The sequence below is a fragment of the Thermobia domestica genome, chromosome 2 (assembly GCF_964235325.1).
Source record: "Thermobia domestica chromosome 2, izTheDome1.hap1.1, whole genome shotgun sequence".
In the NCBI taxonomy this organism is placed as follows: Eukaryota; Metazoa; Arthropoda; class Insecta; order Zygentoma; family Lepismatidae; genus Thermobia; species Thermobia domestica.
This window is the reverse complement of record NC_137455.1, coordinates 60,165,864-60,237,952: the sequence shown is the minus strand read 5'-3', so window position 1 is coordinate 60,237,952 and position 72,089 is coordinate 60,165,864.

The following is a 72,089-nucleotide window of genomic DNA, read 5'->3' as shown; positions in this document are numbered from 1 at the left end:
AAAATGATATTCACTATCGTTCATAATTATATGCAAAATTGAATTTAAAAGATTTATTTAAAAATTAAATAAAAATGGTGATGATGCAACTGTCACATGTTAAGAGATACTACGGAGTGCTATGAATTTATAATGAAACATTTGAGTTTGTTTTCTAAGTAACCAATAAGCGATAGGGGTAATAATTTCCTATGAATTTATTAACCCCTACCAAATGTTCGGATTTAAACCCATCTTGCCCACAATGATTGTATATACTGAGAGATCACATTCAATAATATGAATTTTTAAAGTGACTCCTGAGTTTTCCTTTGAAGTTACCAGAAACCGACAAGGGGTAAAGATTTCCAAGGGGTAAAAGTTTTCAAGGGGTAAAAGTTTCCAAGGGTAAAAAGAAATTCCTTTGACAACGGTTCCGAGGTGACTCTGTCGTGAGTTTAAAATATCCCGACTTTCATATTTATTGATAGAAGTTGGTATTATTATTATTATTATTATTATTATTATTATTATTATTATTATTATTATTATTATTATTATTATTATTATTATTGGCGTTTAGTTTGCACGTAATTATACAATCTTCAAAGCAAGAGAGAACTAACAACACATGTTCCTTTTATCAAGTAAGCAAACATGATTTGCTCTTCACTACATGTAGAAAGACTTTCATTATCTTAGTAGCTATTATTACGAAAAAACGATTGTACATTTCTATTTTCATTTGATGCATGAAGTTTCCCTTCATTTTGCTGTGGATAGGTAGTAACCCTACTCAATACAGTAGATGGAAGTTGTGCTAGTAATAAAGAACACTGAAATAGGTGATTAGCCAATGAAGGAGCGTCAGTCTGTATGAGCCTTCGTAAAGTAAAGCAAACATTGAAACAAGTATATATAGCAGCTATGCTGTCTATCGTAAAATACTGTAAAACCTAGACCTAAGTCTTGGTAAAATAGAAAATTTGCTTTGCGTTGACTTAAACCACTACGGAACGAGGCTCAAGATGTAGGGAAAATTCCCGGAGTCCTCCAAATGCACTGCCATTACTCACATAACTCCCTTTTAACCCTCCGTTCTGCCCAAGATACCGGTTTCTCTAGAGGAAACTGGCAGCCCGTTCGTACGCTGTAGGGGGAGTTGGTGGTGTGGAGCGAGAGAAATGCACTGATAACGACGATTCTTGCTGGAGTAATTAGAGAGAAGTTTCTGCTAGCTTGTCAAGTCGATCTCTTAAGAAGCGAAACAGACTGCATGCAAAGAAACTAATGGATGTTTCTAAATTCATAAAGTTCTCAAACTTGTATAATTGAAAGAAGGTATTAAAATATAAAATTAGCAATGTAAATTAGTTTATATTGTAATAACTTTATTTTGTAATATTCTAGAGCTACCGCCGGTAGGCCCGGTAGCCCACAAAATACGCCAGTGTCCTGTAGCCAGTCAAAACGGCATAAGCGAAGGAACACAGCATAACAAAATAGCCAAAATAATATTTATGCTCGACCAGTTCAAAGAGTTGTTAGCGTTGAAGCAGATCGTTTCGTACTGATTGATTTCTCTTTTATTGTAAAGCAGTGTGATACAGTGCAAGGAAGTTAGAAAAAAATAATTAAGATACCAAAAGTTATTCTCAGCTAGGCATGGAATATACCTGAAAAAACGTTCAAAGTCAGAGAAGCGGCACAGAAAAATAAAAAAACAAGGGGAGGGATACATGTGGAAGGGGCGGATCAAGAGGGGGCAATCGCCCGCGCAAAGTAGGATATTTCTTATTTTAAAAATAAAACCTATCCTAACAATTATCACCCTTGTACTATAAATGTAAAATAAAACGTATTGACTTCGAACGTCCGCCCTCCCACCAAACATTCAGCCAGGATTCGCCAATGACAGGTGGGACAGGTGAAAGATGTAGAGAAGTGTTGTTAGCACAAAATTACTCTTCAGTTAAAGAGCGGTGAAAATACGAAACCATTAATTCAGTCAGCCCCCGTTATGTAGCGGACCGTAATCATTATGAAAGTGTAGAACTGAGAGGAAGGCTTCGCTTTTATACGCAAAGTTAGCATGAAAAGCGCAATTAGAAATTTATCCAAGCTTGGACATTATTACTATAGTTATAACTGGTACCTCAATCACTGAAATTTTAAGATATTTTTTCTTATGATCCTATGGTCAGATATGTTTTAAAATATAATAATTGAATTAAACGCCCTCGTGTTAGTACAATATGAGCATTAGAAATGTGTTCAACAGTTTACACTTTTACTAGTAGTATTCCTATTTTCGCTAGTTCTTTTGATTTTTATGTACTATTAGCGATATCGAACAGACGTCTTTCTCATGACTACAATGAAGGAGCATTGCCAATGATGTATTCCAATAAATATGAAAGTCGGGATATTTTAAACTCACGACAGAGTCACTTCGGAACCGGTGTCAAAGGGATTTCTTTTTACCCTTGGAAACTTTTACCCCTTGGAAATCTTTACCCCCTTGTCGGTTTCTGGTAACTTCAAAGGAAAACTCAGGAGTCATATTAAAAATTCATATTATTGAATGTGATCTCTCAGTATATACAATCCAATGAAGGAGCATCAGTGTCATATTTTATTTTAATTGCTACTCACTTCGCCGTAGTGAAGCTGAAATAACATATATTCTTCTGATTTAAAATCATTAAAACACAAACTGCGTTAATACTTATGGATGTATGTACTTAGATACAAACCTACCTATCACCATGGTAGCAAGTAAGGTCTGATAACATCTCTCTTTCAGTCGCCATGACGACTGCATCAGTCGCAAAACTATTGAAATTATCTACATCTTTGTGCATTTCCCCAGTGCAATTGAGGAGTTTACAATTTTTAGTATACAAGTAAAATGTGTTGGTGCTGGAAGGAAATATTTCAGAATGATTCGTCGAAGTTAATTATATAGTTTATCTTAAATGCTGCATAATTCTTGATTCACTGACCAACTGATTGGTTGATTGATTATAATTAGGCGCCACTTCTCAGTAATGAGAGTACTTACGATGTATAGTACTGAGTTTAGCATGTCATGCTACAAAAAATGACACCATCATCATTGTAACTCAAGATTTCCTTTTAATATTACCCCAGAAAATAATATATCCGAAAATAAGAACAAGTAGTATTATTAATACGTATAAGACGGGAAATAGTTTGGTTATTAAGGTGTAATGGTTTCCCAATTGATATAGAAATAGAAAGTGATAATACATTTCTACCACTTCCAGTTTTAATGGGTAGGCCTATATTAAAACAGAGATGCAATATATTCATGTTAGTTGATTGTAGAAATGATATTATCATTATTTATCGACGTTTTCGTTCTACACTAAGCAACTAATAAACAAAAATGGTATATTTCTACAATTTTTGGTTTGAATATTTCCTCCGTCAAAGAACTTTATTCTTATCTTTTGGTCTTTAGCATCGTGACCAAAATGAGTTATGAATCATTAAGTAGTTTTGGAGATTGTTCCTCCCGAACGGACAACACATGCATATACAGGATAATGATCAGGTAGTTTAGAAAGTAGCAAGCGTTTCCCGTACAAGATACAAGGATACTAATATAATCAGACGGAAACGTATTGATCCTGAAGGGAGTGAATTTTCTCGCAAACTACGCTTCATTTAACAATTTTAGTTCGATAAAATCGCAAATAGAGCAAAGGTTCGTAAAGAAAATAGTGATGTTTATATTAATGATACGTTATCGAAAACAATAGCCGAAAATAGTGTCATTTTCGTTTTTGAAAGTTTCATATCCAAGATGAACCCCTACCCCCACCCCAAAAAGTGATTATATTATGGCAACAGTCGAACATGACCACTATGTAAGCAATGTTCATCTATGACCTAAACTTTCATCGCCAAACAATGTTAAACAATTTGGAAGAAGTCAGCAACAAAATATGAACTCGATATTTAGGTATCACACGATCAGACTCAAAAACATTTACTAGACGGAATTTCTATATATCAATCTTTACTGGAAAGTAACAAATTGAAGTTATTTCTGGCCATTTCTGAAGCAGTTGATCATACGTGAACAACAGTGGATGACCTACAACAACAATATGAGAATGTGATTGTGATTTAAGAGAGGAGAATCTCCACAAACAGTGGTAAAGCTCTCACTGTATACAGAAAATGTTATGCTGCGTGTGAGAAGATAATATAAAGGCATGGTGCAATCATGAAACGCGTATCACCAATCAGAGCGAGAGGCTCGATCTGTAATGACAATATATAGCGCGAGTGCATCTTGTAATCAAAATAAACTTGCTGGAACTTAGTGACATGAACACAAGATTGTATACATATTTTACGATCCGAGAGAAAGAGAGAAAGAAACTGAAACATGATTATTGAGTCTTTTTCTTTTCTTTACTGACTACAGTCTGATTGTTGATTAGTATTTGAGGAGTATTTGAGTATTTGAGGAGTATTTGAGGAGTACACAGTGCTTTTGGCTCTAACACAACGGAGATAAATGAAGGATTGGAAGATAAGGTGTGATGGAATGACCTGCGAGGTTTTTGATTTATCGCTCTTGGGTTCCCTTTTATAGATACATTAAGGACAAGGTCTGTCTCACCAAATATGACAGCTTGAATGACTTACGAGATCGGATTGTAAAGAAACCAGAATACCTTTTTGCGATATGCAACAGCATGCACTTTTTAATTTTTACGACCGGATGTTCTATTGCAGACAATTCTAAGTTCTTTAACCTCAAACATAGCACAATCTCTATCGTAGAGAATTAGCGATAAGAAAGGTAAGTAAAGATGCTAGCTTCAGCAAAGATCCTAGCCAATATTGACGTTGTCAAATATATCCTTCCATTTGTTTAAAATGTATATTGTTTCATATTGAATGTGGGGGCATCCAGATTGGCTGGGATGATTCTCAGGCCAATATTCAATGCAATGATTGCACCAACACCCGTTTGCAACCTTTTTTGAATCAGTTAACTCGCTTTGTTGTTACAAGCCTCTCAGGCCTGTTACAGGTCGATAATTTTGCCTACAACACACAAACGTCAAACACAGCACACCTACCTCGTAGAAAAGTGGAATAGGTAAAAAAAAAATCATATTCTTGTTTGTTGGCAGATCCAGAGCAAAATTGATGTGCCAATCAAACTCCTTTATACTTGGAAATATTGTGTGGTACTCAATATGGGAATCCAATATAGCTCCCATGATCTTCATACCCGAGTCAATGCAATTTTCGCATAAGTACACATTTGTAACATTTACTTTTCCTCCGTCTAAGAGTGTCGTTATTACTGGACTGTTGTAATACTTTGGCTAACCCTGTACACAGATTCATATGTATGTTCTTTCAATACAAATAGACCAAGTACTATCTACAATATATTTTTCATTGACAAAAAAGCTTTTTTTTTATATATATATTTTCAGGCTTTGCAGGTTACCTTTAAGGTTATTTGAACGTGCATCCCATTTGTGGATAGGGCTATTTTGAATCGAACTCCTTTCTCTTGAGGGGCTGCGGTGGCTCAGTGATAGAGCGTTCACCTCTGGTACTTGGGGTCTGGGGTACAATCCCAGTTCCCGCCAAGCGAACTTTGTGGTGGACAAACTCCGTGTGTGGCAATTTCCTCGGGGTTCTCCCGTTTCCTCCCACGTTCTTCATTCCACAATTTCATTCATCACTCATCATCATCGTATCCTTTAGCCTAACCGGCATAATCGTGGGACGTAAAACTCAAAGATTTCATTTCATTTTTCATTTCTCTTGGGGCTCTTTCGAGACTGGGACGTTCTGACTCTGACCTTTCTATCCTCTTCCTTTTCCCCGTGCTTTTCTGTTGTGATACCATTCGTTGGATATGAAAAGCTTTTAAACATATCTTATCTTTAATCTACGTGTATATCACACATTTCTTTTTTTCTAATGGTACTATGCTACTATGTTCGTTATGGTGTGAAGGGCTATTTGGAAAAGTGACTAGCTTATTACATCTCCTTTGGAGCTCGCAAAGTCCCGTCACAAGTTTCAAATATGATTCCAACTACTTTCCTGGCCCTCACAAACGTAACAATGTGAGTTGCTTGCGATTAGAGTGAGTAACAGGTTTCTTTATTGTATCGTAACATGCATACGTGGCTATAAAGTGTTACCCACTACTTTTCATTCATCTTTGGTCTTACTTCCCCATTAATATCAATTATTTCAGGCATGCTATTACAATTTAGTGTCATATCTTACGATCGTTTGCAATTTTTAACTCATTTGGAAGAACTTTGCCTGTTTGGGTTTTGGTCTTGACTTTATAAAAGAAAATTGTAAAACCACATAGAATGAACATCAATTATCCTCACACAACTTTTTGGTCCAAATTAGTAAATTTCTTCATGAGGAATGAGTGTTCGTGGTAGCACTACTCTATGGAAGTGTGCAATCATAAGGAACTATGGTTTCTGCCACGTAAGTCACCAATAAAAATAAAATGAGAGTTAACAATCTTTATTGAATAACATTGACAGAATACAAGATACTCCAAAGACACAGTGACGAATTTTAAAGTTTCTTAAAAGTAATATCAATTATTAACAGCTATATTTGATGTTATTAATCTTCTTTGATTTAATAATATTTTCCTGTCTAATAAAACTGTGTAACAAATTATGTCTTATGAAGTAGAAACAAATACTTGAGTATTATGTGTATGAATGTAACAGGTAACAGAATAATTGCTGCAAAATGTTATAAGAATATTTTTCGTACGTACACATGGCAAGTTACAACTTCATTTATCACTAAAACATTTTACTGTGGTTTCCACATAGCGTGGTCAATAACGATTTCGCCTTGGATGCGACTGGTCCCGAATTCGATTCCCGGTGTGGGTACTCTTTCAAGAACGTGTAAAAAGCTTTTTCAAGCCAGCCGTCCTGAGTGAGATTTTCCTGGGTTTTTCGTTCACACCAGGCAAGTACCGGGCTGATATCTAACTTGGAGGTCCTAGGCCGCTTCTTTCCTTCCCCACTCATTTCTTCCTTGCCTTTCCGTCGCTAATGTGCTCGTCAAAGGACCTCATCCATCAAACGTGAAGCTCTAAATGTTCATAGATGTCACATGCCCAGAAATATAAATCCTAAATCACTGAAACATTTTTCATAATCTAAGACCTTAATATGTAAAATATTACGCACGATTATATACATCTAACCTTTATAGTTTTTGTAATCTAGAGAACCTTTAAAAATGTAAACTTGAGTTAGACTATACTTCATCAAAGGAAGTGAACACCTATTGTCATTGCAATGTACCAAAAAAAAGTAGCATTCGTAAGGTACTCAAATAACTTAGTTCAACAATAACTGGAAGTTCCTCAATTAACAATTTCGTAGTTTTGTGTTTGAAGATGTAATTAAGGGGAGAGCAAGAGACACGCCTACAAAATTAAAGACACACTGCGCCAAAGAGTCTCTTATTTGTTTTAGGTAAATTAAAACTTATTCGAATTAAAATGTGTAGTAGTTTGTACAACTCCTTGACATAGTTTTGTGCTGAGAACAAGTAGGAAATTAAGACCAAATCGAGTGCAAAGACAGAAATATAGTACAGTTGAAGGTTAGATTACTGAACGAGTTTCTAAAACTATTGTTCCGCGGAATTCACTTTATTAAGTTAAATTATTGCATTATTTGCATGAATTAATGCAATAATTAAGATGTATTGTTTTTACATCATTAAAAATGAATTGTTTAATGTTATAATAACTAGCTGAAGAGAAATGTTACATGTTACATTAGAATTTTTGTTATCTTTATAATATAGAAAAGAAGTTATTGCTAACCCCATTCTCCTTGTAGGAAATGATCCTAATTAAGATGAAAGATTTGTATATTAATTAGTCAATATTTTCAGAATGTCTCCCTATCATACCTAATTAAGTAAAGTATGAAGTAAAAGTATGAAGTAATCTTACCAGAGTAAAACCATGAATCTCTCACGAAATTGAAAATATGACATTTATTAATGACATTTATTAATTAAGTTAGTTCCGAAACACATGCATACCATATATATATATATATATATATATATATATATATATATATATATATATATATATATATATATATATATATATTCTGTAAGCTGAAAACTATTCGGGATAAATTATAAATTTAATTTCTTATTTATTTTCCTTGATTGGGGAACGAAAGAATTTCGAGTGTAAAGATTTGTAAAATTTTGTTAATTTATCTATTTTGTAATGTGAGTGAGAGAAACCAATTAATATTTTTTTGCTATATACGTATTCTTGATAAAAAAATTTATAAAATAAAACCAACGTAAGTACCATAGCATGCAATTAATTGAGTGCATGAGAGTGAGAAGTGGCTATGCTAGAAACAGATAATTTCGAGAAAAAAGTTTTATGAGACAGTACAAAATGCACAACGTATGGTTATTGTTATTGAGCAGTGGCTTATTTGCTTTCAAATATCAACAGGGTAATTGGAAAAAATGTTAGTAGCACCAACAGGAACTGTATCCACATCAAAATTTCAGGTTGTGTGGCATAACCCCTTCTCACTCTCAGGCACTCAATTGTCCTTTCTAGTAGCACATTATTTCTATACATGGAATACCTGTAATAAAATATACATGTTAATTGCAGTGCTTTGAATCAGAATACGTATTTGGAAGTAAACTATTCGTAGTAATTCTACCAACAAATAACGTGGTTTTTTTTTCTTCAAGTCTGAATCTGAATTACATTGCTATATATATATAGGGTAGTAGGAAACTCCACCGACAAAATTCGGGAGGTGATTCCCGACACGGAGACAAGAAAAAAGTTTTTTTACACTTTTCTCTAGGACACATAATTTCGGAGCTACATGATGCCGAAATAGGAGGCAAAATACAATTTAGAGCGCTATATCTCCTCTATTTCAAAAGATAGAGGCAAGGCGGCACGGTCACTTCAAACGAAGGAAACCTACTCTATTGAAAGATGGGTATGTCGCAATCGTGAAATCAGTGCACAAGGAATTCCCTAAAGAAGCGTAGAGACTTCCGGATACGTCAACTGTCAGGTAAAGATACGTCAAAATAAGCATGAATGGATAAGTTTCCCACCTGGTAACCATAATTAGTTGTAACCATGTCGAGATCTCAGAGACGAATTGATGGACGCGTCATATTAGGTATGTGTGGCTGCATAACCACCAGGTACTGATGGTGACCAACAATGAAGTTGTGGATATGAAGTGTGGGTGAATAAACTTCGGGAGGTTACTCCACAACTGAAAACAAGGAAACAAGTCATGAACAGAAGTCGAAAGAGGCAACGTGTTCCAGCAGGAACCAAGCAAAAGGTCGCCCACACACCATGGGTAAAATAGAATATATCCCGAACGAATTGAGATAGTGACGTCGGTTCGCAAAATGAGAAAGAAAATCATACACAAAGGAACTGATCGTGCAAACTGAATGGAGTAGATTTAACTGCGCAAAGGGAGTCCATACAGGAAGAAAAGTATTCCGCAAAGCAGACATGGTAGGGGAAGTGAATAGTGAAACAGACGTATATACTATGATGTGTTACATATGGCTTACGTACGAACTGTGGGTTGAGAGCTGGAAAAGAGGGGATTCCCCATTGCAGCGTCTGGGACCAATTTAAGGGAACACCGCCGGACATGGGTGTTGGTGCAGCCGTTCCGCAGCAAGCAGAGTACGCAGACATTGTACGGCCAAGTATCGCTCTAGACCCTACCGAAAAGGCAACTGAGGTATGGAAGACATGGACAAATATAAGCATGTGTAGAGACAAACATGGACTGTATTTTCAAGGATGATACACTACAGCTCGTACTGGTGCTCGTGATGAATAAGTATAACAAAGAATGACACTAAAGGTTTCGGAAGTCTTTCAACAGTCTTATCTCTGGCAACACTAAAGAAGATGCTCAAAATGACGCCCACCACTCTGAACACATGCATTCAGACGTCGTCGCACAGACCGGCGCACACGTTGAAATGTGTCTGATTCTTCACGCAAAGCGTCACAAGCGGTTCGGACGATTTGTTCCAACGTTTGGATATCAGGTACCTGAGTAGCATAAACAACAGTTTTGAGATGCCCCCATAAATAGAAATCCAGAGACCGGGCAGGCCATGACATAGGATCGTCCCAGCCGATCCACTTGCCCGGCAAAACAGTGTTCAAATAATCCCGCACGGGGCGACAGAAATGCGCCGGGGCACCATCGTGCATATACCACATACGTCGCCGTAAGACCAACAGCACATTCTCCAGAAGTGTAGGAAGTATCTCGTGGAAGAAGTTCAAATAGATAGGCTCAGTGAGTCATTGTGGAAGAACAACTGGTCCAATGAGATGGTCACCCAGAATCAGTGTCCAAACGTTGATACGAAACTGGTGCTGCTGGCGGGCCTGTAACATTCCATGTGGATTATCCACGGATCACAAATTACTATTCTGAAAATTCTGGATAACATCCCTTCCAAATTGGGCTTCATCTGTGAACAAACTGGAGGAGAGAAAACCGACAGTTGTTGCCACCATGCTTACTAGAACCTACACTCGGGTCATCGAGCACATATCGTAAAATGCGTTCTTCGTCATGCAGGGTGAAACGTTCCGATCTCACACAAACGACGAAACAGCGTTGAAAATGTTGTATAATGCGGATGGCGTCTATTCGGATATCGATCGTTGTATAATCGGGCTGGCTGCCTACCATTTCCAAATGCTTCTCCATACACAAAAATCATCTCGGCCTGTTCCTGATTGGTGTAATGGGCCATTGTCACAACAAGCTACACTATGAAGGTTATTCACAACATACAACGTAGTAGTTCCCACTTCAACTTCACGAATGACTTTGATATACAAGGTAGGTCAGTTCAATGGTGATGTATTGTTCGTCAAGTGTGCACTCAGTGTTTCTTCAGTGCTAACTCCTTGTGCATCAGAATGACCTGGACTGGCAACTTGGGTGTCCTCTCGAGGCAAATCAACGAAGTACGTATGTAGTGTGGTTTAGCCGTATGGTAGTTATGGCTCTCTGTTTGTGACCGTGCAATGTTCCCGAAAATAGTCAATGTTTTGCTGTCAACAGTGTTCGAATAAACGAGGGGGTGCAGAGGAAATCACCCTCACGGAAAAGTTCATCCCCGACTTATATCATGAAAATAGCATAGTATCCCTGGCAGGAATAATTAATACCACTGCATTATTGGTTAACATCAGTACACGGTGGTTATGGATCTTCCCCATAGCGAAATGAACCTACCACTAATTTTAAAATTGTTTTTTATAATAATTGAAAACAAATAACATTATTGGAAAAACAAAAACATAGTGCACTAGCTAATATTCTGCATGTGATACCGTTATCACAACTCACATATCTTCTTTGGGTGTGCCGCTATTTACACAATCCGCAAAAAATGCTAAATCTTTCGGCAGTTGCAATTGAAAGCAGATAAGTGAGTTGTGATGACGGTATCACATGCAGAATCATATCTAGCGCACTTTGTTTTTGCTTTCCCAATATTTGTATTTATTTTGAACATATTCCAGAAAAATATAAAATTAGCGGTAGTTTAATTTTTGCTGTGGTGAAGACCCTTATGCAACCACACATAGCGAATATGACGTGTCCACCATTTCGTCTCTGTTTGAGATCTCGGCATGGTACAACTAATTATGGTTACCAGGTGGGACGTCAATTCACGCCTATTCTGACGTATCGTTACCTGACAGTTTATTCGGGAGTCCCTACGCTTCTTTGGGGAATCCGTTGTGCACTGATTTTACGATTGCGACAGACCCATCTTTGAATACAGCAGGTTTAGTTCCTTTGACGTGACCATGCCGCCTTTCCTTTATCTTTCGAAATAGCGGAGATATAGCGCTCTAAAGTGTATTTTGCCCCGTTTTCGGCATCATATAGCTCCGAAATTATGTGTCCTAGAGAAAAGTGGAAAAGGACTTTTTTCTTGTTTCGGTGTCGGAAATCACATCCCGAATTTTACCGGTGGAGTTTTCTACCACCCGGTATATATATCCAAGAGGAACCAAGAGGAACTGAAATGGGAAATGGCGGTAACATCATAACGAGGAACTACATAATTCATACGGTTTAATAAACATTGTTAGGGTCGTCAAGTCTAGGAGGCTAAGGTGGACGGGTCATGTAGCTAGAATGGAAAAAGGTAGAAACGCTTTCAAAGTCTTGAATGGAAGACCAATCGGAAAACGACCATTAGGAAGACCTAGGCGCAGATGGGAGGACAATATTAAGATGGATCTGGGAGAGATTTGAATACAAAATAGAAACTGGATGCAGTTAGCTGAGGATAGAAGTCAGTGGAGAGCTTTCGTGAACGCGGCATTGAACCTCCGGGTTCCATAGGCCATAGAATTAGTTAGTTATATATATGTATGTATCTCCCCCCCTCTCTCTCTCTCTGTCTCTCTCTCTCTCTCTCTCTCTCTCTCTCTGTGTGTGTGTGTGTGTGTGTGTTTGTGTGTGTGTACGTACGTACGTATATTCAATGTTCAACATATTCTCATCGTAATCGGATGACATAGTTTCAATCATATCTTTTTCTTACTATTTTGTGAATGTTAATACCTGTTTGTTCACTTAATCTCCGAAAAAAGATTAAATTTAATAATGTGAATATAAGAAACTTTTGATCGTTAATAAACGGATAAAACTTTAGCTAAATTAGAAAGTAAACATGCACAACATGATTAACCAATACTAGTGTCATGTAATATGATATCCTAACTTGTGTCCTTTCATGCGTAGAAAATTATCAAAATTCAAATTTGAGTATGTAAGTGTATTTAATCATCTTAACCCTTTGACACTTAGGGGAGCTTCATAGTTTAGGGTTATTATTGTAAAATTTTAGGAGTTAGAAGTTGAAAGGAAATTATTAAAAAACGATTGATATAAAACAATAATAACTTGACACTTTTACTTTTGGTCACAATTTCTAGTCTAATGTCATTAATAAAAAGTTATGATTAGTGATATTTAATTGGTTTATATCTATTTCAAACTCCAAATTTTAGACTTGATATATGATAGATAATTTTTGTAACTCGTTAATATACTTCACAAGTTCACACTTCGAATGCTAAGACTAATAGTTTATAATCATTTGTATGAAAACTTTAAGACTTGATATCTGGTACGTAGTTATTAAAATCCGTTCTTGTGAAACAACAAAAAAATTACACTTTGAACTTTTAGTAGTAAGTCACAGTCTAAGATCATTAGTGTAATTTAATTGTTGATAGCAAGTACATTTGCTGCATACTTATCAGTTCCAAAACTTAGTTTTTTATTATGAATTTTAACTTACTTCCGGTTTAGTTATCTGGAAAGTCGATACGAAATGATACCAAAAAAAATTAGTTATGCTTCATTTTTGTGTGTATAAATAATGATATATTAATTACATTGTTTGCCATGTTTATTTATAATTAGCTAATTATATTTTTTCACGGAGAAATAAAATTGTTTATCATTGTCAAGGCTGTCTTCAATTAGCCTTAAATCCCGGAAAACTTGAGATTCGACACCAATCTCGCTCATTTTTGACACATCTAACTGCTTCTCAATCACCATGCAGATTGGGGATGCACTTGAACTAAAATGGCATCGAAAGTGTCAGCATTTGCTTCAGCAATCCCGAGAACTAAGAAGTCGACTCTGATATTGGTTATATCTCTGATATTCTCTATTATAGGCAACGTTACATTCTTTCCACTCTCTCTCAGTGCTAGGGTCGTCCTTCAAATTCAAAATTGTTCGTAGATTCCAAGTTATATGCTTCCCTATACCTCTACTTTGTTTTGAGTTTAAAAACCGAGTTTCATTTTTGTAACATGAAGAGCTCGTGATATACTGTATTTTTGACATAAATCATAATTCAAAATGTTCTCCCTTTGAATCCTTCATCTCCCAAGGGTATATATAAACATTCTAAATAGCATGTGGTCTATTCCAATCATAAGTCTCTTAGACACACTTACTAAGAACTATGCTAATCAAACAGTATTATTTTTATACCGTATAAACAAACGTAGATTTAACTTTATGTATAAGATAAACTACCCTATTTACTTTGAGTTCCTCTCATCTCGCATTAGGATATGCATCCAAAACTTTACATAGCCTACAGTCTCTTTTAGACTATGGTCTCTTGAGTAAAATTACTTACAAGTATGTAAATTTGTGTACTGGACAAAAATATTCAGGTCATTTAATATGTAGAAAACCTCTTTCTTTTTAATCCTCCTTACTTAAAACAAGCACAAACCTTAAATATCCCACGGTCTATTTTAGACTATGGCATGTTAGATGCAGTTACTTAGAAGTACTTCAAGCAAATGATGTGGATTTGTATACGTGTCAACCAAAAAACAAAACGAATATTCAGTTTCTTTATACAAGATAAATAATGTCTTCACCTTTGAGTCTCTCTATCCTTTCCTTTTAGAATACACATGAAAAAATTTTAAACTCCCACCGTCTTTTCTTTAAAGGTGTGGGCTAAGCAAATAACTAGGAATTGTATGCAGGGAGAACCAGTAAACACATATTCATTTTTATGTATATAATTATACATGTGTGTTTTACTTCCATTCAGACATAATCAAGTCTATATCTTTGAGACGATTGATTCTACAAAATAAATGAATAAGCAATTTTCTGAGTAAAATATTATAAACTATATTTTTCCATAACAACTGTTTTGTAAAAATAATAATTTCCTAGTTAATTGGAAGAAAAACAAGAATTCCTTTTCATCTTCCACCCTAACCCCCGGAAACAACAAAATACACTCCTCAAATTAAAGCCACTTCTCAGGATATGTTGAAGACATCAAAACAAAGGGGTCTCCATAAAAGTCTAGCTTCCTCGGAAGTTTCTCCAAGTTAAAGATTAATTTTACTGGCTATGCTTTATATTTATTAAAACAATGTCAAATACATATATTAGAATGTTGCAGGTCAGTTTATAACAATTTCATGACGGAATGAGACTGAATAAGATTTGAGAATATGTTTCGAACATGAATCAAAATCCACGAAAGGTTTCTTCATAATGAACATTTAAGAGTCAGTGTTCAGGTGTAAGAATTTCTTCTGTCTTGTTTCAGCTGAAGAATACTAGTACATTTAAGTGTGTACTTCTAATTTAATAATTTAACACGTAAATGTACAAGGATGTTGAAAAGAAAAGTATCAATATTGTTTCCACCTACTAAAATCTTCAGACATTTAGAACATATATGCTCAAAATGGGTCAAAATTTGATAGATCGTCATTTACAGGACACGTGTCTTTCTTATACATAATGGCACAATATTACACGTTATTTTGCAGAACGTATTTATTCTCCGAGCCTTGGTTATCAAAAGACAGTCAGGTCCACATTAAGTTAGTTTACAGTGGCTCTTCTTTAGATATTTTAATGAGGTAGTTAGGGAAATTCAATGTTTATTATTTTTGTTAAGAATAATCTATCTCACGAATCGTTGAAGATAGGAACGTGAAACTCGGAGTATAGATACCGTATTAAAAGTAAGGTTATACGTTATTTAGTAGCTTTGATGATTCTTAACATAAAGGTGGAAATTAATAATTTATGTAATAATAAAACAGTGCGCACTCCTATAATAATATTGACGCAACGTAAAGTGGTTCTTAAACTGTTATAATTTTAAATTTGTAATACTTTTAACCCTCCCTTCTGCTCATGCAAACAGAAAAAGTAACACATGTAGCTTCTGGGTAATTCACTAAGATAAATTGTACTGTGTTTTTCAGATGTAAAGCATCACGGGCAGTAGCCAATGCTGTGCGATATTCCGCGCGGTGTTGCCGGATTTCGGACTCCCCTTTCCCTTCTCGCTCTTCCTCTAGTTGAGATTATTACACATACATTGGCAACATTATTCACAATGTAAATATACTATTCCAGCAAACTCAAAGATTTTGGCTGTGTATCCTAGAAGTATATATAGCAACTGAATAACCTACCTATTAACTTATTCCAGTGGAACTGCTAAACGTTCGTCTTCAACATTACTTTCACTATCGTCTATGTCAATTAATATTTCGCCATTGTCTGAATCTGACTCTTGTAAATTTTTTATTATGAGTTCCAAAAATTGTAAACACAAAAATAATTCTTCGAGCTTCACTTCGTAGCACTTTTTTTTTTTTAAAAAAAAAGAAAATTCCGCACTTGTACTCGGTTTCCTTAAAGACATTGTCAACTATAATTTTGGAGAACAAATGAACTACCACGAAAGAAAGCAACCTAGACACTGATGAATTCTGTTTATGCTAGAAGAAAAGTTGCGTTCCTACACACACAATCAGCTCCTTTGCTTCCATGTAATAACATACTCTTATACTTGATGTAGGTCTCACAACAACAATCCATCTGATTCGTAAGCAACACGATATGGTCGAGTTTGTTTTGGGTTACAATAATTTATGACACCACTCAGACGCCTGGTGCTTTTGCGTCCCTGCTAGAGGAGTAAAGAAGGAGTACGTAATTGGCCACACATACGTAAGGTATTGAAACGAAGAAAAAAAATCATACTGCGTTTCTTCTGTCGAATAAGGAAGAATCTTGCATGAAGGCAATTTCAAAACAATATTACGAATGTCTCATACCTTCTGTTCTTCCACATGAGCTCCCGCCGGGAATCGAATATATATATATATGAATCAAATTGCAGAGGCTTGTTATTTAATTCGATCGCTTACTATTCTCAAGGGTGTAGAAACGGGGGAAAAGCGGGCCTTGACTTTCCAAACTATTTCCAGCCCCGAAATGAGGTTCATCTAGTATATGTTTAGTAAACTTATTTAATAATTAATGCAAATTAGGAACGTTTATAATAAAATAAGATTTTTAAAAAAAGAAAAAAGAAAACATCATCAATACAGTTTCTGTACCTAATTACAAGGACGCTGATTTCTCTGTAAATTGGGGGGGGGGGGGTGCATTCAGATGCAGAAAGCATATATGATGATTTTAAGACAAATTGCATTCAAATTATGCCTAATATTGCACATTTACAAATAAAATGAGGGGCCCTGGCTCCCTCAGTCCCCCCAGGATCTCTCACTACTATATTATTGCATAATAATATCTGAGTTGATATTTTTTCGAGTTTTTTCCTTTTAGTATTTTAACCTACATAAACACAAAGTCGGATAAACAGACTGCTAGAAACAGCATTTGTTTTCTTATGAATAGCTTATTGATTTATCTCTTACAATCCGCTTTTCAACTTCAGTACTGTTAAGATCCGTCTTTTGTTAAGGTAGCATCGAGGAAACATAATATGTGTATAGTATACATGGTGAGTTAAAATGCTTTCATATTCTGAAAGAGGTCATTTGTTCTGTTTTTAATGTGTGAAAAGCTTTCCTCCTCCTGAAAGTAATGTTCCCCTAGAACAACCTGTTGGTTACACTTCTGATTATCCTTTAATAAAAGTTGAGTTCCATTTCCAAATCGAAGAAAAATCCACTGGAAATTAGACGGGACTCAACGCTCGTTTTACTAATTGTTTTATATGGAAACCTTTCAAAGCGTGTATCATGACAACCAGTTATCATAAAAAGATGTAGTTTTCACGTATGTGTTCGTAATTCTTTTCTCTACTTCGTAAAGTGAGCAGTTAATGTGCTAATACAATATTTCTAATAAGCGCCTCTGCTATTGTCAAGATTCGCAGTAGCGCGAGAAGTCAGCGTGCAGAACTGCTTGTCGCGAATTGTCAACACCGCTCAAAGCCAATTGGACGCCGCGTAAAGCCAACTCAAGGCCATGCCGCTTCTCATCTGAAATCTGTTGTAAATTGTCATTACAAGTGGTGCATTTCTCATAATTTGATAGTTTTTACATGTTATTAGCTTGCGTTCCCCTTCCTCACTCTTGACATCTTCCGGGGTGAAACTTCTGTGATAACATTTCTAACCTCTTCCCACAAAAGGCTAAATATAAGTATACTTTATGTTTCAAATATAACATTGTTAAAATTATGTTCTTTATGAACAACTAGTAAATATGTGTTAGAGCCATTTTTAAGAAAGTTCTATTCCTTGTTCAGAAAAAAAAACAAATTAAATGATTTGCTTAAGTTTAAAGTTTGAAATTCGGTATACAAAATCTGAGTTTAAAATGAAGGAATACGTATTTCAAATATTACGAAGTTACTTTTTATGGAGAAGGAGGGGAAATTATTTTTAATTATCTCTCCATTTTCAAACTGACGTTGTAGCTTCAATACGGAATGACAGCTGAACTTCTTAATAAATTGTTCAACATAGCATCATTTCAAATTAAGTCCCTACCGTAACACTGTTTAAAATAATTGCCAAACAAATGTCTCAGGAGACCCTTATGTTAAGGAAATGGAATTTGATTTATTTAAACTACTTATTAAGAGGGAGCGGACACATGTCCCAGTATTTTGTACTTCAATTTCTAAGAAAATAATTTCTGTTTTCGTCAATAAGTTAAAATTACAGTGCCTTTCTCTGTGTAATCATCATCCAGAAACGATTTTGAGAAGAACATGCGAATGTAGCAATTTGCTCAACAAGCGTCTTTGTCATGGTACAATTATTAAAAGGAGGAGAGTTAGCATATGCACGGAAAACAATATCTCACGAGCCTCTCATGAAACTCGTTATATGAATTTCTTATTTACAGAAGTGGTAACGTATTTCAGCGTTGTCGAGCGTTGTGAATCATCCTAAAAGCTCCTGAGTTGAAATCAGAGGTTTCAGTACCTAATAGGAGCATGGCAAATATCACCGTTTTCGATGATTTTGTGTCCCTATCTATGTCCGGTATCTTCGGTAGAGATTGAAAAAAATAAACAAAATAATTAATTAGCTAAAGAAGAAAAATGTAGAGCACTCATTTCAGGTGGGAAGGATTTCTTGTTCGATTCCTACTTATACAAGTTAAAGGTAATCAACCTTGAGGTTCGTTGCTTCCCTCGTTGATTACCATTTCATTGCACATTCTAATTACACAACGATTCATTTTACAAAGTCATTGTCTACGTTATTTTGGAGGGGGGGCATAATCATGGGGCTAAAACGAGAAGAATTCATTTCACTTTTTCCATGAGCAATGAAACCTGCACCTTAACAAAGATTTCAGGCCAAAAAAACGAAAATATTAACCGTTCACACATAAGAAAAGTGAACAGAAATTCCATTTTAAGCTTTAAATGAACGAATGAATTTATGAGTGTTTTGAATTTTTCATGCATTTATTAATTTAGGTCAAGAAGCCATACATTAATGCATAGTTCCTTTGCAACATTATGATAATAAAATGTTCTACATGAAATATTTGAACCCATAATTCCATAATACTACATCAAAAGACTAATTCTATTATACAATTCATAGTGTATATGATAATACGAAATGGATTTTCTAAAAAAAAATAAGATATCACGCAAACTGTAAGTCATCCTTTTACAAGAAGACGTTTTCCTATGAATAAAGGAAGATGAACGAGTATGCATTAATGTGGCAGCTTTCCTTTTGGTAAATGTACGTGCACAGATTCTGATAATGTGCGTAAAATGTAAGTAAGTGTGGTGCTACATCTTGAGTTAGTCTCATTCTTACGCCCAGGAATTATGTTAGCTTATATATGACTTTCAATCCTGAAAGCATGTGATTTACACCGTTGATAATACTTCCTTTTTTACAGTCTTTTTTCTCTCAGATGATTCTCTATGCAGCATTAAAATATTTCTTCCTCAAAGGGCATCCTTATAAAAGCAGAATGTAGTGAATGTATAACTAAAACATGAAGTGACGTATCTTTACTCTTGCTACAGGTAAGATATTATTTCATCTTTGACAATGGTCGCAGTGGCTTATTTATGGAACATGGCTTTCAGCATATTTGCTACTTTCTATATCTAAAAGAATGCTCAGACGTCATATGCATTTTGTATCATTTTTATACACGCCATATAAATATGCAGACTCCTTTTATACTCTTTTATTTTTATTTAACCTCAAATGTAATTTTCAAGTAGCATCTCGTGGTTTGCGTTTCTTTTGTCTACATGGTAAGGGTTCGTTTCCCGCTACAGTTACCTCCTCTTTAGAATTATTTAAGCAATTTGAGGACAATTGTGACTTTCCTCTTTAATTTGAAAGGTGTATGACTCTAGAAATAACAAGAATGTAAGCTGTTAAGCTGATGACACATCTATCACTCTATGCGATCTGACTATCCTTACCTGCATGCGGATTGTGAAGATAAACTTTATGAAATAGGTTTAGTTTCATTTATTTTAAAATACATGTTGTAAGATCTTTTTCATTAATAAATTGATAAGAATCTCTGACAAAGATTAGTGATATCGTTGACTAAGTTCCGTTTGTGCTCTTTACGCTAAAATAGATTGAGAAAGTAATGGAACTGAAATATTCTGAGTGAATTTGTGGTGTTAATTTCTTGCAGGAAAGAGAAGAAATCCAAGAAAACTCAGAAATATTATGTTTTCCAACTCTATGCTCATGAACTGCGGTCACATGATAAAATTTATAGATCACGGGTAGAAACGCTACTACCAAGGGCAGTGACTCTAACTACTACTGTTCTGCAAATGATGATTAAGAGATTAAAACGTCATTAGAAATAACAATTAAACATTGTTTGTTCTCATTTTAACATTACTTGCATAGCAATTACTATGAACCATTATTCCTTCTCACAACATGAGCATTAACAGTACTATAGGGTCTTTTCTGGTAGATAGTGAAATCTGCCCTTGATCCAAATTGGGTCGCTATTTGCCATAAAGATTACTCTTGACCTAAAACTACCTCCAAAAAATTTTGATTCCTTACCCCCTCCCCTTACCAAATTATCGTTTCATACATGCTCAAAATTGAATATTTTTAAATTTTAGTGGGGACGGTCCAAAACGTTTGAGAGTTTCTCAGACTGTAGATACTATCTGGATGTAAATAACACATTTTTTAACCAAACAATCAGGACCATGTCCCCCCAAACAATTGTTTCTACAGTTTCTTTTGAAATTTTCAACTCGCAAAAGAATGAAAATTGCTACGCATCGATGGTTTTGAAAAAATACTCATTTACATCTCGATAGTATCTACAACCTATGAGACTTTCAAAATGTTTGGACCACCCCGCCAAAATTCAAAAATATTCAATTTTGAGCATGTATGATACGATAATTTGGTAAGGGGAGGGGGTAGGGTTAAAAATTTTTTAGGGGTAGTTTTAGGTCAGGGGTAACCTTTTGGGTCAATAGCATAACAATTTAGATCAAGGGCTGATTCCACTATCTTACTAGGAATCAATGTTTATTGCTATAACATAAATTTAACTAACTATAATAATATCCATGATACTCTGTTCTCACATTTCCAATATCAAATAAGAATAATAACTACCAATTATCCTTAATTTGTATAGCGACATTAGTTAACAATTGAAGTAATCCAAAATAACACAATATGTATGTAATATCAAAAATAAGTAACAGTATTAGGTATCTATCATCTTTTATTTTCATAATATTAATATTAATTAACAGTAATAATTAATAATCATTATTTTTATATTATTCCCATAATATTAAGTTTAATTAATAGCAAAAGTCATCAACATTGTTCTTTGTTATACCTTTTAAACAAATACAATAATAGTGACTGTGAATATAATAATAATATCTGTGGCTGGACAGTATTGGTTTAAGATTTAGTTTCTTCTACCAATGTGGAAAATAAGGTTTCAGGTAACACTAGACTCTAGACGAAAGTGTAAATATTTATCCTCCTAAAGCAGACTGATGTGCTATTCAGATATTGCCAACATATTGTGTTGTGAACTATCACTTAAATTGTTTTAAAATGATTGAAAGATAATGATAGTCGCACTAGCCCTCTAAATTTATTATTCTCTTCACGTTGATCACAAGTCAGAGTGGAGCAAACAATATAACATCTAGTTAGTCTAATTCAAGTACTCTTGAAGGATTGGTTGTTATCTCGTATGTTATTGGTTGTTGTGTACGGAGTTATACATTAACATTCATAAAATATTTTTGTGATGTATTCTACTGTGTGAAGAAGAATTATAGAATTTAAAACGTGTTGTAAATGTGTAGAAAATTATCACAGTGAATGAAAGAAAAAACGGAAGAGATTCTACCAAATTTCACGAGAAATTATTAATACTGTATAAGATTAAAATATAAAATAATATGTTTTGAATAATACTAGAAAATAAATGCCGTTATTAGTGATGTGGAAAAGGAAATGTTAGAAGCTCTAACATTCAGATTGCTAAATGCCTTTAAAACTTGTAATTCGTATGTCAAAACGAAAGGTATAGCGTGAGAATTTATTGGAATACATTTACGGTGAGTAACATATAAGTTATGGAGAAATAAACATGACAATTTCGTTTGCGCTACAGTTATAAGCATTACGTAAGAACACTCTTGCGTTTTATCCCCAAAATATACATTCAATATTGTCAATATTTTGGTTTTAAAAGCGTTTGTTATTTCGGTATTATTCATTTGCATAACAAAGGTTTATAGCAAATGACTTTGTTTAAGCGAAATTTAATAGTGCAGAAGAGAAACAAAGTTAAAAAGGACAAAGGATTGAAATAGTAATTGAGAGATGTATGTTTTTGACATTAAGAGTTAATCATGAGGAAAGCATCAGATGGAAATACAGAGATGAGTTGTGAAAAAGTAACAAGACTGTTGAAGAATTATAATTGTAGATCATAGCTTAATGCATATTGAGTAAGTAAATACATGGTGGACAGGCTACAGATTAGAGACGATTTTTGAAACTTATCAAAATTTTTCTTCAAAGAACTTACAATTTCTATTAAACTTTCGTGTAATTTTGTACAATTTGTAAGAATGCTTTAAATGCATTTGCTTAGAAGTTACCATTTAAGATGTGCATTTCAAATAAGTGCTAAAATCATACAGCGATATAAGTACATTTTTTCTTGCATTTGCTACAAATATTTCATTATATTTTACATAACGATATGTTAAGTAGCAAACGAGACCATAATTAAAGCCAATGGTTAAATGTTCTACATCTAGTCTAATCTGCTTGCATCTAATACTAATGCGGCATATGTTTTCTCAGAGTTTCCCATTCTCTCCTCTTTCTTCATTAGACTAATAGATTCTCGTATTCTCACCAGAAAGTCCAAATGTGAAATATGAGATAACATTATCTATTTCTTTAAACAAAACTTTCATGGAATCGAAATATAAAGAAAAGTATGTTAAGTTTGTGAAATTATAAAACCGTTGAGTTGTTTGCATTTTGATATGAGTATGATGTTCTTTTATATACATAGTTTTATGTTTCATATACGTAATGATCTAGTATAGTATTAGCAATCATATTTTGGTTACATTTGCGAAGTAAATAACGAATACCATTAATTTATACTAAATTACGAAGTCAGTATTAGATAACTCTTATGGGGATAATTCAATCTGCATGATTGGAATACTTATAAAAATAAAAAAAATCAATAATGTACCTTCTATCTTATCAAAAGAAAATGTTTGTCAAAAATAATTCTAAATATTTTACACTGATGACTGTAAGTTGTGAAACCTTTACTTTAAGACAATGGTCTATAATCTTTATATATATATATATATATATATATATATATATATATATATATATATATATATATATATATATAAGTAACGAATCATTTTACAGAACTCCACGATATTGCAACAGATATATTTTCTTTTTGTTATAATAATATAAACTATAACATTATAGGGCTATAAGTTACACAAAGTAGTGACTTTATATAGTAAAAGCTCTCTTATTGCCGCTAGAGGTGTTAACTGATACCATATTCCTTTATCTAATCATTCAATAACATTATTTTCAAACTTTACCATTGCGGACACCTTATTGGACTAAGCGACAAATAGTGTCTCGCTAAAGACAAGTTGAGATCTACTTCCGTACATAGTAGAGTACGTAAAGTATCTTTAAAATAAATAGAAAGCTTAGCATAAACAAAAAGCATTACTGAAGAGTATTGATAATTTTATATCGTCAGTTTTTAGTATGAATATTAAAGATTATGTTTACTTTAAAGATTAAAATCATCTTCAGCTGAGAGATGGTAATAGGTAGATGATTTCCAGCATAAAAGTGCAAAATGCTCTACATCTTTTCCAAGATAGGAAAGGTAAACCATCTGAGTCAATGACTTGAGTCGGATTCTTTTTTTAATCTTCAGTATCATATTATTCTTAGTAATAAAAGATCTCTTTCATATATTTACTACTTTAGATTGCTTTTCTAGAGATTTTTTTGTTTCATTTCGTTTCTATACCACCAACAGCAAAATCCAATTATCTACTTCTTCTTATTAACAAAATATGAAATAAAATACAGTGGCCTTGTCTTAATGAAACTTACCTTAACGTTACTTCTTAATCTTAGAAGATAAAAACAAGACGAATAATATAGATTATTTGATTTCATCTAGTCCCATTTTATTTACAGCAGCTTCAATTTTCTATAGACTATTGTCCATTATCTTATCTTTTCTTTTCAAAAGGTTTAACGTCTTTCTTGGAGAATAGTTTATAGCCTATAAAGATGTAATAAGTACCTTCTGTAAAGGATATAAAGAGAAAAAAACGTTCACTTTTATTAAAATTAGAATGAACTGATGTTTCAGGCTCTATATTCTATAAGCTACGACCGAATTTGACTGAATATAACGAATATGATTACGTGTATTACTACTTTAGAAACAACTATTGTACACCATTATTTGATGTATTATAAATGAAATAGCTCTGGTTATGGAAACTAAACCTTCTTTAAAAAAAAGAAACAAACATTCTTAAGATTATGTTTACTGTCAATGGATATTCAGTGAAAAATATTGTTCACAACAACCAAAGACCAAAGTTTATAAAATCTTACACATATGCTCCTTTAGCAGAATTTCGCCTTCCCCACTTAACCTCCAAACATCCCTTATATATTCGACTGATACATCCAAATCATTTAAGATATTTATTTAGTAGTATTTCCTTATTGTCCGCTTACCATGTTGTACTTTTCTTCATATGTCCGGTTCTTCACCTTGTGTTCTACCATATGGTTGCTTAAATGAATTCCTCAAAACATCATTCATGTTTATATTACTTTCTGATGTCTATTTACAGTATTCGTTCAGATTTCACATCCTTACAATGTGTGGGGGATAGTCATAATTACATGCGATTCAATTATAATTTTTTGCACAATGGAAATAAGCTATAAATTATTATTCCAAATAGTAGCGTTCATTTCCTCGAATTAATGCACTTCTAATTTTATTGTTGTTGACTATGTTCTAAGCGCATTTTAAGTGCGTATTACATCGTAACTCCGATTTGTATACAGTTGTTTAAAAGCGATGTCTTCACATGTTATTAAAAATCATTAAACTGATTCTTTATGATCGTATAAAATATAATTATTCACGTTAACAGGCACCTCATTTAGATACTTTAATGCCATTCTAATATTTATAGCTCATATTTCGAGGAATATATATATTTCAGAACTATTATGTTTAAAAAGAACTCAGTTTTCATTTTGCACATCACTTCTCTACGTTGTCCGTAATAGTCAACAGTCAGATAAATAAATTCTATGCTATACTAACTAACTAACTAACTAACTCTATGGCCTATGGAACCCGGAGGTTCAGTGCCGCGTTCACAAAAGCTCTCCACTGACTTCTATCCTTAGCTAATTGCATCCAGTTTCTACTTTGTATTCCTATCTCTGCGTGATCCATCTTAATATTGTCCTCCCATCTGCGCCTAGGTCTTCCTAATGGTCGTTTTCCTATGGGTCTACCAGTCAAGACTTTGAAAGCGTTTCTACTTTCTTCCATTCTAGCTACATGACCTGCCCACCTAAGCCTCCTAGACTTGACGACCCTAACAATGTTGGGTAAACCGTATAAACTATGTAGTTCCTCGTTATGAAGCTTCCGCCATTCCCCATTCTCGTTCCTCTTCGGTCCGAATATTCTTCTCAGGATCCTGTTCTTAAATACTTTCAGTCTATGTTCTTCCCTCAAAGTAAGCGACCATGTTTCACAACCATACAGAACAACAGGCATGATTATCGTTTTATATATTTTAAGTTTCGAATTCCTCGACAGAATTCGCGACGACAAGAGATTTTGAACCGAATAGTAACACGTATTCCCTGCTTTTAGTCGACATTTAATTTCTTCGTGAATATGATTTTCGTCTGTTAATATTGATCCTAAATATTTGAAAGTATCCACTTTACCAAAAGCATTATTTAATATTTTAACGCCTCCACAATTTGCCGTATTACGGTCCCGACGCACTTCCATGTATTTAGTTTTCTCTGCATTTACTTCTAAACCCATGTCCCTGCAAGCGTTTAATAAGATCTCTGCATTTATTTCTACTGTTCTCCTATCACCCCCTATTAAATTTACATCATCAGCATATGCCATAACCTGGTGAATGCCGTTCAACTCTAGGCCCTGGTTGCTATCTTTGATTTTCCTTATGGCGTATTCCAGCACAAAGTTAAATAATAATGGCGACAACGCATCTCCTTGTTTCAGGCCATTTTCGACGTGGAAGCTCGTGGACAAAAATTTTCCTACCCGGACTTTACTTTGGGATTCACTTAAACATATCTTAATTAATCTAATTAGCTTTCTCGGTATTCCAAGTTCTGTAAGAACGTTGTATAATGTTTCTCTCCTAACCGAGTCGTAAGCCTTTCTAAAATCAATAAATAGTTGATGTACTGGGGTATTGTATTCCCACTTCTTTTCGAGTATTTGGCGAATGGTAAATATATTTGGTCGATAGTTGATCGATTTCGTCTAAATCCGCACTGATAATCTCCAATAATTTCATCTGCGTATGGGGTCAATCTTGCTAACAGAATATTTGAAAGGATTTTATAGGATGTTGACAGAAGAGAAATGCCTCGATAATTATTACAGTCAGTTTTGTCGCCTTTCTTGTGAATTGGAACAATGATTGATTCTTTCCACTCTTGTGGCAATTCTTCCTTGTTCCAGATAAGGAGAATGAGTTTGTGTATCTTGTTCCACAATTTTTCGCCTCCAGCTAAAATTAACTCAGCCGGAATTTCATCTACACCCGGAGATTTGTGTTTCTTCAATTTCTTTATAGCGGCTTCCACTTCTATTCGATTGGGTTCTGGAATATACGGTTCTGCGGTGTGTATCTCCTTTTCTCCACGCACATTAGTTTTTGGCTGCGTGTTCAGCAAATCGTCAAAGAAATCTTTCCATCTATTTAAGAGGCTATCCGTATCGGTGAGAACTGTTCCGTCAGATTTCTTTAATATATAAGCACGAGGTTGATAGCCTTTCTTAAATTCGCTGATCCCCTTATACATGTCCCGAATATTTTTATTTTTACTATTATCTTCAAGTTCCTTAATTTTAGCTTTCAAAAAATCCCGTTTCTTTGTTCTAAAAGTTTTGGAAGTTTCCCGCCTGATATCTGCGAAATTTTGTGTAGTTGTTTCATTCGGATTTTGTAGCCACCCTAATTTTGCCTGTTTTCTCTTCTCTGCTAGTTTAATGCATTCTTGGCCGAACCATGGTTTCTTCCTATGTATTTCCGCGTGTCCCAATTTTTCTATTGCTGAACTTTTAATGCTATCTCTAATTTCAATCCAAGTATCCTCAACACTAGTGCACTCCGAGTCTTCTAAAACCGCGAATCTATTCGAAACTTCAATCTGGTATTCCTCTCTTGCCTGGCTCTCTTCTAATTTCTTTAAATTAAATCTCTCCGTTTTCGGACATTGAATATTACCTTTATTCAACGATAATCTCTCCCGTATTATAGCTACTACCAGGTAGTGATCAGTGTCACAATCAGCCCCTCTAAACGACCGGACGTCAATTATGCTAGATTGTCTTCTTCTATCTACTAAAACGTGATCAATTTGATTATGTGTTTTTCCGTCTGGTGATGTCCAAGTGTATTTATGAACGTCGCGATGTGGGAATTTTGTACTCTTCACGATTAGGTTTTTGGATGTTGCAAAGTTCACGAGTCTAACACCGTTGTCATTACTTTCCTTATGCAAACTTTCGTTCCCTATAATCGGTTTGAAAATATCCTCTCGTCCTACCTTCGCATTGAAATCCCCTAATAGAATCTTCATATGGTATCGCGGACTGGGTCAATTTCATGCAGGTATGTTACCAATGGATACTATAGATTACTCTCAATTAAGTGATTACAATGTTCAACAACGAAAATGTAAATTCAACAAAATCAGCTAATTCTTATTGATTGTGTCGTGTTGATCACGAATTTGAAAGTTATTTTCGAATATTAGCTCTACTTTTCGATTTACAGGCATGTCTAATAATAACGCTTTAAAAATAAATATATTCGCTTTGTTTGGGGTAAAATGTTACACTGATCCGGCAACACTGGAGAAACTATATGAACGCTTGGTTTCATTGTGTTCCTTATCTCAGTAGTGTTCTGCTATTGTTAGAAAAGACAGGTTTAGTGCAGTTATCAGCGTTTTGAGTGTAACGTTTGTGTAGTGCAGGACATAAAAATACAACCACAAGTACGCAAAAATACTGGTATTTCGAATGTATATTTTTAAATAGTTGTCGAAACTATTTCAAGTGACATTTTGAGGATTTCACTAAACAAAAATGCCGCGAAATTGTGTAAACAGTGCGGATAGCTTCTACTACGTGTGTGTGGAAGTGACATTTTCCTCACAAAAGCAGACTATAACACCACTAATAAGAAAAGCCTATCAATATTACTTTGGTTGTAAAATTGGAGACGAAGATAAATCTTGGGCATCCTACATTGTGTGTAACACTTGTGCCAGCAATCTAAGAAATTGGATTAATGGGAAGGGGCGCTCGATGCCTTTTGCAGTGCCCATGATTTGGAGGGAGCCAAGTGACCACATCAGAGACTGTTTTTGTATGATGGTTCCTTCCGTCAAGAAGGGAATTTCCACGAAGAAGAAGTGGGCCTTGATCTATCCTAACATTCCTTCTGCAATGCGCCCTGTTCCACATGGAGAAGGACTACCTGTTCCTGAGCCACCTAAAGAATACGATCTTTTTTCTGATGATGATCAAGAAGTTGAAGCTCCTGAATTAAGTACTTCGAAGTACCCTACGTTTGTTGTAGAAGAACCTCCATGTGAACCACATAGACTTACTCAAGAGGAAGTAAGTGATCTAATCAGAGATTTGGACCTCTTGAAAAGCAAAGCCGAAATTTTAGCGTCACGCTTAAAGCAATGGAATTTATTGCAGGAAAAAGTAAATATTTCAGTGTATCGGAATAGGGAGAAGACGTTCACTTCATTTTTTACTATGGAAAACACACTTGTGGCATGTAAATGGTCTCATGAGGGCACTTAAAATTAATTACGAACCTACAGAGTGAAGGCTCTTGATAGATTCCTCCAAGGTGAGTTTAAAGGCAGTGCTTTTACATATTGGAAATGAACTTCCTTCAACTCCTGCAGGTTACGCAGTTCATATGAAGGAATCTTATGAAAACTTGAAACGAATACTTCACGCCATTAAATATTACGATTTTCAGTGGCTCATTTGTGGTTACCTTAAAGTAATAACACTGTTGCTAGGTATGCAGTTAAGGTATACAAAGTATTGTTGCGTTATATGTGAACGGGATAGTAGAGATCGTGGATCTTATTACCGCAAAAGTGATTGTAGTACCAGAGAAACTCTTCAGCCGGGAATGAAAAATGTGCAGCATGAACCACTAGTAGATCGTAACCGAATTTTGCTTCCCCCTCTACATATTAAATTAGGTCTTAGGAAAAGTTTTGTTCAGAGCATGAACCGAGAGGATGAGGCCTATAAGTACCTAAGAGATCAATTCCCTCGATTAAGTGATGCCAAAGTTAAAGAGGGTGTTTTCATAGGGCCACAGATTAGGCAACTATTCAAAGATTACAAGTTCGACGAAATTCTCGAAGGTGAGGAGAAAGCTGCGTGGGAATGCTTGAAGAGTGTTTGTTCACAGTTCTTGGGAAGACACCGAGCAACAAATTACAAACAACTGGTAGCAAAGTTGTTATTGTGCTACGAAAATCTTGGTTACAATATGTCTCTGAAACTCCACTTTCTTCATTCACATCCAGACTTCTTTTCCGAAGATTGTGGAGCAGTAAGTGACGAACATGGTGAGCGTTTCCATCAAGATATTGCAGCCAGGGAGAAGAGATATGAGGGAAAGTGGAGTTCTGACATATTGGCCGACTACTGTTGGACTATTGCAAGGGATGCTCCATATGTAACCTACAAAAGGCAAGCCAAGCAAAGACGCTCAAAATAAAACAAACATAATCCTGTACAAGGGATCACTTGAAACTTTTGTCTACGTTGCAGTGTAGTTCTTGCACAAAAATGTATTTGTACATATTTTTCATGTTTTGATGTCAATAGTGATTTTTATTACGGAATTGTTAACGTTTAACTTGACCACGGTTACTTTATTTTCTGTATCGCTGTGAAACTGGTATTTGCACAATTTTGAGAAAGGAAGTAGAAGGGTATAGAAAGCTATAGGTTAGAGTACTTCTTAACTCCCCAGCTTATCACATCACAGTGAAATAGATAAAGAAAAGTGAAATGCAGGTTTTTACAAGGATTTTGCTTAGAGAATAAATATTAATACATTTGTATATATATACAGCTACTGTTGTACAAGGGCATTTTTTTCACAACCTGAGCTAATAAAATTCTTCTATTATCTTTTCCTTTCATATTATGCTTAAATGAATGTAAAAATCGCAATTTCAAAGAATTTACATACTTTCGATCAAAATTTGTTGAACAGTGTTATTGGTGATTATCATTTGAATCACTTTCATATAGCCTTTCTTTCGTCTCGATGTTTTGTTTTATTTAGCTTCGTATTAGGCTTAATATTAATCAAGATTAATATGAAAGGCGAGGAATGGGGACTGCCAAAGTTGTATGAAGTACATCAAATGCCAAATACTTAGGTATACAGTTGATATCGGTCAAATCAAAAGGATTAGAAACGACAAACATTTAAGAATTCATATCAAATAGTAATTAATAATTTTTGTATAAATGAATTTCAAAGCAAATCCGAGTAGGAAGATATTTGTGCAAGAGCTTTCACATAGAAAATAGCCTGAAACAAAGAAATGCATTGCCTGTATTATTAATAAATTTTGTTGGAGATTGCGCTATAACAAATATCAAAGATTGCAACCAAATCCTTGAGCTGAAAGTCATTGAAGAGGTTATAGATTATGCTGATGATGTATGTAAGATAGGGTATGATATTAGGATAATAAAACGAAGTACACCTGAAATCGTTAAGCACTGTGCTATCAAAGGTTTAAAAGTGACCGCAATACTGCAAATTATGGATACATTAAAATACCAAATAATAGTTTCTGCAACGAAAGTACTTCCAAATGTTAAGGAGCGATGGTAAAGGACCAAAACAATATTCGTGAAGAAATGTAATGCTGACAGAAAGCCTGCAATTTGTGTCATTATTCACTCCAAAGTACTTTGTCATTGCAGGGGAAATGTACGCTTCCATTCTCTTATCTGAATCTCTTATACTTTATCTTTCACGAAAACAGCCTAGCTGTTTACGATCGTCTGCGTAGATAGCATACTTTACGTAATTGAGAATCATTGCTAAGACCAATTCAATCCAATCCAATATACTGTGCAACTGAGCGCTGGCTCCCTTTTTCTGAGGTCGCTAGTGTCGCTCTGTTTACGTCGTAGAGGAGGTTCTTTTACAGAGTGGCCAACGACTTCAAGCATTAGGAAACTAGACGTGCTAGAGACAAAACCAGAAAGTAATCGAGAGGGAGAGGCAGTATCAATAGAAGATAATGCATGTTGGTCGTGCTTTGTACTTATCTTTCTTAAACGATCGGGAAAAACTTACACTTTCTTCTAATGTTAAACAACACGGCATGATAATTTGAAAATAAAAGATATTATTATTATTTAATAGTTTGATGCATTTGTTGTCAGTGGAGTTGCAAGTGGTGGGTGACGACCCAGAGTCTCACGCTTTTAGAGACATCACAAAGCCAAAAATCCTAAATACAATTTTACACTGACTTTATAAGGACCCATCGATTTAACGTAAATACAAACAATTGCGAATTTCGATTTGTTTACATAAAATATAACATAATGGTGGCTTGAAACAAAGTTATAATCTATTCTTGTAATATTAGGAAACTAACATAATCGACAGGCTGTCAGTTTACTTTAACATTGCAATAATGAAAGTAAACAAACTTTTCTTTGTTTAGCACTAATAACATTGTTGAAATTAATTGATTTTAAAATTTTATTATTAGCTATTTGAAAAATGCGGAGGCGTTACAAACTTTTCTTCCCGAGGGATCCGCGAACATTTCTCGCCAAGGTCATTGTAAGAATTTACTATGGCGCTAGCTGTATGTTGCCATAATAAATTGGAATTAATTTCTTTATAATAAACAGCGTTCGATAAATGCTTATGTCTAACGCCAGCGTAATGATATACTGCAGTGTATAATTTCTGTAAGCCTCTAAGCTTTTACGATGATTTGACTGCCGACTGAGTTTGTTTTTCTTTCTGGTTCCTTACCGGAAACAAAAGAGATATTTGGGGTAGATAAGGCATGAAGCAGAGGTTAAAAGGAATGTTCAGGTGTTTAGGTTAATGAATGCATCCCGCAGGATTTCGGTGATCTAGAAGCACTTGACAACTCCTTGTCATACTTTTCGTGAAAACATTCGAAATACCAGTACGATCAATTGATTCGCACAATTGTCATATTAATGGAAGAGTGTGAAACTACACGAGTGAAATGGAACAGGTCGTATGATCTTAGCAAACTCTGCATAAATGTCTCTTTCTGATTAGTATTCGTAATTGCTATCGAGTTTTTTCTTTATTTTTTTGTACTCGGTATGTGTACTTGCTAGAACCAATAAAAGTTAGCATTTAGCATTCTGGTTTCAAAATCGCTGCAATCTCGGGTTCTAATCATAGATTATTCTAATAGTAGTAAGAACTATTGTTCCGCGAACTATGTGTTATAAATCAATGTTACTGGCGAAAAATCCAATTGTCCATCAATTACCAGAATTCCGACTAAATTTATCAAACTTCCTCTAAACACAGTATTAAATAATAATGCACAACATTATAAAATTAATAATGCACTGAATAATATTTCAAAATTCTCGTACATTTCACATGACATTCGATCAAACAAATATGCGTGGGTGGTATTTTACTTGGGATGCAGATTATTAAAACATGATCTGTGGTTGGTAACCCTGCTGATGTTTTGATGCTGATGCTGATGTTTTGATTTTAGATTATGTGGCCAAGACCCGCTCAACACTTTGTCGACCAGTAAAAACAAATGCAGATGTACTCTATATGAAGTGGAAATAGAGGCAAAAATATCAATCAGCATTAAACAGTACCTATATAAATATTAGACAAAACAACTATAAAGTCAAATGCTAAAGGTAGAAGTCAACGTAAACTTTTATTTATTAGAACGGAGCGCAGTGGATCAGCAACTGCGTTCACCTCTGGTGCATGGGGTCCTTGGTTGTTTACAATCTCGCTCCAAGTGAGGCTTTTGGTGGAGGAACACCGTGTGCGTGGGTTTTCTCGGGGTTCTCCCACTTTTTCATTCCACAATTTCATTCATTTCTCATCATCTCTGTCTCCTTGAGCCTCACTGTTATTAACGTGGGACTTTAAACTTATAAATTTCATTTATTTTTCTTTATTCTTAGGAACATATTTACCTTATATACTCATCTCGGTGGAGCTGCATCCTGGTGAAGTTAAATGTGCTATCAAATTTCGATCAAATAGACCAAATCCAAAGGTCAATTACAATAGTCAATTTAGACAAAAGACATAAACTGACATTTATTTCGAAATTGATTTAAGACTACCGGGGAATTTAAGGTTTCGTTATGCACTGAAACTTCAGTGTTTGTGTTGTGCGTAGTTATGAAACACCGAGGTTATAAAGAGCGGGACTCCTAGACTACGTTATAATTTCTTGTTAAGATGAAATGACTCCAAATACGAGGAGAAAAAAAAAGTAAAAGGACTTCCGAGAAAAGGGTACATTTATTCTAATTATAGAAAATTGAAACATATATTATTTTTCTACATAATCTCCCTGCACTTCAACGCTTTTTCCCAAAGTTTCATAAGTTGTTTGATTCCGTAGGGAAGAAGATATTCTATTGTACCCGTAACTAATTTTCCACCGTGTCAATGACTTTAGCATTGGTTTCAAATATTCTTCACCTGAGCGCTTCATTCAATGGGCCAAACATATGAAAATCACCTGGATTCAGGTCTGGACTGTATAGCATGTGCTCAGCAATTCGAATACCAACTCCTTTATTGTTCCGACCGTCTGTTTGGTAGAATGTGGCCGAGCTTTATCTCGCTGCAGGATGACACTTTTTCGTAGTTTTCCACGGCCTTTTGATCTGATTACAGGTTTCAGATTAGTTCGCAACGCATCACAACAGTTCTTACTGCTCACAGTTTCTCCTCTTGGAGTGAAATGAACGGCTACCACACATTCCATGAACTTTCCATACTAAATGTAGTAAAGGACAAGATTCGAAAAAAGATCAGAAAGGAGATTCTCTATTACATACTTAATTAAAACATGATGAATTACAAAGGAAGAAAAAAATAATTTAAAAAACAATGTTTTACCGATCCAGAATAGATTTTAACAGATATAATACGAAACGCGCTGTACGTCTTCGAGATGAAAGCTAGTGACAGATGTAAAGAAAATAGTGAATAGATTTACGGTGACCAACCAAATGACCATTCCCCAAATATTATAAAAAATAGAAAATATTCATTACACAGTCTCCCAGCGGGACCCGATTTGAGCTGAGGAAACTTTCCATCTGAAACATAAATTTTAAATGAAACATTATGACCATACATAATTACTAATAATAATTAGCTACTATATGTGTGAAAAAAATGATAGCTTGAATGGTGATCGACAAGATTGCTACTGGAAAATTTTATAAATGTTGCCATCCAACCTGATACTCTAATTGTCAGGAACAAACTCTGTTTCCGATTCAATGCAACCCACAATACCTAGTTGTAAGATGGGGTGCATATGTATAGGTATTATTATAAACTAAGAAGTTCCATAACTTTGGACCAACATAACAATAAATTACACCCAAAATAGTTAAGAACTTCATGTGATTGGTAACTACAAATAAAAGGAAAAATGCTTAGTGTTTCAAGGTGAAGCAAGTCTGAACCAGTCGAACACAATTGCTGCGAACGTGCGTCAAGTTGCTGACTTTGCTTCATAAATGTAATATCCAAGGTTTTATTCTGCTATGGCACATTTTAACACAGTAAATTTAATTGCAATGAAGATTTAGTTTGTTTACCTTCTTCTTTAGAAAAGGGGCAATATTTACTTTGTATTTTTTTACTCTGTTCTCCTTAGCTGAAAAGGAAATTATCGAGCTTTTTCGTAATCCTACACCATGAGTCCCCAGTATAGATCTCCGTTTGCGAAGTTCGAACCTTTCTAGTAGTCTTTACTCCTTATACAAATATTGAATAAATGTGTATTCGAGTTATTCTGTATTCAAATTATATATGAATGCAGTGGCTTTTGATGTGGCTATACATAAATGCTCCTATATTTCGTAAAGATTAAAGATTACTTTCCCAGGTATTGTACTATTTATTTATTTTGCTCTTCCACAAACTATAATCCTTATACACAATTTCCAAATGCGTTTTTGAACAGATGTTAATTAATTAGACGTATTTGTGTATTATTTGAAGAATAAGATTAAGCACTTTCTCAGTTAGTCTTGTGATTTACTGTAAAGTAAAGAAGTTGTAAGGCTAAAATGATCAATATATCTTTTTCTCTTTCATGCTATCTTATATTTTTATGGATCAATTGTTAGATATATTAGGAATTTAGCCAATGCTGATGGTATATATTATATTTGATCAAGTTTGAGAGTAACGTGGCAAGATACGGTAGTATAGGACATAATAGGAGGAGAGATTAAAAGGAAGAGAATATGATATAATTTGATATAGTAAAAAAATGATACAATAAAGCACGGTTAAAGCAAAAATATGAGAGAGAGAGATGAGAGGATAGAATGGATTAGAATAGAGCAAATTATGGCAAACTCAGAAGCAGAGTATAAGACTTTAACAGTGGACAAAGGACTAGTGTGTCTGAGCGAGCAATTCATCTTAGTGTATTAGATATATGCTTCCACATCAGACCTTGCACTCATATACTGCTCTTAACAGCACGGCATTACACCTGGAATGGACAAGTGCTTGCCGTCATTTAACTGCCGAACATTGGCACAATGCTGCGTTGTCCTATGAACTACTGCCTCTATCACATCGATCGTCAGAATCCGTCGATGGCAATGACATCTTTTAGCAGAACTATGCCCCTTGTCACAAGACCAATAGTGCTGTAATGGTTCGAAGAATACAGGGATAAATTTCAATTTGCTAGAATACCACCCAAAACCATACTATCTTAATCTCATTAAGCACATTTCGGATGACAGAGGAGAACTCATTCGCCATTCTAAGCGCAATTTACAGGAGTTATCTGACCATTAAAATCGAATTACCATGCTAATCATAATCGGGAAGCTCAAGTCTCATAACATGCAATTATGACCCAAAAGTATACACAATTATTACAGCTTAAAAATTGTATCTCCTTTTTATGAAATATAACATTTCCAATAATATGATCTTCCAATAATTATGAAGAAATTATTTAACATGATTCTATTTTCCAACAGATGATGTAATAGTTAATGCTAATGGTGGTTCGTTTATATTGTTAACTTTGCAATACAACTTGGGATGTAAATTTCAAATAAAAATTCATTAATTTTTAAATGAAATTTATATCCTAACGGTTGTCTCAGGAATTCTAATAACTACAGATTGTACTTAAAACATGGATAGTTTGAGGGAAAAATTTAGATATTGTTCTGAAATTGAAGTGGAAAAGAACTTCAATTATTCTACAAGGTGCTATTTGTATATGTAAATAGCCATGTCATAAACGATCTGTGGCTATATTACAATACTGTAATGATACTTGGCATATGTATAGGTTTATTTGTCTCAAAGATGTTAGTTGAATATGGCTTAAATCCTTGAAAATAAACTGAATTAAGAAAATATGTAAATTTAAAACTAAATTAGGAGTACAAGCGTACCAATTTAAAAGCACATGATTTTGTAGCCCATGTTGCTTTACAATTATCTTTGTTGTTAAACTCTGGCGAAATTAACATACTGAATTCCCTTTAGAGTGAAGAAATCGCATTCCTTGTTTCTGCAATGAACAGCACTACTGTTATTTCAAGGTCACTCTTAACCTATTTCTACTTAGTTATTATCATCGTATTCATATTATACAGAATGATTCTTTTAAAACTAACGAATTTTAATTGCGTTTAGAATTTCTAACTGTTGTCCGATTTTCATGCGGTTTCTGGCAAATTATTTTGTAAGAATGGAAGATTTATGGGACTATGTTAACTGGTTAAAATTTATCCTTGGTAATATTGGCCACGCCTCAAGAAAAACAGCAAATATTCGCCAGTGTACCTTACAGTTGGAATGAGGTTTTGGATTTTTGAAGCGAAATTGCAGAATACAAATCAAGTGTTACTGAGAATACACATTAAGTGTTAGCGGTAACACCCATAAATTCCATGTTGAATAGCTACAACCTTTTTCTTGCGACAGACAACGGAGAGATTTCTTGAGCAACGTAGGGTGTCGATAAATGACATTTTCCACAAAAGCTGCCTACAGGGTCCGATGCTTCCCTGCCTCACTCAGAAGCGATACTGTTCCTTCCAATTTATTCACTAGCGACCATAAGTATATTATGTTAATATCTGGGGCAGAATGTGAGGCAAATTTGTTTTTAAATGATCTAAATGAAACAACAACAGATTCCGTTTACCAAACATTTTTAACGATAAACTTATGTTGCTCCCACAACTAGACTATTCTCGCTATGTCCTGATCATACTCACATAGTAGCTCAGACTTGTACAGCGCAATACCCAATACAACGGCCCAGTTTCATATTTCTTATTCTTATTCACCTTGGTGAGGTTTCCATGTACGAAGAAAACTCAAATCTTCACACAGCACCGCACTTGATTCCAATAGTAAGGTACACTGCGGTATTTCTTGAGGCGTGGCCGATATTACCCCGGATGAATTTAAACAAGTAAACATGGTCTCACAAATCTCCCGTTCTGTCTTGAATATTTGCCACAAAACGCATGAAAAGCGGATTTCTGTTGGAAATTCTAGACCCAAATGAAATAGGTGAGCTTTAAAAAAATCACCCTGTATTAATAAAATGTACTTATGAGGACGGTTACTGTGTTTTTCCGATGTACTTATAACGAGGTGTTGTACAAATATTTCTGTAGACGGTCGGATCCATAGTCTATATTCTTTTTGAGTAAAGATCCAAAAGAAAGATACAGACAGAGAGAGGAAAGTTGTTGGAGATAGGTATTTTCCAACCTAGAAAAGGTAGAATCTTTCCAATTGCACGGTCCGTTTTCGCTCTAGTTTGGCAAAGCTTCCAACGCTAAATGAAAATGCAATCGTTTGCAAATCAGCAGGAAGAATGTAAGGCAACACAAAAAAGATATGGGCATTGTTGTGTGAGGGAACCTAAAATATCTCGAATCCATTCCCCATAAAATCTGTATTATTGCTATGATGAAACGCTGAGGGAACAGCCTGTCTAAATTGGTAACATTGCTTTGTAATATTAGGTGAAGTACCACAACTGTGGATCCAAAATGTCTGGCGCAATTGAAAAGATTCCACCAATCGAGATTGAAAACTACCTGTTTCCAACAAATGTTCTCTCTTTCTAATTTTTTTTTGTATCGTTACCCAAAATGCAGATAGGCCATGTCACCGGACATTTGTTTCAATCGATATTTTTTTTTAAATATTTGCTAGCAAATGTTGACTATAATTTCCATAGAAATTGACAATGACGGCAATTTCCTAGAAAAAGATGGATATTTCCATCAGAAATTACATGCATCTGAGTTCAACCTTATAAAAGACCAGTCATGTATGTATTAAGAAAATTTACTAGAACCAGCAGATGGGTAAGAAGAGAAGGTAACACAAGTAGCAATGAGTACGAGGACAAGCACCTTTATCATTCAAAATACTTTCGCTATGTCGTTCAAAATACTTTCGCTATTAAGAAATAAAAAAAAAATGTTTCACTTAGTAATTAAACGATGCCACTGAATGGTTACAGTTGTGTAAGCAGCCTTTACAGAAACCATTAAAATGGTCTTAATTTGACCGAATGATGTAAAATATTGTAAAGATGAAGCTGTATACTTGCTATATGATCATTAACCTCTTATGGAGGTAGTCGGAAATAATTGTATCACATTAGAATATCACACAACAGTCAAATTTACTTTTGGTTGTTTTTAGTTTAATATGTTAATATGATACTGGGATACAACTTAACATATTCAACGAGTTACGTGAGCATCTACAAGGAAACACATAGTATGTTGACCTATTCATAAACAAGAATACTATGCATATGCATACGGGTTAATTTTCAGTCAAATTAGTATAATATTAAGCGTAAACCAATTAGCACGATGTACATTATTGAACAATTCCGTTTGAATTTTAGCTTTCAGTGACTGCATGAACTGATATGTTTGCTAGATCCTTGTGTTATTAGCTCACTTTTTAGAGCTATCCAAAATACATAACTAATAATAGCGGAATGTGCGTGGATGTTATATTTGGAGGCCGTAATAACAAGTTGTCTATCAAAGATTTCGATTCCCTGAAACTATAAGTTAAATCATGTTTGACTAGAATTCCAAATTGTGTACATTTTACATTTTATTTATCTTGGCTATCAACTAACTTTGGATTACATAAATATCAAAGCTCAAATCTAAATATGACTTGGCCTGTTAAATGTAGCGTGCTTCATTTCGGTTGGCTGTAAACAGTGCGGTAATAACATGTAAGGTAAGAAACGTTATAGTTTAGGGCCTCGCTCTCTTTAGGGATTGAAAAAAAAACGGATGAAATGGATGTACATTTCCAAAAGAATAAATAAAAGATGACTTAAACTTGCATATAGCAACAGTGTTTTGTGTTAGGTATGCGTTATTTACAAACAGATATTTTCCTTTTATAATAAGTATACTTCATCATTCGTGAAAACTGAAGAACAAAATAGGGATGGTACAAACACATCCTAACTCATATATACACCAATTATTACATATTCACCAGATACCGCAATGCGTGGGTCCAGCACGTCCCCGGGACAACGACGAACACCCGATTAAGGCTCAAAATAAAACAAGAAAGTACGTTTTTAGATTAACTTCCAACGATATGCTCTTTTGGCTACGTAGGATGCATAATTAATGAAATTGAATATTATAGAAGGATTGGTAAAATGAATAGTAAAAGTGAGAACTTTGAGAAATCCCACGTAAGCAATATTGTTCACACAGACTCAGTTAATCCCCATTCCCATTCGACATAAAAAGAGGATCGCTATACGACAATCTATGCAGCACACACCAAACCATGCTGCAATCTGCAGCACTATATTCTGACGGAGTACACGGATAAAATTGTGTTTTAACACCTTGTGTACAATATATAAATAATGCATATGAAATACTTTTGGCATGTGATATGTTTATCATACTGAAAAGTACCTATTTAAATAGGTCAGAAATATTTGCATTTAAGTTTCTTCTTGCCTCCCTATTGCTTTTATATTTTGTATTAAAGAATATTTTTCAATATGTGCTTTAATTAATTTGTGTTAATTAGTTAAGAAAAAGACAAATTTTTAATTATAACATTTTATGAATGAGAATTCATATAGAGAAACAGTGAATGCTACTGGCTAATAAGTTTATGTCAATTTTTGTCAACTGTTTGATATTAGATATACACATAATACATTCATTATTACGTTAGTGCAAAATATTTCTTAAACTATCTTTAAAAAAAAATAAGAAACTACATACAACAGAATCACTTGTGCTTAAGCAGAGCACATTATCTGGATCATTTTAAACTCGAAAGCGGTTTAAAGGAGTGAAGAGAAAGTCAACAGTTCTAGTGTTAAGGCACAAAAGATAGATAACACGGGAAGTTTCAATATCATATACCTATAATATAAAAGAAAGAAATTGTAATACCTTCTCAGACAAATTACCGAAAGACAGGCCCGCAATCAGCCACAGAGCTTAGGGGAGGCCGTGGATATGTTAGGGGGGTGGGGCATATCATTAAAAATTCTCTTGCACATATCTAAATGGCATTTCTGTGTTGAGGTCTGGAGGGGCCACGAAAAATTTAGGGGAGCAGCCCCCTAGTTCCCCCTAGTTGAGGGCCTGCCAAGAGACTACGGTTACCAAAATTAATCCCCATGAATAACCACAATTAATCGCCAAGGTGATTTTAAACAATTTCATCTCTTTAAAATGATTTCATCCGTAGAAATAATTAAAAAAAAAATTTCGATGCTGATGTTTTAATAATAAAAAAATAATTCATTTCGTTTCTGAAAGAATTTCTCTTTAAAATTATAATTTTTTGCTCAGATGAATTAGATGTGAGAATTGGAAATCTAAGTTACAAATGAAAGTACTTTAGTACTTTTTTTTTCTTTCTGCGAATAATCATAATATCCAGAGTACAGCAACTCACGGTTTTACACAAAAGAATAGTTATATTATTTCTTGTTTCCTTTTACAGAATATATTCATAGTATATGCAAATAAATTATACAGCGATACGTGATATTGCGGTTGAAAAGAGGAAGCAGGAAAAATATTTTGATATTTAAAGTTTAAGTTGAATTTGATAGAAGATTAAAATAGGAAATGATGTATGTATTACATTGGAAAGATATTTTCATTATTATTTTTCAATTACAGTATCATCTTCTAATATTTTAGTGGGAATTCTTCGGTTTCAAATGATATACTGAATATTAAATGGAATGTTTAAAAGATTCTTCAACGAAAACTGTAGAATAGAACATTAGCCAAAATGCATTACATTGTGGCTATACCGTTCAAACTCTCTAAAACGTTCAGCCTGATTACTCTCGTTTTTATACTTTTCTATTTTAAAGGAGATTGATTTCCCTACCAAAACATCTTGATATATTTACTCTATCCTTCTGTACGTTCCCAGGAGACAGACAATCTTAAGAATTCCTTAGTGTGTTACCGTTAATTTTTGGCAAGATATAGAGAATCCAAAGCTTAGAACATAGTTCGTTGAATGAAATGGTCCATCAAGTTGACGCCAAGATGTAGATAATCAACAATCACTTCCAAATACATCCTATGCACACACACACACACACACACACACACACTCATATATATATAAGGTGTTCGGGATAAATTTGACAGTTGGTTTGACTCCATATAAATATTGCGTTCACGGAGGGTGTTGCTTGCGTTCTCACATATTTCTTCTCTTTGGTTTCAGATCCAGCTGTGAAGTCGAACAGAACTGCAATGGACCAATGGAAGCCACCAGAATATTGGAAAACAGTTAGGTAGATCATGATGATTCGCGCCGAATACCCAAATTCTGCAATCAGGACAGCAGCTCAGTGCTTCTTAAACACTGCGAAAGCGATACGAAGTGAAATGCAGAAGTGCAACAGGGACTAGGAAGCCGTGGCTGCAAGAAAAGCACACAGAAGACGGCCTGTACGCTTTTGTGCTGTACGTGTCCGTTCACGTTTCCACTTCACTATCACATCAGACACAGTGAATATAGGGATGGTTAGGAGTGTGGAAATTTCACGTACAGACTTCTGACACAAGTGATACCCAATCATCTCACCACGTTCGAAGCCCGTGAGTTCCGCAAAGCGCCCCATTCTGCTTTCGCACGATGTCTAATGACTACTGAGGTCGCTGATAATGAGTACCTGGCAGTAGGTGTCAGCACAATGCACCTATTATGAGAAACGTATGTTTTGAGGGACGTGCGTACATATATATATATATATATATATATATATATATATATATATATATATATATATATATATATATATATATATATATAAACTTTAGTGACTATCAGCAGTGCTGTCGAGATTAGCTAGTACTTGTAATACACAGAATGCAAAATACCAGTTTGTCTGTGGAATACTGATTAAAATAATACCAAATGACTATCTAAAGACTTACATATTTTATATTTTTAGAATATATATTCATTTTGTTCAACTTTTTTGAATGAGGGATCAAGTACGAAAGTAAATGCAAAACTTCAAAATTCAATTTTCACACTGCTTTCAATATGACAAACCACACTCCTTCATCTTGGTGTGCACTGTGTCGCTGGTACTTGTTCTATAGTTATAGATGTTTCATGGTCTGTCTGTTGTGTTCTTATTATACAGACAATGGTTATATATAAACTTCAAACTTCGCCAAAAAGCTGTATAAACAACTTAATTTAATTTATGGGAGATTGATTATTATTAGATTTGAGTATTTTTTGCCTCAACATATGTCAGTACTCTTGACTGTAACATGTAACGACATGACAGTTTTGCGAAACATCCGTTGCTTTTTTGATATTTGAAGAACGAAATCGATTATAATCTATTAGCTCAAAGTATTAAAGTTTTATTGAGTATCGATTGTATTGATCATATACCTACACACATTAACTTTTTTGGTAACAATTTATTTTCCTGGTATCTGAAACGTTTTATGTCCCAGAATTTTCTTTACATATCTTGCAATATTTCTATTGGTCATTATACTTTCAATAATAATATTGCTTAATCTTTTAATTATTGATTCCTAATTGTACTTTACTTTTTCTACTTATGAACAGAATTTTTGGAAACTATCTACACGCGATCCAACTTCACGTTTTGTATGTATTTTAGTAGTATTGTTACGATATTCGTCGAATTGCATTTGTGTTTTACTTTTAACATATGCGATTGAATTGATCGAATAAAATAAGTAGAATTCGTTTCTTCTGAAACTGATGATAATCCTGTGGTCGTTGTTCTGTTGTAAGACGATGGATCTTGTAAAACTAAGAAGATCGTCAATATCTTCATTTTCTTATGCTACTTGATATATAATTATAGCAATATGTTTGCAAATATTAAGGCTGGTGCTCGAAACAAACTAGCATTATATATAGCATCATATATATAGGTTTTAGGATTTTTCACAGTCTTCAGATACAAAGTGTTCGTCTGATGATTTGACAGAAACATCAGCTTCCAATAATATATCCTCTTCTTTTACCGGAAGTGCCAATATACCGTGCACTGAAAGACTGAAATGAAAACAGAAGTATTTCAAGGAGAGAAAATCCAAGCGTGGAGGTCGGGAAACAAGAACGAAGAAGAAAAATTTAAAAAATCTAATCTATGCTTGTACGCAATATTTTTCGTTATTGATCTGTATGTGTGCGCATGTATGTTAGTATACGTGGGTGTGTTTTCACTTAATATATGAAATGCATCTCGGAAACATTATGAATATATTGTGCTTGTCCTTATGTTATGCTTGAACAACACATCAACCGTGTATTCACAGAAATTTACCCATCACAACCATTAAGAAGAGCAGTGTGCACGTCCTGAAACTGTGCAGTGTGGCTGAGCGAAAATGTACCTGCAGAAGGATGTATTTTGTGGGTAATCTGCGGAATGTTCTAGTTACCCTTGGTAAGACGTGGATTTACCATACAGACCATGGTAAAGTTAATGCCATTACGTACATATCCATTGGTGCGAAGACATGAAACACATTCTTCCGTCAGTGCACAGATATTTTCTGAAAAGGGATAATGATTGCGGCCGGTTTCTCGTACGGACGCAAGCTGCCTCTCCGAAAGGTGGAGTGAAATGTCAAAATCAACGCTACGTACTACCAGACTCATGTTTTGACTGCAATGTAACAACGTGAAATCCCAGCATTGTACGAAGTAGATATCAATCAGGTAAAACTGCATCAAGACAAGGCATTCAGCTACACTGCGAAAGCATCGCTGTAATTCCATCACGTCTTGAACAGGAAATTGGAATTTCGGCATTTCCCTTCTTTCGCATCCATGTGAAGAATTCGTATACTAGTCCAATGGACTTTCGGACTTTTCTAGCGGGGCCTGTACCATCGTCTAGTCATCATCGCCTCCGGCTTGTAAAATGCCTGTAAAGAGGAGTTGGATACAATAATCATCGTCCAGGTGCAACACAGTCTCTTGCTATTAAAAAAAAAAAAAACTCGAACAGTCAATAGCCTTCAGATGGAAAACAAGCAGTACAAGAAACACATCATTTTCAAGATAAATGTTGCATTGAAATTCGGCTAAATATTCATGAATCTACCTCTGTATATATACAGGTTGTTTCAAAACAAAATACCGACAACTCTTCAGAGGTGATTCCTGACAACAAGATAAGACAAAAAGTATACATCAACAGTGGAGTCTCGGTAATCCGAACATCCGGTTAATCCGAACATCTGGGAGGAAATTTTATTTATTTTTGTGGCGAAAATAGGCAGTTTTAGGAAATTGATAACGAAAAGGATGGCAACAGCTGACAAACTGCCGACCCCTCAAAGTGAACTACACAAAGAGAATAATACGCCTAACGAAAAAATTTGTAACTACTGTGCGTACTGTACGTGGAAAATAGAGGCATCATGATTTTCAAAGATATTTAACATTTTTCCTGTGCAGTACATGTACTGTAGTCAGAAAACGTGTTTTGAGATACTATATGCTATGTATTACAACACAATAGACTCGTTCTCCCGTTTCAAACCGCGAATTTATTGTTATTTTGAACAGGGTTCAGTCCCAACTTGTTCGGATTAGCGGTACTCCACGTAAACATTTCAAACAAAAACTGAATTATCAAATAGTATGTGAAGAATTAAATGATGCTTACATATCCAGTGGTGTAGCGGGTGGTCAACTCCAAAATTTCAATCGAAAGTTGTATCAATTTCGATTTCTTTTGACGCACTATTGAAAAAGAAACAACTTTTAGAGGAAACACTTTTCGTTAAATTCTACGGTTTGGCATCTACATCTGTTATTTGTTGTAAAATTGCTATTATCAGACCACCCTTCCCAGGCATTTTTATCAGCTGTTAATGCCCGTAGACATTTCAAACAAACAAACAGAAAAAAAAGAATTACCAAATCGTATGTAAAAAGTCAAATGTCAATCTTCCATATCCAGTGGCGTAGCGGGAATACTACTACGGGGGGTCAACTCTAAAATTTCAAATGGAAAGTGGTATAAATTTCGATTTATTTCGAAGCACTATTAAAAAACAAACAACTTTTACAGGAAACACTTTTCGTTAAATTCTACGGTTTGGCATGGACATGAGTTACTTGTTCTTGAATTGCAGCTACAAAACAACAGTTTTGTAGTTGGGAATGACTGAACACCAAATAAAACATGTTCTATGAAATAGTACTCTTTACAACTCTAAATGTATACTCTTTACAACATTCAGCGACAAATGTTGCGACATACTTTGTGCACGTATCAACAATCGAGAACAATATTGCAGGACAATACGTAGATTAAATTTCGGGGTCAGAACCAATTGAAAACAGAAAAACACAGGAAAACACTCTTTGGTTTTATGTAAAACTATGTATGAAATAATCTTGAATGTAAAGTTCCAGGAATAAAACATCGAAACAAAACAAAAAATGTCAAACTCATTGCATTAGGAAAATCACTGCTCGAACAGTTGTTGAAGAAGAGTACAAATAAATAAATTGAAAATAATAAATAAAATAAATAATCGAACTACAAATTCTTAACAATCTTACCACATATCGCACTTGGACTTAAAGAAAACTCTCAATAAATATTCAATGGATCGTCCAGCACCTGCGATACACATGCGAATGCGTATCGAAGCATTTTTGAGTGTCCTTATCACTTTATTTGCACATAGCCCATGGCACACATTACGAGTTCTCTCCATTATGTCGTCCCTTGTAGTAGGACGCCTTTGGTAAACCAGCTCCTTGACACGTTCCCAAAAGAAAAAAAAACCGAGCGGAGTCAAGCCTGGAAAACAAACTGGCCACTAAACCGGTCTCCTCTTCCGGTCCGTCTGTTTGAGAATAAACGAGTAACAGTTTCTTCTAGCAACTCTCACAAAATAAGCAGGGCAACCGTCTTTTTGTAGCCACATCATTTCACAAGTTGTTAATGGGAAATCTTCCAATAGCTCACTAAGAACATCTCACTAAAAAGTTGCCTACCCTACCCCTGTTTATGTACTTTGGAAGAAATGGGGAAAATATTATTTGCTCTCCAACTATACCACACCAAACATTTAAACTCCAGATATGTTGATTGTCAGTAAGGATTCTCGATGACCAGTAGTGAGCATTGTGTATGTTAACATATCCATTACCCTTGAAGGTCGCCTCACCCGTCCGGTTGAAACATGTATTACTGGCGCACATCCCAGACAAAACCCCAGACATTTATGGAAATATGGTTCTCGAAGTTCCTAGTGCAGATGAACGCATGGTAAAAATGGAACGCATTATTGTGCAGAATCCTCCAACCCGTCATGTGGCTAATAGCAGCATCCCTGGCTAATGGTCTTGTCGAGATTTGCTGATCCATATGGACCGCGACAAGTATGTCAGGAGACAGTTTATTTTGAAACGGCACCTGATCTGCTGACATTTGTTATGATGAGGAGTGATGTTACCAGTCCTCTACAGTGCCAAGAACCGAAATACTTTTCTCGACTGGCGAACAGGATCGGGAGACTGTTCACCACACAGCCGCGCGCCTTGCTATGATTCTGCCGACGTTCACGCAACACCATTAACATATCAAAAGCTTCGATATTCAAAATATCGTATTGTTTCTCTCAAGCACACGCAATAATAGGCAACAAAAGTGAAATCAACAAACATTCAACGGTTTATCTCTTAACTAGAATCAACAAATATTCTACTGTTTTATGTCGGAACTTATTCGTTTTTTTTTTTTTTTTTTTGACTTCGTCATGTGGCACCAATTAATATGTCTTTTTCGACACTAATAACCATCATACGAAAATTTCTTCTTTCTTTCTATCTATCTCTCTCTCTCTTTTTACAGCTTCTTCTTTTTTCTTGGCCTGCTTCTTCACCCGTGACTCATTTTTTTCTTCTTGAACCCCTTCTTCACTTGTATATCAAACGTTTGTTTTAATTCTTCAGACTTCCTTCTATCATTCCTCCTTTCAGTGTATTTTTTCTTTCAACTTCTACTTTTTCTTTTTTTCTTTCTTCACTAATTCTTCCATCTCTTCGCATTCTCTTTTATCTTTACACATATTCATTGTTCTACTATCTACTTTTCTGTACTATTTTCATTCTATGTTTCTTTCTTTCGTTACTTTATTTTCTACGCTCACCTCTTTACCATATTTGTTTTGGACTTCTTCTATTATTCCTATTCTTTCCCTTTCTTCTATTGTTGTTGACCTCGTAGTTATCTCCGGACTCATGTTAAGATGTTTCGTTTCTTCTATCGGGCTGTTGGTGTGGCATCTACAGACCTGATTCCTTTGGTATCTATTTTCATGTTCAAGATTCTCGTGTTTTACCTCTGAATTTCTTTTTTCTGACTGAATTCGATTAATTACCAGTGGATATACCTTTGTCTCTATGTTGGCTACCTGAATGGAGTTTAACATACAATATCCATTGAATTAAAGTTTTTTTCACCTTTTACATTCGTTGTTGCTTCTATGTCATCTAATTCTTGTTGTAATTCAGTAAGAATCAAGATCTTATCTTCCATCTGAATGTCTTCATTAGATAATTCACTGATTCTTCTTTTGTACTTATTCGTGTGCTTCTTTTGGACAATACTGTGCAAAAGGATTATATTCGTTGCAATTCCTACATTGCGCACCCTTAGCTGGACATTAATATCTAAAATGTTGTTTTCCGCATGTTACACAACCATATTGACAACGTCCATATTTTACCTGTGGCATTGTTTTTGAACCGTACCTAATGATTTCGTGTGGTTTGTTTTGGTATGATTTTTGTATCTTTCGTTGACCTGTTGTAGCATTCACTTGTAGCGAGAAAAAATGATTTTGTACACTGATTTAACAATGCACATTGCACGCATATAGCAAAATAGGTAGAATTGATGGAAAAAAAAGTAAGTGTATTTTATAAACTGGATTCAAGAGTGACTGCTGCAGCTCTGCACATCGCATACATATAGCAAACCAGGTAGAATTGATGGAAAAGGAACTAACCATATTTTATAAACTGGATTGAAGAGTGGAACAAGTGACCTCTGTAGCTCTGACCACATTATTGACCTTTATTCGGGCCTAATTATTTGTTGCATTCTGACATCCTGTGGTGGCCGACACATTATTTTCTTCGACCGATACATTGACTTAAAAGCATATATATCGTATCTACCGAAAGTAGAATTATTTCAAATTTGCTAGTACTTCTGGTTTCAGATTTGATTTCCATACAGCAAAACTGTAAGAAATATCGAGACACAATTTTCTGTAATCGATGCGGAGTCGAAAGAAAATGTCTTATCTCCTCCTTTAACCTTATATTCAAAATAGAAGTGGTTCAAATTAGAGCTTTCCGGCTTTAACATTTGTCGTCATAGAATAAATATAGTAATAGTTAGCGTCAAAGGGTTTTCTGCAATTATTCAATGACTAGGAAAGTTTACACAGTATTCTGTACATTTCAAGTAATTAACAACGACGAATTCTATTTTATGTAAACTTTACGAAAATGGTGTTATGAACATTACTAAATATTTCCCTATTTGCTACCCTCATCCTATATTTATTACACATCAAATAAAAGCTATGGTAAACAATAAATAAAGTATTTATATAACATTTTATGCAAGAGTATATACTGTATTCAAACACTTTTTGCTTAGACTCTAATGAAACAGTGGACTTATATGTATACATATTGTTGCTCTTACTCGTTGGTTCTCGGTTTCCTGTGTACTTAAACCTACTGAGAGTTTTAAAAATGGCACCAAACTCAAAGAGAATTTGACGTGGCATTTGATTACTTTGTTATTTATTTCCCCGTGTTTACCTTTCATGCAGGAAGTCTGTTTGTTAAATCTCAACAGTTTACGATTTTCTTCTTCTTTGCAGACTGAATATCGTTCCTCTTAAAAATTATAAATAACTTATTCCAAATATTTTATTTTCCTTTCAAAATATTTAATTCTGTTCCTTTAAAAAATGTACTTACAAAAGTAGTAGTAGTAAACAACGTAGGTTCGCAACTGCGCATAAAACAACATGAATGATATGATACTAGGATCACTCCATACTTCATGTAACCATTTTAGGTACTAGATTTAACCACTATCATTCGTAAATTTCAGTTCAAAGCGCGATGGAATTGATGTAATAAAAGGGTTGTGTACAAATTCTTAAATTTGGATACAAGAAATGAAATGAAATGGAATTTTTCAATTTAACCTTCGATGACTATGCCCTTTTAGGCTAAGGGAGACGGAATATTAAGGCAATTGAATGATGGTGGAAAAATTGGTAGAATGAGAAAGTTGGAGGAAACAGTAGTACCCTGAGAGAACCCACAGACAGCAATGTTGTCTAACACAATCTTACCTGGCAAGGTGCGAATCAGGGACAGCACGTCAGAGTTAAGCACTATACCACTACACTGCCGTGCCTCCTTGCGTATAACAAAAATATTGTATTGAATTAAGATTATCATTTTTTTCAACTGTGTATTTGAAAATTGATACAAACTTTAGGACTTTAGAGAGAATAGTTTACTTCTGAATCTGATTTTTTTTTCGGAATCTTCCCAGAAATAGATGTAGTAATTTTGAACACATTTTACAAGTAGATATGTCAGTGCAAGCCCGTAATATAGCATAAGAATTTTCTCTTCCAAACATTCACTAATTAATTTGTTGACAAGATTGATTATCAGAGAAGATTTTCGCAGAAACAATTTAGATGGTTCTTTTTATATTTCCCAAGTTAATATATATATATATATTTAACATTTCTAGAAAACTGAATATTTCATTTTTCTCTGAAAAATCTCAGAAATACTTGTTTATTAGGGCTGTATTTTCTCAGAAAATAACTTTGTTGATTTTCTTGTATTTTATTTTTAACACTATAATGAGGTAAAATCTATTCCTCCTAAAACATTCTTAAAGAATATTTCGTGATGCAATGCGTTTTTTTTTTCTAGCAAGTACCTTTCCGGAAACATGATTAACATTTTTTGTTCCGGTTTCATTAAATGTATATGTAAGAAATAACGTTACGCCATGACATAATTGATATTTTAAATTATAAAGAATGGTAGCGAAGAGATTAATTACTAGTAACTGTTCGTTTTATTACCTCCTTTTCAGAAATGCACATTTCATGCAAGGTTACCCCTAGCTATCCGGAGCAAATGTCACTATAAGATTCACCCACTGACATTGAAGGAGTGTAATTAAAGAGACATGTTTGTACGTTCTCTTTGTAATATTTCTACCTTCTCGCACTCACTGTTTCATGAAAACTACAGCCTGTGCAGTTCAATACCCAAATATTGGAAGACTTTAACAAGAACGTTCTTAGGGTGGACAGCATACGTAACAGCTTCAGTTAATTTGCGTTTGTAACTAATCCAAAAAGTTCGAGAAATATGTATATTTTTGTGTAAATCTACGGTTAGTCTTATAATAACAGTGTCGGATGAATTTGAGGTACTTAAGGCAAACACAATGCTAAAATATTCAGTTTGGAAAGCTGATTCATAAATGTTGATACTCTATGTGAATAAATACACAAAATATGATACAAATATCCTTACTAGAAAGTCAGTTGATAGTAAATGCACTGATAAACAAGAGTTTTGTCACGAAATATCACATAAGCACAAATGGTTAAAAAGAAAACATATAAGGACGTTTATTTCAAAATATATAAAAAAATAATTCTCTTAATTAGAAAAAAAGCACAAATTTTTATCCTTTGGATTTCTCGGTATGTATAGTGATGGGTAATTCCCGGAAATATATTTTGCGGGAATATTAACTGGGATGTTCCTGGGAAGATTCCCAAAAATGGAGATTTTCCGGGAATGTATGTACAATCAAAAAGAAAATTGCATTCTATTACTATATTCTGATTTCAAAGTTAAATTCGTTTCTATATCACAGTATATTATCACTGTTGTCCCCACAGGTGTCTTCAAAACGTATATTCTGAAAGGTATTATGTTATTTTATTTTATTTGCAATATACTGACTTATCTTTATAATTTTACACGTAATATTGCCACACATGACCTTTCTTCCTACCCATTTCACGAAATTTCATGCTTTAATTCACATGTAAGAGAAGTCCAAGTACCTAATCAGAAATTCAAGTAAGAGAGAGGAGACAGATCGACGTCTATTACTAAGGGTGGTTCGGGCTTTAGTAATAGTACTACATATCTATTTCTACATAATTTCAACATTACTTGACAAAATGTTTCCTTTTAATCATTTGAAAATTAGTACTTTGCAACTTTTTAGTGCAAATGGAAATGGAACTTGAAAAAATCATATTATTAGTTTTGTAAAGTACAGCCAACGAATTTTAATTTTTTTAACCTCCAAATTATTTAAAACCTGGAAGTAAATCATAATAAATGAAAATGAAGTAATTAGTCATACGGTTCTTATAATTTGGAAGATAAAAGTAATGAGATGGAAATAAATTCCTTCCCGGGAATTTATATGCCAGGAAAAAAAACCTGGAATATTTCCATTTTTTATTTTCCTTCCGACCGGGAATATTTCCACTACCCACCACTAGGTAAGTAATAAAATTAATTGCATATTCAACAAACAAGTTTAACTGTATTTAAACTCTCAAATCCAACACTGCATTGCAGGGCTGCAAACTTGCGATTGGAACTTTTGACTTCAATCATATCAACATTTCTAAGAGCACTGTTTCGAAATATACAATTAGAAGTAAGTTTGTAAACTACTTAATATTCAGGGTCATTCTGAAACACCGCGTTTTCCTTTATTATAAGAGACGAGAAAACATAAGGTATTGGTGAAGTTGATCAGATCAGCTGGGGAACACTCTAATGTAGTGAATATTGTCTCTTAGAGTAGTAGGGGGAGATATACATCTCACCGAGTCAGCTAAAAGTTTTGTAACGTCATAGGCCAAAGATTAATCGTGCTGGCCCCAGGTCAAAGACCAAGGACGACCCACTCTACATTTTGGAATTTGTACTTTGGTACACTCCCTAATTTTTGGTAGGGGTACAAGGGATCACTACCCAGCTTAAAATTTAGAAATAGCAAATTCCAAAAAATTGATATTGTAGCCTAGGACCAGGGTATGTACCCCTACAAGAATTGTGACTCATTTCGTTCCCTTTCGTGGATAAAAAATTGTCAAAAATTCAAATTTCGGAGGTTTTTGACCTAATGTATCCCCTTTGATGAGGTCTTATTACCTTATGTGGTTATATGGACATATACTGTTGTCCCTTTCATAAGACACGGTTACGTTGGTGCACCCCTTTTAAAATTTGGAAGGTGTACCTTATCACACCCCTTCAATTTTGAAAATTGCCAAATTTAAACACTTGCTATAGTTCTATAGGACCCGAATATATATCATTATAAATTTTTGTGCTCCATCTTTTAACTTTCATGGGTAAAAAAATGCTGAAAAATAGTACGACCACGTGTTCGGTCATTGAACCATTTAATTCGTATGATGGAGTCTTATTACCTTATATAATTATATGGATGTATACAGGGGTCTATTCTATTTCATAAGATGTAGGTACATGAGTGCACCAGTTTGACAATTTGGAAAAGGTGCCTTGACTCGCCCCTTGAATTTTGGAAATTGTCCAATTTTAAAATTAGGTATAATAGTATATGATCTTAATACATGGCATTATAAAATTTTGGTATTCCATCTCGTTCCCGTTTATGAGTAAAATATTGCCAAAAATTAGTATGACTACGTGTTCGGTTATTGACCCAATTTATACCCTTTGATAAAGTCTTATTATCTTATATGGTTAAACGGACCTGTACCGAGGTCTATTCCCTTTCTTAAGATATAAGTACATTAGTACATCCCTTTAGTGAAGTCTTATTATTTATGTGGTTATATGGACGTGTACAGAGGTCTATTCTCTTTCTTAAGATATAGGTATATTAGTGCACTCCTTTCAAAATTTAGGAGGGGTACATTGGCCCACCCTTATTTAAAAAAAACAAATTAATAAATTTGATATAATAGTATAGGTCTATAATAAATATTATTATAAATTTTGGCGGTTTATCTCGTTTCATTTTATGGGTACAAATTGTCAAAATGTAAATTTCGGAAGTGATTGACCTTCTTTGATAAGGATTTAAACACGTTATATGGGTATGCAAAGGGGTTCATTTTCTTTACAGTACATACATCCTCGCACATATATACTTTGAATGCTACCTTTTTAAAATTTGTTGGGGTACATAGGATCATTTCTTAAATTTGGAAATTACCAAATATCAAAATTGAATAAAGGTTCTCTAGGACCCATTGTAAATTCTGGCGTTTATCTTGTTCCCTCTTATGGTTATAAAAATGGCTAATTATTCAAATTTCGAAACGCCTTTATTAATTTATATGATTAAATGAATGAGTACATCGTTTATTACTTTTCATAAGACAAAGGTATATTTGTACACCAATATTACATTTTGGGAGACATACTTTCTTTCACCATTAACTTTTGAGAGTTGTAAAACAATTGGTAATTTTTCTTAGAATATGAATATGTATCATCGTAGAAAATTGGATGGTTCAGCTTATCCCATTCCTTGGGAATCATTGTCAAATATTCAATATAAAATGCTTATTAGATGAAAATATATCTATGGACAATCCGTAAATCGTTTTCAAACAACATATTGGTGTATATGTATACAGAGCATTGCGACAGTCCAGTAATAAGGATACGCTTGGACGGAGAAAAAGCAATTGTTGAGGTACATAATTATGCAAAAACTGCACTGAATGATTGCACATTGCACATACCTTCCGTCCCGGGATTTTCGATATACAATATTTTGTAAATGAAAAGGGGTATGCTTTTATATCAGTCTAGACTTTAGTATTCCCACAAACCGCTATCTGAACTCATTTTTTACCTATCACCATTTTTTTACTGGTTAGGTTTTCTATCTTTGATATTTGTTTGAAGTACAAATTGTAAACAAGAGTATCTGGACAGGCCAGTAATAAAGAAAAGTGGTAGAGGAGAAAAAGCAAGTGTTGCAAGTGGTTGATGTTGCAGAAAGTGCATTGAATGTAGGTTATCGTACTAGCCATCTTCGATTCCATCACATCGGATATCACACAATATTCTTTAAATGAAAATGTATGTGTGGTATATCAATATTAGATAGGGTGTCTCCCGAAACGTGAATCTGAGCTCACGCTTGAAATATGGTTAATTCTTCATGAGACAGTGTGTGCTAATGTTTGGCATTAACGAAAGAGGAATCTGAAAGAATATTTACTATATTTATGTTGATAACTGTGCACTACATATTGCAGGCAGAACGAACAAGAAAATTTACACATATGTTTATATACAATGCGTCGATTGTCTGAGAGCAGGCCACTCAGTTGTAAAAATTGGAAAGTGCACGCTGTTGGATTTCAAGAGGAAATGTCATTGTTTATTTATTATTGTCATTGTCATATGTCATTCAGGATATGTAGTTTGCTGTGATATATTCGTTTCCCATTATAAAAAGTAATTCAGAAGAGTAGTTCAGGTAAACTTAGAAGCCAGCTATCTACTTGGTATAAGAATGTATTTCGGATCAGTACTTCCAATAAACACTACCGAATTTGCAATCGAACCACGCGGAAACTAAGCATGTGTGTTAAACTTTTGACATTACCCTAGATGTGTCTCGGAGATATACAGTTCTACTGGAAATTGAGTGTGCTTTCCATTAAGAAAGTGGCATAATGAATGTTTAAAGCATCCTCTGTATATTCGAATAATTCTGAAAAAAAAAATATGTAAAAACACACGCCATTTCTATATTGCTGTTGGATTTCTGGAAACGGAACTTTATAATGATAGGTTCTTTTCTTACTACGTTTTAATTCCACAGTTTTATCTGTTCTCCCTTTTCGTTTTCTTCTTCTCTCTTCTCTCTCTTCCTCTCTCCCTCTCTCTCTCTCTCTCTCTCTCTCTGTGCATCATTTCTCTTTACCTGACACGATTATGGGGTAAGAAGGCTTATATTGGGTGGCCTAACTGCACGGCGTTATTTGTCGCATTTTTTTGGTGCGGAGTGTACAAGAAGATCCTACTCACCTAGGTTGTAATTAAGTTCAGTGATAAACTTGCTGGCAATATCAGTCCTTCATCAGAGAAAGGGTCTCTTCATCAACAGTGTATGCCAAGCATTAAACCAATCGTAAACAAGAAAGATAATGACATCTCACAGGAGAAGAAAAAATGAACATTAACTCCATGCTTCCCTTTATGCTTAGCGTAGACAGAATATTACATGGCCGTGCTCTACTTACAGAAACAAGTATCAAGATTGTACTTTCCTCAGAATTCCGTTTTGTGTTAAGGTATTAAGGCAAATATATTTTGTGTATTTATGAATGTATCTTAAATATCTGTCTTAATCTAATGTGATTCTCTTAAAACTCACGGATTTCATTTTGGGTCTAGAATTTCTAACTGAAGTCGGATTTTCATGCGGTTTGTGGCAAATGATTAAGGAAGGACGAAGATTTATGCGACGATGATTACTGGTTTAAATTCATCCGGGTTAATATCAATAACGTCTCAAGAAAAGCAGCTTATTTTCGCAAGTGTAACTTACAATTAGAACGATGTGTGTTGTGATGTGGTAATTTGAGTTTTTTTTTCGTTAGATGGCAACCTCATCAAGGTCAAAAGGAAGCTGGAAACTGGGCCGCTGCATTAGGAATTGTGTTGTACTGTACTGTGCTACTGTGTTTGCATGATCAGGGCACAGTGAGAATAGTGTATTCTTTGGAAAAATACGAGTTTGTTGTTAAAAGTTTTGGAGAACGGAATTTGTTGTTGCTATGCAAAGGGTATTCAGAAATAAATTTGCTTGACGTTCTGCCCCAGACAGGAACATAATGTTGTCGCTAGTAAATAAATTGAAAGAAACAGGATCGGTTCTGAGTGAGACAGGGACGCATCGGATCCGTAGGAGACTGTTCTGGAAGATGTCAGTTATCGATTCCTTAGGTCGACCAAAACATTTCTCCGTCATTTGTGGCTAGAAACCGGCTGTAGCTATCCAAATGTGATTTATCGGTTTTACTACTAACACTTAATTTATATTCTGACCAACACTTAATTTTTATTCTGGAATTTCGTTTAAAAAATCCAAAACCTCATTCCTATTGTAAGGTACACTGGCGAAAATTTGGTGTTTTTCTTTAGGCGTGATCTATATTACCCCGGATGAATTTAAACCAAAGCACATAGTCCCATAAATTTCCCATCCTTTCTTGATCATTTGCCATAAACCGCGTGAAAATCGGACTTGAGTTAGAAATTGTAGACTCAAATGAAATCTGTGCTTTTAAAAAATCACCCTGTATATAACTTTATTGTATTACTGATGAAAAGCATGTTCTTTGCACGGGTTTTTCAAAATAAATTAATCTTGTTCCTAATAAAGAACTTAGTACCAAGTTTCAGATTCCTATCTTTAGTGGATCGTTAGATACTAAATTTGTCACTTAAATTTTGATGCTTGCTCCTTAAGATGCATATTTTAATAGAAGAATCAACATAAACTCTTACGCTTTACACTGGTCAACTCATGTTCATACATCATTGAAATGCATTGCTTTGGCAGAATTAAAAGTATAATTCTTGTTATTTTTTGTTCATTTTGTTCAGGGTCTGCATAAACTCAATTTGTACCCTTTCTCCTTCAATTTTATCGTTACGCTATATACATTATGTTCAATGTAATTTATTAATTCTAATTCCGTATCCTTGATTGATTTGGCACATGTCTACACTAAATTTGTTGTTCTTAAGAATGTTCTGAATTTAAATGAGATGGCGAGTAAGTGCTACTTCTTTCAACAAAGCGCCACATATTACGGTAGAAACAAAATACTAAGGTAGCAACTACTTTACAACCTACTACTACTATGTTACAATATATAAAGGTAATCAAGAAAATTCTGTCGCTTTTTCACCCATCACCTTCGCACATTGATATGCCATGTCAGACCTAATTGGAAGATAAAAAATAGTCCCATCAGCATCGAAGGTATCAAATGCATTTTTACCTCTACTAGAGATTTGAACTGTCGTCCTGTAAGCTGACTGTAAACGGAATAGAACATGTGATAATTGGACTTTGCAATGTCCAGGGAGTACGGAGGATGTAATAATGTTTCTTATCCTAGGCGCACAATCATGTCCTGGGGATCCTAGCCACTTGGGCCTTAGCACTGTCTTGTTAAATGAGAACCTCTTTACGATTCAGAAGTGCTGGTTCCAGAGATTTGAGATTGTCTTGAACACGGCTCAACTGCTTGGCAGTCCACAGTTGCATTGATGCTCTGACCAGCTGGTAGCAGTTCCCGATGCATGATGCCGCGAGCAGTCCACCAAGCACACAAGAGCACCTCCTTCTGCTGCAGTGCTATTTTCGGCTGTTTACGGACCGGTTCATGGGATAATAATGATGACGGCGCCGTAAGCTTAGTGCACGTCCCACTTCTCATCACATGTCAACACCCTATAAAGAAATGGCTCTTCCCTCAGACAAGATAGCAAAGAAACAAAGATGTCTACTCGCGTTACCTTCTAGCACGGAGTCAAACCATGTAGGACACATCGGCACAACTTGTAGTGCTTTCCACGTTGATTGAGGTGCTGCCGAATGGTTTCTCCACTCACACGGAATTGTAGTCCCAGTTCCTCACATATCTGCTCACTGTTCGCCTCAATTGCTGCCTAAAGATCTTCACTTTGTGCATGCATTGGTCTTTCGGTACGTGTTGCATCTTCGGGTGTTTCGTCGCCGCTCTGAAATTTCTTCAACTTCCGCTATACTGCCCGAGAAGTCACGACAACCTCACCAAAGGCCTGGCATATCTTCAGCCCGCTGCAGTGGCGTTTGGCCAAAGTTTGAACTCGTACAGCATACACACCATTATGACGCTCTCTGGGGGTTCACTCTGGCCTTATGCAAGTTAATGGTGTTATTGAACTGCCACAACCAGGTAGTACGTGGCAGATACCCGCATCAACAACTGACCTTCGCTTAACTCCATTTGTATTCAACTCACAGTGTGAGGGTCAATTAAATATACTACTCCATAAAAAGCGACAGATCTTTCTTGGTTATCTTTATAAAACCTCTTATCTTTCTTGGTTTATAAAATAATAAGCCTACTACATCACACTACAGAAAAGCCTACAAAAGAAAACTAAGCTATTCTATGATGGGAACACACTAAAAGTAGAAGGGAGCAACATTACAAAAAACTTTATCAGCTAAATACTTACCTTCAAACCCTGTCGTCTGGACGTTGCTCTGAAATCTTAAAAAAAAAAGAAATAGCTAAAATAACGAAAATTAGAAAAACATATTTTACTTGTTTAAAATATGGAATACGTATATTGTAAAATACGTACACTTACAACGATTTTTTTTAACAAGATTATGCTTTGTTTATGTTTGTATTTCTATTTGTAATCATAATCGTTTGGCTCTTCACAGATTATAACGTAATCTTTAATAGTCTATTGTTTGTTTAGTTCTTCTTTTGATGCCAGTTATTTGTATTCAGAATTTGAACAGCATTATCTGTATATGTTCCTGGAGATCTTCTCAGAGGTTAACCATGAACCATTTGTCACAAAATTTAGTGGTTCAGCTTTTGGTCAGCGTGGACGTTTTGTGTGGCATAGGTAAAAACAAGATTTTCATTTGAAACTTCAACGCACTACAGTTAATTCTAATCGTAATTAGCTGAAGTGTTTGTGAACTGGCAGGAAGTTCAGGGACAAATATATATACAGGGTGGGCCATTTTAATCAATCCACGGAAATATCTGAATAATAATAAAACATAGAAGAATTTTTTGAAGTACATGTTATATATTGCTAAGGGGGAAAACAAATTCCGCCAAAAGTACCCCTCCCCGCCCCCCGTAAATGGGGGTAACGGGGGGTAACTTTGAAATGTCAAATGGAAACATGGGTCGAGTAATACCTCGTTCGAAAGGTCTTAGAAAACTAAGTAACGCTTTACCAAAAGATGTTTCATATTGTGCACCAGTTTCAAAATGGCTTCCATGATATGGTTCGGAAACTCCAGTACCCGTAGTACGAAAACCATGGAAGGTAAATGAATAGAACAAAATTGAAATACGTAAATATTACAGGGCATATCGAATGGTGTGGTCTCTGTGATACAAACGGCCTTCCTGAAGGGGTCTTGGGGGCTAACTTCAAAATTTCAATGTCCGTCCGGACAACGGTTCGGGCGTACGCTTGACCTACCCAATGCTGTTTGGAAGGCAGACTTCATGGATAGAGAATCGGTGTACAGAGTTAGTGCGGATGGCCATATTTACATTTTGGTTAACTATTAGCACTCATGTCATACTGTGAGCTTGAGGAACGAAACGGTGTGTACGTATATCCCCGAAATGCTTTCTGAATAACCAGCACGCATTGCATAAAAGTTTCTGTGGCGACGGAGATTAGCAAATTCACACGTTTGTAAGTTCCAGCAACTGCATTTTTCGACTTCTTTCGTATAACGTTCCTTCTGTTTTCGCATCAAATCATACTCAGCCATACAGATATGCGTTACCATTCAAATAAAATTTCACATTTTTTTAGTCACTACAGCGGCATCTTTACAAACAAATATTTCAACCACTCCATACCTATTTGTAAGGTTAGCCTTAATTTACGAATTAAAGTAGAGTTCTCATTTGAACTTTCACTGTTACTTTCCACCCCACTCACATACAGAGCGCAGGGAGAGATTATTTTGCAGAACTTGGATTTCTCTCTATACATTATGGCAATTTTACTATAATATTTTTTTATCTCTGTTGTATTATTCTCGAGCCTTGGAACGCCTCCGTGGTTTTCGTATTTAATTTTTGTTATTTTCCTTTATGTCTAACCGTATTCATACTATGGGCACTAGATGTTTTCTTAGACACACCCACCATTTCTTGGCGATCATTTTGAAAACGATGTCTCATGTCGAAAATATTCTTATAGAAGCGGTTTGATATTAATTTGTCTATGTAACGTTATGTTACTCGCTTCAAGTTGCTATTTGAAATTTTCAAGTTGGCCCCGGATACCTTTCACTTGGCCCTTGGAGTCACCCCGACAACACCTCTCGATGTGCCTTACGTCAGTTAGCTACTCCAGTTTTTCTTCTGTTGATTTATCTTCAATCGCTTTCATACTACGGGTATTAACCTTTTCTCTGACACTGATACTGTTTCGGCGGCCCTTTGAGAACACTGCCATTTCACTTCAATCGTTTTTTCCTGCAAGATGTTTGATTTTGCAAAATTTATCGAACGAGATTCCACTCGACTCATGTTACTGTTTGAAATTTTGAAGTTAACCCCCAAGACTCCTTTAGGGAGGCCACTGAAATCACAGGGACCACACCATTCGATATGCCCTATGATATTTACGTATTTCAATTTTGTTCCATTCATTTACCTTCCATGGTTTTCATACTACGGGTACTGGAGTTTCCGAACCATATCATGGCGGCCATTTTGAAACTGGTGCACAATATAAAAAATCTTTTGGTACAGCGTTACTTAGTTTTTCAAGACCTTTCGAACAAGGTATTACTCGACCCATGTTTCCATTTGACATTTCAAAGTTACCCCCCGTTACCCCCATTTACGGGGGGCGGGAAGGGGTACTTTTGGCGGAATTTGTTTTCCCCCTTAGCAATATATAACGTGTACTTCAAAAATTTCTTCTAAATTGTATCATTTTTCAGATATTTCCGTGGATTGATTAAAATGGCCCACCCTGTATATATATATATATATATATATATATATATATATATATATATATATATATATATATATATTCATATGTAGATAGATAAAAGCTAGTAGAATTATATACCTCTAAAGTCGGAAACACACTTAATTGTTTGCCTACTTCCAGAAAACATACAAACACCAAATTTCGCATACATGTTCATCATGTGATGTGAGTAACGAGAAAATTCCGATATCTTGAAAAAAGCAACATTTTCCATATGAATGAAGTGTCGAAATTTTCCGTCGTTTCAAAATGCTGGTTTCTATAGTAGCTAGTTGCACACATAATAGAAACGTCATATTTTGTCAGGCAGTGAAGCTAGGAACATAGTTTGTGCTAGGAAAAAGAGCATTAAAATTCGTTTTCGATTGGAGGCACAAATCGAAAAAATGTGAAATTTGTAACGACTGTGTCTAGGACGTTGAAATTTCGAGGTGATGTTTATTCTGATGCATAGTTTGCGAATCCGCCCTTAAACTTGAAAAAAGTAGTCATCTTCGGTGTAAGAAAGTGCTAATAATGTTATAAGGGTGCTTCTAATTCTAGACAACTTGTAGACATGGTGGAATCACGAAATTGTGTTCAAGGGTGTAGATTATAAAATAAACTTTCAAAGAAAGAAAGAGAGTGAGAGAAAAACTTGTTGGGAATCGAACCCAGGTCTTCCGCCCAGTAAGTTCACGTGGTTCGCCTACACTACTCAATTCTTTAGATTTTTGACTTCCTACTTCCTGCTCACATAGTACTGGTACGTAGGGACCGGCATGTGTGAATTACACCTCTAAAATCGGAATAGTAATCGTGTTATATATGCGTTTTTTTAGTATTATTAAGGAAATGATGTCTTCTTATTTGATTGTAATGAGAAATGACAAATACACCATTCTAATACACTGTTCTACTACAATGTGCAAAGTGGTGTTGTTTAAGATGCTATAAACAAATTTTTGAAAAGCCTCCAATAATATTCATATTTTAAATTACCTAGTAAATAATCGTCTTCATTGAAAATGTAAGAGTAAAGATACAGGAAGACTGTGTGCAATTGCCGAGTATATATAAATATTTCAAGAAGTCTTGCTGCCCAATAAGTACATTTGTACCAAAGGACACCATTATAATACAGTGTACTACGTTACAGCGCAAAAACTAGTGTTCAATCAAATGTTATGTACTAATGTTTAAAAAGCCTTTAAAAAATTCATATTTTTAAACTACTTACAAATTGTAGTCTCCATTGAAAATACAAGACGAGAGATACAGGTAGACTGCCAAACATTGTCCAATAAACATGAAATATTTCAAAAAGTCTTGCTGCAAGCAATATGTACTACTATGCCGAAGGATTCCATTATAAGGGACTTTTCTACATTACAGTGCAAAAGTAGTGTTCTCTCAAATGTTACCAACAAATGTTTAAAAAGCCTCCAACAATATTCATATTTGTAAATCAACTACAATTTGTAGTCTTCATTGAAAATACAAGAATAAATATACAGGGAGACTCCAAGAATTTGTGCAGTATATATGAAACTTTTCAAGAAGTCTTGCTGAGGTAATAGGTACAACTATGGCCAAGGTTTCCATTATAATTCACTGTACTACATTATAGTACAAAAGTAGCGTTCACTCAAATGCTATGAAAAAAATTTAAACACTCCAACAATATTCATATTTGTAAATTGCCTACTAAATTGTAGTCTTCATTGTAAATACAAGAATAATTGTGCAGGAAGCCTCAAATATTCTCCCACTCTTATATCACAGATATGATCACAGATATGACTCTGATATCACTGATCAAAGATTACTTTTCCTGCAGGTAATATGTACAATTAACAACAACGATACTATTATAATACATTGTACTAAATTACACTGCAAAACATAATATTAAAAAAATGCTACGAATAAATATTTAAAAGGCTGCAAAAATTCACATTTGTAAACATTGAGTGTTATCGGAAAATGCAAGGTTTAATAGGTAGGCTATTGGAAGACAGTGTCCGCTGTTTATGTTTCAGAAAATAAACACTGTAATTGTCTCTAACATGTATAGATGTGCGCAAAGTGTACATAATAAGCCATGTACATGATTGCTAGAGTAGAAGTAGTAATAGAGTTCTTTCTAATAAATTGTGTTTGCTTTTCAAAGTTACATGTAAGGAATAATACCGGTTGAATTGAAGTATGTGTTGGTAACAGGTGTCTGCTGTAAAGGGAAGTGAATTCCTCAAGGAATAGTTTTCTAGAACTTGACACCTCATGGAAAGACCTGACCAGGGGTCTGGGGGCGAGCTTTAGCGAGTATTTTCTAATTTCCATTGTTCCTAGAAGTAATACTACACAGTCAAAGCTGTAAAAGGGGATCTGCAAAAAGAACACTAAGACAGGAGGACCAAAATCATTATTGGTGGCTGACTTGAGTTCACGTTACGTTCATACAAACATTTCAACAAACAACAGAAAGTTTTGGGGGCAGAGATTGTTTCCGAGAATGCTGAGCTTAAACTTGCCACCCACTATCTACGGGCCTGGTGATTGCTAGAAAGTATTATTTATTTGTCGAATACGTTAGGTATATATGAATAACGAATAAAGGCTACATTTATTTTACTGGATTTATTCATTTAAATACAAGCAATCTTCAGTATGAAACGGTTTTATCTGATGATAAACCTTGTCTTCTCAGAACAACGTGAATTCTCATATGATAAGGTTCTAACATCAATATTTTCGTTCCATAAAACATGTTATTTCGCATTTTGGAAAGGATCGAAGTCGAAACTGATTCATTACAAAAGTGTTGTCATATTGTGAATTGTAGCAAAAGAGATCTTCAATAATACCCACATTACAACACGTTGAATCTTTAAAAGATTGTGTCCCGGAATATAGGTAGATCCGGTTAGAACATTGTCAAACTAAAGCTGCGATTTGTCTCAAAAACTAAGATGACTTTCTGATTTAAGTCATCAGGGAGAAAAGCTGAGTGTTGATCAATTTGCCACAAATATCTCTTCCACATATCTTCGATGTCACAAGAAAATTTAGTTTGTTTATAAATCACTCAATAGCTATTGAAACGACCGTTAAATTGTAACAAAAGATTCTTCGAAGATATGTGGAAACGAATGAAGAGATGAATTCATCAAGTTAAAACTGCAGTCACGACAACAAATGCCAAAAAGCATTTGAAGAAAAACTTTGTAGCGTAAAAAAATAGGCAAAAGTTTTTAAATACAACTTTCAGTGGGTGTAAGGATGGTCGGAACTTCCTTGCGGTAAGTTCTGGATTCTTTGTTGTTGCTTCCGAACATAAAGCAAGTTAAAAACTATATAGATTTTCATACTGCATATTATCTAAATTTGAAAAAAAAAATTCGCCCCACCCTAATACACAGTGGCTGTAAATTAAGTCTTTAAAGTAAATGAGATATACAATGAATAGTCTCTACATAAAAGTGGGGTATATAAACAAAGAATTGTAGTGTGAAAGATACTTCACTAATAGAGACGAATTCATTGTTGACAGTCGATATTACAGCCAGATTAAACTCGCAAATATATATTACGGATGGTCGTAAATGTGCAGTAAAATGATGCGTGGTTGCATAACAACAGGTAGAGATGGTTAGGTAGACATACAATGAATCTTGCAGCCAGATATCATTTCATTGGATCTAAGGTTAGGTATTTATAGTTGTGCACTCTATAAGGAATGATCGTTACATGCCCAGCGAACTATGCTTTCTACAAAAGTGGACGACCCCTAGAGAAGTTCTCCCAGGGATGCCATACATTACACTTAAGACCAGGATATCAGACTAACATATATCTTACAATCCATGCAATTGTACTTTGCTCCGTAAACAATTTCCACCGAGAGAACCGTTGTATGTGTACAATTCTTTCCATTCATTGAGTTCAATTGCAATATGTTCTTTCGATAATGGAATCCTAGTAATGTGTCTTTCATATTGTGCTTATTTCAACCCAAATTTACTTCAGAGACTTTCAGGAAACCCTTTACTCATGTTTGCCGTCTGTGGTTTTGGATAGAATAGATTTGCTATCCGTAAGGAACTCCTTTAGGAGTAGGCGCACGTCTATTGCTTATCGTAGAAATGACGATCTGGAGTTGCTTTTCGCAGCAAACTGTCGCTTGAAAACTATGCAGTGTACGGCATTTCTGCTTATATGAACATTTTTATCCAATTTTACTGCAAAGAAATACCTTGCAAATTCATTAAAATCATATATTCCTATATCCTATATCTATCTAACTATCAATAAATAAATAAATAAATAAATAAATCTATCTATCTATCTATCTATCTATATATATATATATATATAGATATATATATATATAGATATAGATAGATAGATAGATATAGATATAGATATATATGTGTGTGTGTGTGTGTTTGTGTGTATGTGTGTGTGTAAGGTGTCTCAAAAGTCCCATGACATAGGGTAACTCTGTTATTAACAAAATGTAAAAGAGGAAAAATCGTCTCCAAATATAATATTTTAAATCTAAAATGAAAGAATTTCTTAAATCAGATTAGCTGTTTGGGCTGTACACTCTACATGCGCCCAATGTTAAATGAAAATGCAACATTGTCCATTTACCTGGAGCCACAACATAAATGAATGAAGTTACTGTCTTTTGCATTAACTTGTCGATGGCCAGCCCCCATTTCAAACAAGCCCCCATTTACTTTATAATGTGGGTCCAGAAAAATTGCAACGTTGCATTTTCATGTAACATTTGGCGCATAAAGAATGTACATCCGAAACGGCTCGTCCGATTTAAAAATTTCCTTCAATTTAGATTGAAAACATCATATTTGGAAACGGTTTCCCTTCATATATTTAGTTGTAACTCTGACAATAACAGAACTACCTATGTCAGGGTACGTTTGAGACGCCATGTATATGTATAATATGTATTATATATATACATAGACACGGAGGGAAAGAGAGAGAGAGAAAGATTTAAAAGTTTAATTTATACAATTCCGTTAAATACGTACATGTTTACAAAATCCATTTACCTAGAGATATCACGCTCAAAAAACTATAAAGGTTAATAATAATTTCCATTAGATATATTACTGATGATGTCTTATTTTCTAAACCGTTGCTAATTTTGGATATCTTTATTAAGGTTAAAAGGTTTACCATTATTATTTGCTACGAAATGTGTGTTATTTGCCCTGACACTTTAATTACAGTTTTACTAGGAGATGACTCCTTGCTTCGAAGCCTGGCAAGATTCAAGTTACATGCTCTGCCAGTGATTCACTCTAACCATGCGGTAGATCAATAGAACAATAAATAACAAAAGACTGTTTAATTTTTCAAACACAAATGATATTTCACCCTAAACTGTCAGGTGCAATCAGTTCAGTAGGCGTTCAGGCATGAACGGTGTTAGAAAATTAAATGATTTTTCGTTTGGTATTGACAGGTTCTTACCATTCAAGTCAATGCAAGCGTAACATTTGCTAAAGTAAGAGATATTCGTATATGGAAGGAATGGTTCTGACGTGTGAAGCTCTCTGGAATGATACATTATATTCACTTGGATAAGCACCTGAAATATACCTGATCTATGATTGGAAACATTATATTGGAATATAATGGAGAAGCCAAATAGGTTATATCCATTGTCTCGGTAAACATCTGATTAGCAATGCAAATATAATATAAATATCTCCTAAAATGTGAAACATTTTATAAGATTTTTCTCATATTATTGTATGATAACGAAGATACCATCCCTCTCTCATATAAATAAATGACATTGTTCTAACATATTACTTTTGTCTCAGAACAGAAGGAATAATCTTACCAGTAGTTATCTATAACCGACATCCACGCACAAGTAAAATGTTAATTATGTATTTTACGTAATGAACTTCTATCTGTTTTACAGGAGCCAATGTGAATATTATTGAAATAATTATTTAAAAAAAAAACTCATCTTAAATTACTAGCCGAAAGTCCATTCTTCAACCGGAAATAACAAATTTAAGAGGGGGGTTATGATGATACTTATTCACAATGCTTTAACGTGTGTAGATAGGGGACATTGCCCTCCTAATTGGGGTTTCTATCATTGAAGTTGGGTTCACTTCAAGATAAAACTGTCTTACATCATATAGTCGCATGCGAACCACACGAATGTAACTCCAAAAATGTTGTTTCCGTTTCCTTCATGTTTGAACATAATTTTGAAGACTCCACTTGGTGTAAATAGATTGTAACGTTATCTGTTCTCCTTATCGATCATCTGTTGTAATGTAGCTCATTTATTATCTTATTAAAACACATCTTTTTAAGAAAATAATATGTTTGTCCTCTCTTCTGTAAAGCTACAAAAATGGAGTTACGTTCCTCTGATTCCCGTGCGACAACATGCTACAATACGGATATGAATGTATATTAAGGCATGAAATAAATTCACAACAAACGAAAATATGAACTCAGTGTAGTTTAGCGCCATCCGGAAAAAAATATATATATCATTTAAGACCTTACGCTGTGTTGCTATGTTATGCCCTAAATTTAAATAAAGGAGTGAAGATTATGTCTAGTGTTTCTTTCAGGAAATGTGTTCTGCGGGCACAGTTATTATTCGGAGAGGCTCATATCGTTTTCACAAGATATTATTTTATTTATATTATATACGTATTATTTTGGACGCTTTTAAGGGGCACTCTCAGAGCTCCGGGTACAATATCCCTCAAAAAGGTGTTGCTACTGCCCTATTATCATACGTAAATTTCCTGTTCCTAAAATAAATCTGGGTCCTATTTCAGTAAAATACCAAATAGAGACCCTGGAAGTCGTAATCATGTTTATTACGATTTCAAACTCTAAATACGGGTTGACATCTACCACACAAAAGTTAAATTATTAGCCCTGATATGTTGCATTGTCTTTAATTGAGTACATTGATTGATTATATTATTTTTATTCAACAAAATACAATAAATATAAGAACAAAAGAAAGGAAATATTCCTTCCATAACTATAAGATCTATCTCCGATGCCATACACTGAAGTACAATAGTTCATATTTCAATAGCAAATGTTTAAAAACTTGTGTTGTTACTCAAATTATGAAGGGTTCTAGTTGAATACATCTCAATTGGTTGGTGAAATTTAAACCACTGGAACACGTTCAAATATCGAGGCTCTACACGGGAATCAAAACCTGGACTGTGCATCAAAGCCATTCGCGTCAATCACTACACCAGAGGAGCTAGAATATGAGGATGCATATCACACTTAGTTTAATGATGAATGGCAACAGCAACTTTTCACACCGCCATTATTTCTTTATTTGTTTTCGGAAAGGTAGGCTTTTATCTTAACTGAGACCTTAACTTTCGGTTCAGTAACTTGGCAGTTCGTCTTTCGTGCACAGAGCGTGGAATTCGATTCTTGCTGAACACCCTACGGTGTCTTAGACTCCATACTAAACACTATTTTCAGGAATTGCATAGTCACGATGTCGAAAAAAGACATTCCTTAACTAAAATAGCTGTGTAAACATCTAAACAGCTGCTTGATAGTTTAATCATACTCTGTAACGTTTGGTATATTTATTAAGAATCAAAAGAGAAGAAAGGAAAACAGTTAAATTTAGTAATTATCTGTTAAGGAACATGTATCTTAGTAAAATGGCAAATAGCACGCATTGCACGATATTTTCATGTTTTATTCTGGCATTTCTTGTTTCTAAATGGCATAAAATACGTTAGTTTTAATATTTGTATTTTAAATTTGATTGAGTAATAAAATGCCTGAGTAACATGATGAGTTATCTTTTATTGAAGTACCTAAGGACAAAATTAAGTATCATCTTCATTTCATATGCCACATATCTTATTAATTTTCAGTCTGTAAAATATTGCAAATGCGTAATACAGTATGCGGCAAAAGGTACAGTAATAAAATTCGCTTATGAATTGCGAGCAGCTGCAATGTGGTATGTGCTATGAGTATCTGCATCTGTGCTTATTCGTTTTGCACTAGCGTAGCGTGAGTTGGTTAGAAGATAATGTTGATAACAAGAGAGGAGAATGTGTTTACTGCAGTGTACTATTTCCGCTAATATGATGTGGGGCAGCATCTCGTTGCATAAGATGGGCGCTCATTTTTACTGTATTGCTTTGACGCTATGGCATATATAAGATGCAGATACCACCAGCAACATATGCTTCAGTGATGAAAGTCATGGGTACCTTGATCCGTACATTAATCCACAGATGACTATTGACCTTGCATGATTTGAGCTTTTTTTTTTTTTTTTGGTTGGATCAAATATCTATCATTATAACAACAATGAATGTAGCAAGACGGATCTTCCGCCAACACCGCAAGGGGCCCACTTGTCCTTCCCAATTGATTTTCCATATCCTTCTCACTCCCCTGACCTTACGATTCCAGATGCCTGAGGGAAGTAATTATCCCAATAGAAAACCCTCTTCTGCTATACTGCAGTTAAGAGGAAAGATTCGGTCATTTATTTGTCTTTCCACCAATCCGTGTTCACTAACATGTTCATTGATCTACAGGACTGCTATGAAGAATGTATTCGACTGAATGGTCAATATTTCGAACTCATGATACACAGGAGCGATTCCTCGTAAATTTACAATATGTATTGAGTAACATTTAGTTGCGATCCACTTGACAACATTTCTTATCTCTTTTAATGTCTGAAACAAACAAACAATCAAATAAATAAGTGTCAACGATTAGATTTCAGTACTGTTTGTTTCGCGGTACACTATACCTTGATCAGTCGTGGTTTAGTGAGGGAATGGAGTGAGCTATCAACTTAGTGACCTGGTACCAGTCACACCCGTGACACGATAAACCTGTTAATTATATTGACCCTGGGTAAACTGAAGACAGCCAGAAATACAGAGAACGCGAAACTGCTAACACAATCGTAGTGAGCACTATTTTCTTCGACGTCTTAGCACTAGGTGTATTAATTTCTTTCTAGTTTACTAACGGTCAGGACTAACTCCCTTTCTCTTATTACTAACTATATCAATTTCTATTTTGTTTGCTAACGAGCATAATTCCGCGTGTATATGAGCTTATCCCTCCGTTATCATTAAATAAGAGTATCAGTAATTTGTTGGTTAATTTGGACTATAGTGTCTCTTCTCAGTACCAAAAATGCGTGAATCGTGGGCGACAGCTTGATGTTGAATCATATTTACACGTACTTTATGCATATTCTGGGAATAGAAAACGAGCCTATTACATCTAACAGTAGTGGAAGTAGTATGAGGATAAGAAGGAGAGTTGAAAGTTGGTTTAATGTTAAAACAAAGAAAAGAATATTCACGTGTAAAATAAATAGAAAGAATGGTTGGTTATAAAACTCAGAATTGTTATGGATTAATCTAACATAATTTACT